This window comes from Citrus sinensis, chromosome 3 (genome assembly GCF_022201045.2).
Source record: "Citrus sinensis cultivar Valencia sweet orange chromosome 3, DVS_A1.0, whole genome shotgun sequence".
Taxonomy (NCBI): Eukaryota; Viridiplantae; Streptophyta; class Magnoliopsida; order Sapindales; family Rutaceae; genus Citrus; species Citrus sinensis.
In genome coordinates, this window is record NC_068558.1 from 15,908,113 (window position 1) to 15,980,201 (window position 72,089).

Here is a 72,089-nt window from a genome sequence, read left to right on the forward strand (position 1 = left end):
ATAAAAGTTTACAATTTTAAAATAAAAACTCGTTATAATGTTTATTACCTTATATATTTATTATTTTTTAATTTAAATATAACAATGGTAGTTTTGCATTTCTATAATACATGTGATGTTTAATTAAGGATGAAATTTTTTCTCAAAATCGGATTTTGAAAAAAATATTATTTTAATATCTTTCATAGTTGTTGTAAGATGAGGTTATTTTACATCTTTCTACACTTCTTCGACAACAACCTTAAATGGTCTCCAAATACAAGCAAAAAGTTTGAAACTACATAAAGTATACATAATATTCAAAATTAGATCTAATTTTATTGATATCTCTTTTTTTTTTTTACATGATCCACATCAAGATAAATAATTGCACTTAATTAACATGTGTAATAAATAGATATCATTATAGAAAATGGAAAAAAAATGTATACAAATGTCCTAGACTAAATATAGAATTTATGATAACCGATTCAATTAAACTTATTCCACTTTTTTTTAGTATAATTTTTTTGCTTAATTAATGAATTTTTTTTGTTTAATTAAAGAATTTTTTTTTGTAAATGAATAAAATATTTTTCACTAAAATTATGTAGAAACAATGTTAATTTTTTAAATAATTAATAATCTTTTATGAATTTACTGGTTTTACTTTACATTTACTAATTCTATTTATAATTTACAATATTTATATTTATCATGATATTGATGCCGTAAATTTCATTATGGCATTATCTATAAAATTTTCCTTGAAATAATTAATGGAATCCACAATTCAATTCTTACTACTTAACTTTATTGATAAATAATTTTAATTGCCAACGGCTATGCAGCTCTGTTTGAACAAAGCCCTTTTGCATGGTTCCAGTACGTGGAAATTTGTCACAGAAATTTTGTAACTTAATTGATATGAAAATTTGTTTAATATTATCAAGTGAATTACTAATAATGATTAAAACTTATTATCATACTCAAGTATACATTAGCAAGAAATTTTGTACGAACATCTGCAATTGAGCCTGACCCATAAAAATTATTAACTCTATATTTTTTAAGTTATATTAATTATTAGTTAATTAGACACTGATCTGTATGGACCCTCATGGATAAGTCTCTCGTTAATGTGCTCTGTAGTTGCACGAAAAATCCATGACCACGCTTTTGGCATTCAAAATCATCACCAAAGGAACGTAAAAAGTCAACGCAAGATAAGACCATCTTGGGAAGTATATTAATTTTATTATACGTAAGAGGTCTCCCATTTGCATGCATAAAGGTTGAAAATTACAAATGACACACCGGAGATTTGATTGACACACACATCAACAATCCATATGCATGAAAATGACAAGAACTTAATTTTCTGTTTCTACGCGTGGCAGTTTATTTTTCTTAAAAAACAAAGATAAAAGAGAATAAAACGCAGCAACTCGATTGATCGCTATCTTGCTCCAAGTAAGCCTTCCATCAAACCCTTGCTTTCTTTATTCGGATACCATTCGCCTCTCCTACAAGAACAAATTAATCAATCTCTTTTATTTGTCACTTAATCAATAGGAACGCAATTAAACAGAACACGGTGCTTAAAATTGAAATGCTTAATGTAATTCTGAACTACTAGTCTTTACATGTACAGTTTTAAAAATAAATGAGATTACCATAAAAGCATGAGCTATTCATGGCCGCTTTCTAGTAGTAGTAAGGAGGAGGGGGAGATGCATAGACGTAAGGGTGAGGTGGTGGTGGGGACTTGGGGACAGGAGGTGGCGGGGAATAGGAAATTGGAGTTGGTGCCGGAGCAGGCACGTAGACTGGTGGAGGAGGTGGCGGGGGCAGGTAAACAGGGGGTGGTGGTGGAGAATTGTGAACCGGTGGCGGGGGTGGTGGTGGAGAATTGTGAACCGGTGGCGGGGGTGGTGGAGACTTGTACTTGGGAGGGGGAGGAGATGTGTAGTAGTATTTGTTTGCGGAGGCTTCTAACGGCAAGTAGCTAAGAGAGACTGATACTACCAAAAGAGTGGCAAAGAGGCAGCCCATTTGAGACCCCATCGTTCAATAAAGTGGAGTTTCACTTGTGCTATAAACAAAGCTCGTTCCCCTCCTTATATAGACTTCCTTTTTACCTTCTCTACCAAACTTCTCATATTTAACCTTGACGTTAAACAATTTTATGTATGAAAAGGATGTCATCAAGTGGGACCAATTTGACTAAATTTAAAATTTATATGATTTTGTTTAGTGGCCAGCTGTTGGCCAAGCAGGGAATAAAGTAATTAACAGTCCGAGAGTCACGATCCTGTTAAAGATATGGCTTTTTTGTTTTTTAATCAATGTAATAATTTGCGCAGGGGTCTTTGTGATTTATTTCAATAACGTTATTCTTCATGAAGAGCTTGAAAATATGTACTTAATTACCTAACTTATCATGAATGTTTTGGCCTTGGATCCAGGCGGCGAGACTTATTTTCAACGTCATTTCATTTATTTATTCATTTTCACTTCGCAGCTTATTAATTGTTTTAATTCCTCCAAAAACAAGTAGCTAGCGATATATTTAACATAGCTTTAATTTAAATTTCTTATGAATTCCTTTTAATGCTCTTATCTCACGGTGAAATTAATTTTCTCCTTGGGCATAGCAGAAGCAAAATAGTAGATATCGTTCAAGTACTGGATCAAGTCAATGCGATAAAGTTACGCTCTAATCGAAGTGTGATTAAACTCAAAGGGATTTTTAATACTGCGTTAAGCAAAGCTAGATGATGCTCTAATCAAACAACTTTAAAAGAGGGGTTTTTAATAGATAATACAAAAGGAAATTATAAAAGAGGGGTTTTTAATTGAATAACTAAAATTGAAGTTATAAAGTAATAACAAGATCTCTTTATTTATAATACAGTAAATATATTTTCCGAAGTTAGCTTAAAAAGAGAAAGTAAATTATAATTATAACATAAATAAAAGAAAACTAAGACACTTACTTTAATTAAAAAAGAAAATATCAGAAGACCTAAAAATTAAAATTCTAAAATCCTAAAATAACGTCCTACATCATTAACAAGCATAGGAAACAACCTAGTCATTATGTATTAACAAATTAGTTTAATTTGATTCGTTGTCGTTGATAGCTTGTGGATCTTTGAATATTCAACATCAACCAACACGTTAAGGACTTGTACATATAATTGAACAAAGTATGAAATTGTAAAATTAACCCTAAATACAAAAAAAAAATCATATTTTAAAACATAAAATTTGTATGTAAAAAAATTATGACGCAACAATTAATTTACAAAATAAAAAGCAATATTAGTATTTATGCTACACTAGTCCCATAATTAGTGCCACAAGGACCGTTTTGCAATATATGCAAAATTTCTGTGAAATTGTATAATTTATATAATTCAAGGATTTTACCTTCTATTTTTGTTTAATTGATTTTGAATAACTGGATGATTTCTTCTTCCATCTCTTCTACATATATATTTAAAGTTTTATTATAATATTATGAAGATCTAAATGATTATTAAATTTATAAAGATTTATAAAACCTGAATATACTATAGCACCGGCATTTATAATTTATTGTCTCTCTTGAGATATAAACTAGATTTGTTCTTCCAACATATATATCCATGTGTCCAATCTATTTTCCCAACCAAGGTACATGCCATCAATGCTTTCACATAGATATTATAATCTAAATTGAGCATTCAGAATAAAAAATTTCACATCACTATTATTGTTATTATTAATCAATAGACTTATTATGGACGGTTTAGAGTCCTGTTATTTATTTTGCATCAATCTTGAATTATCTTAAGACCGGTTAAAATAGATTCTATTAATACTATTATATTTTCTTCCTTAAATGTGTCATGTATTTCATTGTTATCTTCAAAGTTTATTCTCTCCATATCTCTCTAAAAGATTGGGGATACACTTGGGTTAAGAGATTGGAGATAATCTCTAGATGTAAAGGTTGATTGACGCCTAAGAAGTCAATTGTAAGTGTTCTTGAAGCCTTGAAGGCTTGACTAGTGGAATGCCCAAGCTCGGTGTGCTTGGAGGCGTGGATGTAAGCAAGGTTGGCCGAACCACGTAAAACTCTCTGTGTTTTAATCTCTCTTCCTTTATCTTTTTATATTTTGGTTGATTTATTTATTATTGCTTTAGATTCGTTTAAGATTTGCATTAAGTTTTGATTAAGAATTGCATAATTTTTAGAAACCCAATTCACCCCCCTCTTGGATTGGTTAGATATTATTTCACTAACATGCCTCTGTTTGTGCAAAATATAATAAGGTAATTTAGAGTACTAACCAGAGTACTCTTCCTCGAAATTCTAGAATAGGTTCGCTAGTTCCATGAGCCCATAGATTGGCCCATGCTCAGCACTGTTATAGCTCCACACATCATGCAAGATCACTCCCGCAACTATTCCACACGACCTAAAGCAACACATTGCCGACTAGCCCAATAAGATCTGCCTTAGTTCATTAGTTGAATAATTTGTTTTAATTCTAATTTATAATAAGAATGGCACTGATAAAATTACTGTAGCAATTCCTATAATAATAATCCTTGTGGAGACGATCTTGAATTTTTATCGTTATATTACTTGTTGTCTACATTTTCACATTGACACTAATAGCATTAGAAAATCGACAGCAAGTTTTTTGCGCCGTTGCCGGGGATTGGTGCTTATTGTGTTTTGTGAAATCAATTTTAGTTGGTACAGTGGAGTTCTTTGCCACCAGACTCCATCACCACATGGAATGATTTGGCTGACAAAATTTTGATGAAATATTTCCCACCAACAAAGAATGCAAAGTTGAAGAATAAGATCACATCTTTCCATCAACTTGAAGATGAAAGCTTGTATGATGCATGAGAAAGATTCAAGGAGTTACTCAGGAGATGCCCTCATCATGGTATTCCTTATTGCATACAATTGGAAACTTTCTACAATGGGTTGAACTCAAGCACTAGGGGCTTTATTGTCTAACTCATATAATGAGGCTTATGAAATTTTGGAAAGGATAACTATCAATGGCCATCAACTAGACAAGCCACAGTGAGAGGAGCAGCAGGAGAACACAATGTGGATGCACTGACAACATTAACAACCCAAGTAACCTCATTGACAAATATGGTAAAAGCAACGGCCACTGTTCCAGCAACATTTAACCAAGTTGCTGAAGTCTCTTGTGTTTATTATGGAGAGGGACATCTATATGATAATTGTCCTAAGAATTCAGCTTCAGTCAATTATGTGGGCAATTTTAATAAACAAAATCCAAGCAATCCATTTTCAAACACCTATAACATTGGATGGAGACATCACCTAAATTTTTCATGGAGCAATCAGAATCAGCATGCTGCAGCATCCAGTGGACATAACAGACTTGCTCAGCCACCTGGTTTTCACCAGCAATTTTAAGGGTAAAGAAACACCAGTAATGATCAATTTAGTTCCCTTGAAACTCTGATTAAGAAGTATATTGTGAAGATTGAAGTAGTGGTCTAAAGCCAAGCTGTATTTTTAAGAAACTTGGAGAATAAGATTGGATAGCTTGCTACAGCATTGAGCAACATACCTCAGGATAATTTACTAAACAATATAGAGGATCCAAAGAGAGAAGGAAAAGAGCATTGTAAGGGGATTAACTTAAAGTCTGGAAAGGATGTCCATATTCTTGTTAAAGTACCAAAAAAAAGAGTGGAACCTAATTCAACCCAAGGGGAAACTCAAATTAAAGAAGAGACACAACAACCCATTTTCCAGCACACTGGTGAGAGTTGCTAAGCTATAGCAACTGCAAAAAAACATGATTCAGTGCTTGTTGAGGAAGAAGCTGTAGCACCAACAATAACATACCATAATAGAGCAAGAGAAAAGCAATCTGTATAGTCTGCTACAGTACAACAATTTACACATCCACCACCCTTCCCACAAAGATTTCAAAAGTGAAAGCAAGACAAGCAGTTCAGTAAATTCTTGAAAGTATTGAAACAACTGCATATCAACATTCCTTTTGTGGAAGTATTAGAACAAATGCCAAATTATGTAAAGTTTTGGAAATGTATATTGGCAAGGAAAATGAGGCTTGGAGAATTTGAAATAGTTGGTCTAACATAAGAATACAGCCATATGCTTCAGAGTAAAATACCTCAGAAGTTAAAGGATCCAAGAAGTATCACAATTCATTATTCCATAAGAACTAAATACAGTGGCAATACACTTTGTGATTTGGGAGCAAGCATCAATCTTATGACATTATCATAATTCAAGCAATTGGGAGTTGGAGAAGTCAGACCAACCATAGTGACATTGCAATGTGCTGCCAGATCTCATGCTTATCCTGAAGGCAAGATTGAAGACGTGCCGGTTAAAGTGGATAAATTCTTTTTCCTAGTGGATTTCATTGTGTTGGACTTTGAGGCAAATAAAAAAGTACCAATTATTCTAGGCAGGCCCTTTTTAGCTACAGGAATTTCAAACTTATCACTATTACAACACTAATTTTAATATTGACAGGATTTTTAGGTCCTATTACAACACTTTCATGAAATGACTGACCACCTGACCTAGTGTGCACCTCAAACTCAATGTAGGACAACTATTGATAAAAAAAAACTCCTCGAAAACCCAATACAATTCACTATCGTTTGAAATTAGCTTCCTCTGCCTACTTGTAGTCCATGGCAATACAACAGAAATTTCAATCAAATCCATTTCACTGTGTCCATGCTTAATCATGACATCTTGAATTTCAAGAAACAGCCTAATAATCTTATCGCATACATCACCCTATTAATTTTAACCCAAAAAAGGGTAACATGGCTACCTGCATTAATTTAAAACAAAAAGTATTGCATCAAAAAAGGATAAACTAATATAATTTTATTTAGCAAACAACAAAAAAACTCAACCTAAATGAAATATACATGTAATTCGGCTAAAAAATGTACAAAAGCAAATTCAATCTAATACATATAAAAAATATAAACTAAAAAGAAAAAATAGCCTAGCAAAAAGAAAGAAAGTAGTGAATATAGTGACTTTAGTCTAATAGATAGAAAAATTATCACTCATAAGAATACATAGAATTCAATTTTACATGAACAAAGAAGCCAATACAATGAATTCAATCTTATTAATATAACGATACCAAATTGTTGAAATGAATACAGGTATAATAATGGTGTATTTGGTCTAACAATTACATAAAGAGCAAATTAAAAACAACAAATTAACAAAATACAACATTGAACAAAAAAAAGAATCCATCAATAATTAAACATAGTTTGTCATTTTGAAAAATAGACTTGAAAAACCTAATTTTTCACAACGATCACTCACTATGGAAAAATTTTTATCAGAAAATTCTTGCAGAAATCACTAAAAAAATAGAGTTACTAACCTTTAAACTCAGGTTCTCTCTAGTACTTGAACTCAATCAATGCTACCAAAGCTTTGGTCAAATCACAGTAGATTTATACAACATTTTTTGCACCATCCCACGTTCTCTCGATCTCTCCTCTCACATGAAGAATATGGCAATTTCTGTAGGTTTTTTTTTTTTCATTTGAAAGAACCGATCCTTAACTTAATCAGGTTAATTGAGTTTACTTTAAACTATTTCCACCTGTCAAAAATAAAGAATGAGAAACAACTCAATTGTTGTTTTACTAAAATGTCCTCAACGTTGTTAATATTTTTAACTGAGCAATTAAGTTAAGGACTTGAATGACATTAGTTTGTACTTGAAAGAATTTAATTGATTCATTTAGTAAACTTCTGGTCTCTGAATTTTTTTTCTAGAACTAATGAGGACTCAATTAAAAATTACCCATTAATCTATTACTAGTAAACAAAACAAAAACTTGCAAACATAACATAAAACTAGCAAATCATCAACAACTGTAAAATAAAACATAAATTTTGGAAATGAAACATAAGAATTGTAAAAGGTAGGTAAAATAAGTAAATTACTATAAAACTGATAAATAGATGTATTACTGGTAAATAAAATGAAAACTTATACGTATAATATAAAAAAAGAAAATCAACATTAAATGCAAAATAAAACATAAAATTTGTAGATTATGCATAAAACTTATGAATAAAAGGCAAAATAAATAAATTAATATAAGAGTTATTGTCAGAAACAAAAGTTTACAATTTTAAAATAAAAACTCGTTATAATGTTTATTACCTTATATATTTATTATTTTTTAATTTAAATATAACAATGGTAGTTTTGCATTTCTATAATACATGTGATGTTTAATTAAGGATGAAATTTTTTCTCAAAATCGGATTTTGAAAAAAATATTATTTTAATATCTTTCATAGTTGTTGTAAGATGAGGTTATTTTACATCTTTCTACACTTCTTCAACAACAGCCTTAAATGGTCTCTAAATACAAGCAAAAAGTTTGAAACTACATAAAGTATACATAATATTCAAAATTAGATCTAATTTTATTGATATCTCTTTATTTTGTTTTTACTTGATCCACATCAAGATAAATAATTGCACTTAATTAACATGTGTAATAAATAGATATCATTATAGAAAATGGGAAAAAAATGTATACAAATGTCCTAGACTAAATATAGAATTTATGATAAATCAAACTTTTTACAATTCTAATTCATGTCTTATCCACGCTTTTGAATGCCAAAAGCGTGGTCATTTAAAATCGGAGTGTCCACTTCTCGACAAACTCAAGAAGAAAGCCATGGTGGCTACTTGGGACGATAGCGATGAAGAATTGAGTGATGAAGAAGATTCACAAGAAGTATCAAACCTAACACTTATGGCAATAGGAGATGATGAACTTGATGAGGTAAATGATCTTCCTACTTATGATGAGTTATATGATGCTTTTATAGAATTGTAGGATGAATTGATGAAAGTTGGTAGAAAGAATGCATGTCTTAAAAAGAAAACAGTAGAGCTCACAAATGAAAATGAATCTCTAAGTGCAAAGATTAGTTGCCTAGAATTAGAAAATAAAGCATTGCATGATAGAGTTGCATTATCAAATGAGAAACCTAGCACTTCACATGAACATATAAAATCACATGTAGATGATTTGAAAAAGGAAAATGAGATGCTCAAGAAAAGGAATATTGAACTTAGTGATGTTGTCTTAAAATTTACAAATAGGCAAAAGATATTGGATAACTTAATTCACAAAAATGTGTGTTAGACAAATGAGGTATTGGCTATAAACCAAATTTGAAACAGAAGTATTATAAGAATAACTTTGTAAAGAGTACCTCCATTAACAATCAAGTTGTATACCACCATTGCAATCAAGATGGTCACATGAAGAATAGATGTCCAGTTAAAAGAAATGCATATTATGGAGCAAAATGTATTTGGATTCCAAAAGGCATAACTTGATTTTTTTTTGTAGGTATGTTGGGTATAAATACTAATGCTATTGGTGTCAATGTGCAAGTGTACACAACAAGTAATATAATGATGAGTATTCAAGATCGTCTTCACAGAGATTGATGTTATTAGATTTGCTACAGCAATTTCAACAGTGCAGATTTTGTTTTAAATTAAAATAAAATAATTAATGAAACAAATATACTAATTAAAATAAAAATGCAATAAATAAAATGCAACAAAGTAAATTATCACGTCAAACTCAAGGATAAAACCAATAGGAATATAGAGTAGTTGAGTGAATAAACTCTCTTAATGGTCTTGACTATTTTCTAATTGTTGGCTAGGTTGCTGTAGTATATGCTACAGCACTGAGCAAAATTCTTATGCATCCTCAGCCGTCGCATGTTGGATATCATATATCTATATGCAACCTAATAGTGATCAGTTGTTATGCCAACATAAAATATATCATTACACGCTTAGATTCTATTTACCCTACAAGGTGAATCCCTATGTCTAGTTCACACTAATCTTAAATCAAGAATGGCCCTTTTGAGACTCAAGTAAAACTCAATACAGGAAACTCAATTTAAGATCAAGTATTGCTTTGATATGTTCCACTAAGATAGGTTCCTTTTGTGGCTCTTCCTTAGCTAGTATCATTAAATGGGTGATCAGCCGAAATAATGAATAAAAATAAATTCTATCAAAACAAAATGCTATAGCAAACATGCAGCAACTCATATTTTCAGTCAATAAACCATCAAAATTGTTTATCACTCAACCACAAATAAATTTAGTTCATGATTTGCGAAAGAAAAATAAAGAACAAAGTTTCGGCCATGAAACACATCCCCATGAATAAATAGAAAACACGAAAACAAGAGAATGATAAGAAGGATTGAGCTCTCAATTGATCTCTGTAATTTTTCCTCTTGTGTAACTCTTAATCTCTCTCTTGAAGCTTGTTTTTCTTTTGTTTCTTTATGTTTTTCTCCTTGGGTGACGGTTCCCTCTTTTCCTTATGATGTGTGCTTCTTTTGTAGTTGAAAATTAGGGTAAACGGAAGCCTAGGTCGCACATAAGTCAGATTAGGAAACTTCAGATTGCAATTATGCAATTATCTCGTACAGAATTTTATCCGTCGTTGTTCTAGGATTGCTACAACAATGGTTGCTACAGTAATAGCTACAGCAATTGCACTGTTCCAGATTTGTTTTAATTCTTTTGTAGCCAAGTTCTTTTCTATCTTTGGAAAGTCTATTGCATCAGCATTCCTTTCTTGAAATTTGGGCTTCCGGACACCTACAATTATGCATATGATTTAGCACACAAATTATTCTAAATCAAACAAAATTTATTACGAATAAACTAAGATGAATGTTTATGTAAAATAAAATAAAAATGTAATGAAAACACATTATTAACTCTATAAGTATTATTGATTTAAGTCTAAAAGTGCCATGATAACTCTTATTTTATAAAGTTATCACACCCCCAAACCTGAACCATTACTTGTCCTCAAGTAATGACAACAACAATAACACTTTAATCACACAATCATGCAACAAATAACTTAACTCTGTCATCAAATTTGCAAGGATTCTTCAACCCTCAGATCTCACTCTTAATCATACAAAATTGCCATAATAGTTCAAGTTTTAGACTTAGGCCTCATTTTGTCCAGAGTGTATGTGTGCCATTTTAATCAAATTCCACAGGTGCTACAACATTATACAAACATTGCATATAATTCAGAGGTAGAACACAAATATATTCACATATGGGGAGCAGAAATCATAAATATACTCAAACTGTGCTACAACAATAATAATTTTTTTTTTCAGTTAAACCCTTCAATGCAACATTGAGCTTTCATGTGAATGCCTATCACTTGTAATGACGACACTCAGTTACTCACTCAAAGTACAAGTAGGCAGAGGAAACTAATTTCAAACGATAGTGAATTGTATTGGGTTTTCGAGGAGTTTTTTTTTATCAATAGTTGTCCTGTCATTGAGTTTGAGGTGCACACTAGGTCAGGTGGTCAGTCATTTCATGAAAGTGTTGTAATAGGACCTGAAAATCCTACCAATATTAAAAATTAGTGTTGTAATAGTGATAAGTTTGAAAATCATGTGGCTAAAAAGGGTCTGCCTAGAATAATTGGTACTTCTTTATTTGTCTCAAAGTCCAACACTATGAAATCCACTAGGAAAAAGAATTTATCCACTTTAACCAATACGTCTTCAATCTTGCCTTCAGGGTAAGCATGAGATCTGGCAGCATATTACAATGTCACTGTGGTTGGTCTGACTTCTCCAACTCCCAATTGCTTGAATTCTGATAATGTCATAAGATTGATACTTGCTCCCAAATCACAAAGTGTCTTGCCACTGTATTTAGTTCCTATAGAACAATGAATTGTGATACTTCCTAGATCCTTCAACTTCTGAGGCATTTTACTCTGAAGCATATGGCTGCATTCTTGTGTTTGACCAACTATTTCAAATTCTCCAAGCCTCATTTTCCTTGCCAATATACATTTCCAAAACTTTACATAATTTGGCATTTGTTCTAATGCTTCCACAAAAGGAATGTTGATATGCAGTTGTTTCAATACTTCCAAGAATTTACTGAACTGCTTGTCTTGCTTTCGCTTTTGAAATCTTTGTGGGAAGGGTGGTGGATGTGTAAATTGTTGTACTGCAGCAGACTATACAGATTGCTTTTCTCTTGCTCTATTATGGTCTGTTATTGTTGGTGCTGCAGCTACTTCCTCAACAAGCACTGAATCATTTTTTTTGCAGTTGCTATAGCTTAGCAACTCTCACCAGTGTGCTGGAAAAAGGGTTGTTGTGTCTCTTCTTTAATTTGAGTTTCCCCTTGGGTTGAATTAGGTTCCACTCTTCTTTTTGGTACTTTAACAAGAATATGAACATCCTTTCCAGGCTTTAAGTTAATCCCCTTACAATGCTCTTTTCGTTTTCTCTTTAGATCCTCTGTATTGTTTAGTAAATTGTCCTGAGGTAAGTTGCTCAATGCTGTAGCAAGCTGTCCAATCTTATTCTCCAAGTTTCTTAAAAATACAGCTTGGCTTTAGACCACTACTTCAATCTTCACAATATACTCCTTAATTAGAGTTTCAAGGGAACTAAATTGATCATTACTGGTGTTTCTTTACCCTTAAAATTGCTGGTGAAAACCAGGTGGCTGAGCAAGTCTGTTATGTCCACTGGATGCTGCAGTATGCTGATTCTGATTGCTCCATGAAAAATTTAGGTGATGTCTCCATCCAAGGTTATAGGTGTTTGAAAATGGATTGCTTGGATTTTGTTTATTAAAATTGCCCACATAATTTGACTGAAGCTGAATTCTTAGGACAATTATCATATAGATGTCCCTCTCCATAATAAACACAAGAGACTTCAGCAACTTGGTTAAATGTTGCTGGAACAGTGGCCGTTGCTTTTACCATATTTGTCAATGAGGTTACTTGGGCTGTTAATGTTGTCAGTGCTTCCACATTGTGTTCTCCTGCTGCTCCTCTCACTGTGGCTTGTCTAGTTGATGGCCATTGATAGTTATCCTTTCCAAAATTTCATAAGCCTCATTATATGAGTTAGACAATAAAGCCCCTAGTGCTTGAGTTCAACCCATTGTAGAAAGTTTCCAATTGTATGCAATAAGGAATACCATGATGAGGGCATCTCCTGAGTAACTCCTTCAATCTTTCTCATGCATCATACAAGCTTTCATCTTCAAGTTGATGGAAAGATGTGATCTCATTCTTCAACTTTGTATTCTTTGTTGGTGGGAAATATTTCATCAAAATTTTGTCAGCCAAATCATTCCATGTGGTGATGGAGTCTGGTGGCAAAGAACTCCACTGTACCAACTAAAATTGATTTCACAAAACACAATAAGCACCAATCCCCGGCAACGGCGCAAAAAACTTGCTGTCGATTTTCTAATGCTATTAGTGTCAATGTGAAAATGTAGACAACAAGTAATATAACGATAAAAATTCAAGATCGTCTCCACAAGGATTATTATTATAGGAATTGCTACAGTAATTTTATCAGTGCCATTCTTATTATAAATTAGAATTAAAACAAATTATTCAACTAATGAACTAAGGCAGATCTTATTGGGCTAGTCGGCAATGTGTTGCTTTAGGTCGTGTGGAATAGTTGCGGGAGTGATCTTGCATGATGTGTGGAGCTATAACAGTGCTGAGCATGGGCCAATCTATGGGCTCATGGAACTAGCGAACCTATTCTAGAATTTCGAGGAAGAGTACTCTGGTTAGTACTCTAAATTACCTTATTATATTTTGCACAAACAGAGGCATGTTAGTGAAATAATATCTAACCAACCCAAGAGGGGGGTGAATTGGGTTTCTAAAAATTATGCAATTCTTAATCAAAACTTAATGCAAATCTTAAACGAATCTAAAGCAATAATAAATAAATCAACCAAAATATAAAAAGATAAAGGAAGAGAGATTAAAACACAGAGAGTTTTACGTGGTTCGGCCAACCTTGCTTACATCCACGCCTCCAAGCACACCGAGCTTGGGCATTCCACTAGTCAAGCCTTCAAGGCTTCAAGAACACTTACAATTGACTTCTTAGGCGTCAATCAACCTTTACATCTAGAGATTATCTCCAATCTCTTAACCCAAGTGTATCCCCAATCTTTTAGAGAGATATGGAGAGAATAAACTTTGAAGATAACAATGAAATACATGACACATTTAAGGAAGAAAATATAATAGTATTAATAGAATCTATTTTAACCGGTCTTAAGATAATTCAAGATTGATGCAAAATAAATAACAGGACTCTAAACCGTCCATAATAAGTCTATTGATTAATAATAACAATAATAGTGATGTGAAATTTTTTATTCTGAATGCTCAATTTAGATTATAATATCTATGTGAAAGCATTGATGGCATGTACCTTGGTTGGGAAAATAGATTGGACACATGGATATATATGTTGGAAGAACAAATCTAGTTTATATCTCAAGAGAGACAATAAATTATAAATGCCGGTGCTATAGTATATTCAGGTTTTATAAATCTTTATAAATTTAATAATCATTTAGATCTTCATAATATTATAATAAAACTTTAAATATATATGTAGAAGAGATGGAAGAAGAAATCATCCAGTTATTCAAAATCAATTAAACAAAAATAGAAGGTAAAATCCTTGAATTATATAAATTATACAATTTCACAGAAATTTTGCATATATTGCAAAACGGTCCTTGTGGCACTAATTATGGGACTAGTGTAGCATAAATACTAATATTGCTTTTTATTTTGTAAATTAATTGTTGCGTTATAATTTTTTTACATACAAATTTTATGTTTTAAAATATGATTTTTTTTTTTGTATTTAGGGTTAATTTTACAATTTCATACTTTGTTCAATTATATGTACAAGTCCTTAACGTGTTGGTTGATGTTGAATATTCAAAGATCCACAAGCTATCAACGACAACGAATCAAATTAAACTAATTTGTTAATACATAATGACTAGGTTGTTTCCTATGCTTGTTAATGATGTAGGATGTTATTTTAGGATTTTAGAATTTTAATTTTTAGGTCTTTTGATATTTTTTTTTTAATTAAAGTAAGTGTCTTAGTTTTCTTTTATTTATGTTATAATTATAATTTACTTTCTCTTTTTAAGCTAACTTCGGAAAATATATTTACTGTATTATAAATAAAGAGATCTTGTTATTACTTTATAACTTCAATTTCAGTTATTCAATTAAAAACCCCTCTTTTATAATTTCCTTTTGTATTATCTATTAAAAACCCCTCTTTTAAAGTTGTTTGATTAGAGCATCATCTAGCTTTGCTTAACGCAGTATTAAAAATCCCTTTGAGTTTAATCACACTTCGATTAGAGCGTAACTTTATCGCATTGACTTGATCCAGTACTTGAACGATATCTACTATTTTGCTTCTGCTATGCCCAAGGAGAAAATTAATTTCACCGTGAGATAAGAGCATTAAAAGGAATTCATAAGAAATTTAAATTAAAGCTATGTTAAATATATCGCTAGCTACTTGTTTTTGGAGGAATTAAAACAATTAATAAGCTGCGAAGTGAAAATGAATAAATAAATGAAATGACGTTGAAAATAAGTCTCGCCGCCTGGATCCAAGGCCAAAACATTCATGATAAGTTAGGTAATTAAGTACATGTTTTCAAGCTCTTCATGAAGAATAACGTTATTGAAATAAATCACAAAGACCCCTGCGCAAATTATTACATTGATTAAAAAACAAAAAGCCATATCTTTAACAGGATCGTGACTCTCGGACTGTTAATTACTTTATTCCCTGCTTGGCCAACAGCTGGCCACTAAACAAAATCATATAAATTTTAAATTTAGTCAAATTGGTCCCACTTGATGACATCCTTTTCATACATAAAATTGTTTAACGTCAAGGTTAAATATGAGAAGTTTGGTAGAGAAGGTAAAAAGGAAGTCTATATAAGGAGGGGAACGAGCTTTGTTTATAGCACAAGTGAAACTCCACTTTATTGAACGATGGGGTCTCAAATGGGCTGCCTCTTTGCCACTCTTTTGGTAGTATCAGTCTCTCTTAGCTACTTGCCGTTAGAAGCCTCCGCAAACAAATACTACTACACATCTCCTCCCCCTCCCAAGTACAAGTCTCCACCACCCCCGCCACCGGTTCACAATTCTCCACCACCACCCCCTGTTTACCTGCCCCCGCCACCTCCTCCACCAGTCTACGTGCCTGCTCCGGCACCAACTCCAATTTCCTATTCCCCGCCACCTCCTGTCCCCAAGTCCCCACCACCACCTCACCCTTACGTCTATGCATCTCCCCCTCCTCCTTACTACTACTAGAAAGCGGCCATGAATAGCTCATGCTTTTATGGTAATCTCATTTATTTTTAAAACTGTACATGTAAAGACTAGTAGTTCAGAATTACATTAAGCATTTCAATTTTAAGCACCGTGTTCTGTTTAATTGCGTTCCTATTGATTAAGTGACAAATAAAAGAGATTGATTAATTTGTTCTTGTAGGAGAGGCGAATGGTATCCGAATAAAGAAAGCAAGGGTTTGATGGAAGGCTTACTTGGAGCAAGATAGCGATCAATCGAGTTGCTGCGTTTTATTCTCTTTTATCTTTGTTTTTTAAGAAAAATAAACTGCCACGCGTAGAAACAGAAAATTAAGTTCTTGTCATTTTCATGCATATGGATTGTTGATGTGTGTGTCAATCAAATCTCCGGTGTGTCATTTGTAATTTTCAACCTTTATGCATGCAAATGCGAGACCTCTTACGTATAATAAAATTAATATACTTCCCAAGATGGTCTTATCTTGCATTGACTTTTTACGTTCCTTTGGTGATGATTTTGACGTTTGAAATTGATGACTATTGTTTTTGTAAACTCTGACATGGATTTTTCGTGCAACTACAGAGCACATTAACGAGAGACTTATCCATGAGGGTCCATGCAGATCAGTGTCTAATTAACCAATAATTAATATAACTTAAAAAATATAGAGTTAATAATTTTTATGGGTCAGGCTCAATTGCAGATGTTCGTACAAAATTTCTTGCTAATGTATGCCTGAGTATGATAATAAGTTTTAATCATTATTAATAATTCACTTGATAATATTAAACAAATTTTCATATCAATTAAGTTACAAAATTTCTGTGACAAATTTCCACGTACTGGAACCATGCAAAAGGGCTTTATTCAAACAGAGCTGCATAGCCGTTGGCAATTAAAATTATTTATCAATAAAGTTAAGTAGTAAGAATTGGATTGTGGATTTCATTAATTATTTCAAGGAAAATTTTATAGATAAATGATGTAATGAAATTTACGGCATCAATACCATGATAAATATAAATATTGTAAATTACAAATAGAATTAGTAAATATAAAGTAAAACCAGTAAATTCATAAAAGATTATTAATTATTTAAAAAATTAACATTGTTTCTACATAATTTTAGTGGAAAATATTTTATTCATTTACAAAAACAAATTTCTTTAATTAAACAAAAAAATTCATTAATTAAACAAAAAAATTATACTGAAAAAAAGTGGAATAAGTTTAATTGAATTGGTTACCATAAATTCTATATTTAGTCTAGGGCATTTGTATACATTTTTTTCCCATTTTCTATAATGATATCTATTTATTACAGATGTTAATTAAGTGCAATTATTTATCTTGATGTGGATCAAGTAAAAAAAAAAAGAGATATCAATAAAATTAGATCTAATTTTGAATATTATGTATACTTTATGTAGTTTCAAACTTTTTACTTGTATTTGGAGACCATTTAAGGTTGTTGTTGAAGACGTGTAGAAAGATGTAAAATAACCTTATCTTACAACAACTATGAAAGATATTAAAATAATATTTTTTTTCAAAATCCGATTTTGAGAAAAAAAATTCATCCGTAATTAAACATCACATGTATTATAGAAATGCAAAACTACCATTGTTATATTTAAAATAAAAAATAACAAAATATTTAAGGTAATAAACATTATAACGAGTTTTTATTTTAAAATTGTAAACTTTTTTTCTGACAATAACTCTTATATTAATTTATTTATTTTGCCTTTTATTCAAAAGTTTTATGCATAATCTACAAACTTTATGTTTTATTTTGCATTTAATGTTGATTTTCTTTTTTTATATTATACGTATAAGCTTTCATTTTATTTACCAGTAATACATCAATTTATCAATTTCATAGTAATTTACTTATTATACCTTCCTTTTACAATTCTTATTTTTCATTTCCAAAATTTATGTTTTATTTTACAGTTGTTGATGATTTACTAGTTTTATGTTATGTTTGCAAGTTTTTGTTTTGTTTACTAGTAATAGATTAATGGGTAATTTTTAATTGAGTCCTCATTAACTCTAGAAAAAAAATTCAGAGACCAGAAGTTTACTAAATGAATCAATTAAATTCTTTTTTCTCATATCAAAACATATATTTCTTGTTTTTAATGCTTAATTTTTTATTTGATTTCTATTCATGTGATTTATTTAATTTATAATAAATATAAATAAAAGAGTAGTTGAAAATAAGGGTAATATTGTACACTTATACTATCAGAGGAAGTTTTGGCCATTACAAAAATAGTAGGAAAAAAATAATATATGTTGATTACTGTAGGGGGGAAATTAGTAATCTCTCAATAAAATTAATATACTTCCCAAGACCGTCTTATCTTGCGTTGACTTTTTACGTTCCTTTGGTGATGATTTTGACGTTTGAAATTGATGACTATTGTTTTTGTAAACTCTGCATGGATTTTTCGTGCAACTACAGAGCGCATTAACGAGAGACTTATCCATGAGGATCCATGCAGATCAGTGTCTAATTAACCAATAATTAATATAACTTAAAAAATATATAGTTAACAATTTTTATGGGTCATGCTCAATTGCAGATGTTCGTACAAAATTTCTTGCTAATGTATACTTGAGTATGATAATAAGTTTTAATCATTATTAATAATTCACTTGATAATATTAAACAAATTTTCATATCAATTAAGTTACAAAATTTCTGTGACAAATTTCCACGTACTGGAACCATGCAAAAGGGCTTTATTCAAACAAAGCTGCATAGCCGTTGGCAATTAAAATAATTTATCAAGTAAGTTAAGTAGTAAGAATTTTATTGTGGATTCGATTAATTATTTCAAGGGAAATTCTATCGATAATGCCGTAATGAAAATTACACATAAAATTAGTAAATGTAAAGTAAAACCAGTAAATTCATAAAAGATTATTAATTATTTAAAAAATTAATATTGTTTCTACATAATTTTAGTGCAAAATATTTTATTCAGTTACAAAAAAAATTTCTTTAACTAAACAAAAAAATTATATAGAAAAAAAGTGGAATAAGTTTTATTGAATTGGTTACCATAAATTCTGTAATTATTCTAGGACATTTGTATACATTTTTTTCCCATTTTCTATAATGATATCTATTTATTACACATGTTAATTAAGCGCAATTATTTATCTTGATGTGGATCAAGTAAAAATAAAAGAAAAGATATATCAATAAAATTAGATATAATTTTGAATACTATCTATACTTTATGTAGTTTCAAACTTTTTACTTGTATTTGGAGACCACTTAAGGTTGTTGTTGAAGAAGTGTAGAAATATGTAAAATAACGTCATCTTACAACAATTATAATGATATCTATTTATTACACATGTTAATTAAGCACAATTATTTATCTTGATGTGGATCAAGTAAAAATAAAAGAAAAGATATATCAATAAAATTAGATCTAATTTTGAATAGGGAGATTGCCAATTTTCCCCCTACAGTAATCAACATATACCATTTTCCCCCCTACTGTTTTTATAATGACCAAAAACCCCCCTGATAGGATAAATGTACAATATTACCCTTATTTTCAACTACTCTTTTATTTATATTTGTTATAAATTAAATAAATCACATGAATAGAAACCAAATAAAAAATTAAGCATTAAAAACAAGAAATATATGTTTTGATATGAGAAAAAAATTAATAATAAATTTTTTTTCTTGTACTTATTTATTTTGTGAAAATTTTCTTATAATAAATATATAAGAAAGTTATATTAAATGATAAAAACAATTATTATAAGAAAATTCGAATGACAAATAAAAATTTATTATAATATAAATAATAAAATATTTTACCTATACTTTTTACATTTAATTTTAAAATATTACAAAATGTTTATTATAAGAAAATGTTCACAAAATAAATAATTACAAGAAAAAAATTTTATTATTAATTTTTTTGCTCATATCAAAACATATATTTCTTATTTTTAATACTTATTTTTTTATTTAGTTTCTATTCATGTAATTTATTTAATTTATAATAAATGCAAATAAAAGAGTGGTTAAAAATAAGGGTAATATTATAAACTTACGCTGTCAGGGGGTTTTTGGCCATTAGAAAACAGCAAGGGGGTAAATGGTATATGTTAATTACTGTAGGGGGGAGAGTGGCAATCCCCCTTTTGAATATTATGTATACTTTATGTAGTTTCAAACTTTTTACTAGTATTTGGAGACCATTTAAGGTTGTTGTTGAAGAAGTGTAGAAAGATGAAAAATAACTTCATCTTACAACAACTATGAAAGATATTAAAATAATATTTTTTTCAAAATCCAATTTTTAGCATAAATTTCATCCTTAATTAAACATCACATGTATTATATAAATGTAAAACTAACATTATTCAATTTAAATTAAAAAATAATAAATATATGAGGTAATAAATATTATAACGAGTTTTTATTTTAAAATTGTAAACTTTTGTTTTTGACAGTAACTCTTATATTAATTTACTTATTTTGCCTTTTATTCATAAGTTTTATGCATAATCTACAAACTTTATGTTTTATTTTGCATTTAATGTTGATTTACCTTTTTTATATTATATTTATAAGTTTTCATTTGATTTACCAGTAATACATCAATTTATCAATTTTATAGTAATTTACTTATTTTACCTTTTTTTTACAATTCTTATGTTTCATTTTCAAAATTTATGTTTTATTTTACAGTTATTGATGATTTACTAGTTTTATGTTATGTTTGCAAGTTTTTGTTTTATTTACTAGTAATAAATTAATGGGTAATTTTTAATTGAGTCCTCATTTTTTTCTAGAAAAAAATTCAGAGACTAGAAATTTACTAAATGAATCAATTAAATTCTTTCAAGCACAAACTAATGTCATTCAAGTCCTTAACTTAATTGCTTAGTTAAAAATAGGGAAATTATCCACCGTCCACCCGTTTTTTCCAACTTTTTCGAAAATACACAATTCTTTTTTTTTTTTTGCTGGAATCCACCTGAAGTTACATTTCTTTTCACTTTTCCACTTCCGTTTGGAATCCGTTAAGGAAATTAACGGAATATTGCTTAAATGACTTTTTTACCCTCAAATGTAAAAGATAATTTATCCATCGACCACTTGTTTTTTTTGTATTTTTTCAGAAATACACAATTCTTAATTTTTTTTTGCTGACCTCCACTCGAAGTTGTATTGCTTTACACCTATCCACCATTGTGTCGTTGTAAAATGATGATTTTACCCTTATGATGTTAGCAAAGTTATAACGGTCTCCAAACGGAAGTGGAAAAGTGAAAAGAAATGTAATTTCAGGTGGATTCCAGCCAAAAAAAAAAAAAGAATTGTGTATTTTTGAAAAACGGTGAAAAAACGGGTGGACGGTGGATAATTTCCCTTAAAAATATTAACAACGTTGAGGACATTTTAGTAAAACAACAATTGAGCCCTTCCTCATTCTTTATTTTTGACATGTGGCAATAGTTTAAAGTAAATTCAATTAACCTAATTAAGTTAAGGATCAGTTCTTGCAAACGAAAAAAAAAAAAACCTATAAAAGCTGCCATATTCTTCGTGTGAGAGGAGAGATCGAGAGAACGTGGGATGGTGCCAAAAATATTGTATAAATCTACTGTGATTTTGACCAAAGCTTTGTTAGCATTGGTTGAGTTCAAGTACTGGAGAGAACCTAAGTTTAAAGGTTAGTAACTCTATTTTTTTAGTGATTTTTGCAAGCGTTTTCTGATAAAATTGTTTCCATATTTAGTGATCGTTGTGAAAAATTAGGTTTTTCAAGTCTATTTTTCTAAATGACAAACTATGTTTAATTATTGGTGGATTTTTTTTATTGAATGTTGTATTTTGTTAATACATTGTTTTTAATTTGCTCTTTATGTAATTATTAGACTAAATACGCCATAATTATATTTGTATTCATTTCAACCAATTGGTATTGTTATATTAATAAGATTGAATTCATTGTATTTGCTTCTTTGTTCATGTAAAATTGAATTCTATGTGTTCTTATGAGTGGTAATTTTTCTATATATTAGACTAAATTCACGATAGTTGCTACTTTCTTTCTTTTTGTTGGGTTATTTTTTCTTTTTAGTTTTTATTTTTTATATGTTTTAGACTGAATTTGCTTTTGTACTTTTTTTAGCCGAATTACATGTATATTTCATTTAGGTTAAGTTTTTTTGTTCTTTGCTAAATAAAATTGTATTGGTTTATCCTTTTTTGTTGCAATACTTTTGGTTTAAAATTGATGCAAGTAGCCATGTTACCTTTTATTTTTCAGTTAAAATTAATGGGGTGGGGTATGAGATAGGATATAGAGAACCAAAGGAATATAAGATTATTAGGTTGTTTCATGAAATTCAAGAAGTCATGGTTAAGCATGGACATAATGAAATGGATATGATTGAAATTTCTATTGTATTGCCATGGACTACAAGTAGGCAGAAAAAGCTAATTTCAAACGATAGTGAATTGTATTGGGTTTTTTAGGAGTTTTTTTTTTATCAATAGTTGTCATGTCATTGAGTTTGAGGTGCACACTAGGTCAGGTGGTCAGTCATGTCGTGAAAATGTTGTAATAGGATATGAAAATCCTATCAATATAGCAGTTAGTGTGGGTAGTGATAAGTTTGAAAAATTTAGTGAGGATGGCTATATCGGAGGGCACTCATCTAATGAAGAGAATGGTCTCTCACAGATGTATGAATCCATTGTTGATAATGAGTAGAAGCCAAATCCAAATAGTTTAATTAGTCTAAAAGTAGGAAATACCTTTGAATCTGTTGCATTATTAAGAGAGGTTATAATGAAGTATGCAATCCAAGAGGATTTTTAGTTGAATAGGATTAAAAATGATGGTGTTAGGTATTGTGTCAATCTAAAATGCACTTGGAAACTTAGTGCTTCATCGATGGTTGACGAGATAACTTTTAAAATTTGGTATATTAAAGGGAAACATGATTGTCAGATTAAATAAGTTAACAAAGATGCAATAGCACATTGGATGATGTACATGTCATAATGAGAGAGCTAAAAGATAAACATAGGATTGAATGTGACAAACAAGAACTATACAGGGCAAAAGAAATTGCACTAAAAAACCTAGGTGCTGACCATGTTGCTTGCTATGAAAATGAGTAGAGGTGCTTGTGTCAAGCTAAAGTTGATAGGCCATTGTCAAATAGCCCAGTTTTTCAAAGGTTTTTTTTATCATTTCCCGCACTTAAAGTGGGGTACCTAACTGGGTGTAGACCTTTCATAAGATTGGATGGGTGTCACTTGAATGGGCCATATAGGGGACTATTGTTATCTGCTGTTGCATTAGATGCTGACAGTGGAATTTTGCCATTGGCTTTTTGCATATATGAGGCAGAAAACTATGATAGTTGGGGTTATTTTTTTATCTTTTTTATATGAATTCATTGGGGTCGATGATCATAAGCCTGTGACTATTATTAGTTATAGACAAAAAGGTCTTTTATGGCGACTAAAAAAATATTAGCCTAATGCTAGCACTAGATATTGTGCTAAGCATATCTTTGCCAATTAGAAGTGCAGGTTTCCTGGTTTGAATGTGATGGGGTTATTCTGGAAAGCTTGTAGGGCTGTAAATCAATATGACTTTGAGAGGGCAATGGGTTAAATTAGGGCTAAAGACCAAAATTGTTGTTGCTAAAGATTGTGGGAATATAAGATATTTCCTTGGAAACCAGCATTGGCTCTAAGTTATTGCTTAAAGATGTCAAACATGTACCATATATCCTTCTTAATTTGATCTCTACAGGCAAGCTTGATGATGATAGTTATACCAACTAATTTGGTGAAGGAGTATGGAAGCTCACCAAAGGCTCCTTAGTGTTAGTTAAGGGGAGGAAAGTAAACACCGTCTATGTGTGATAACTCTATGAAACGAGAGTTATTATGAAAATTCTAGACTTAAATCAATATCACTTAGAGAGTAAATGATGTGTTTCTATTGCATTTTTGTTACATTTTGTACAAACACTCATTTTAGTTTAGTCTTAATAAATTTTGCTTAATTTAGAATAATTCGTGCTTAAATTGTGTGCATAATTGTAGGTGTCTAGAAGCTCATATCTCATGGAAGGAGTGTTGATGCAATAGGCTTGTAAAAATGAGGAAGAACATGGCTACAAAAGAATTGAAACAAATCTAGAACAATGTAGTGTTGTAGCTGTTGTTGTAGCAATCATTGCTGTAGCAATCATTGCTGTAGCAATCTTGGAACAACGACAGAGAAAATTTAGCACGGGATACTTGCAGAATCAAGATCTGTAGTTTCCTAATCTGACTTATGCGTGCCCTGGGCTTCTGTTTACCCTAGTTTTCAGTTATAAGAGGAGCACGCATCATATGGTAAAGGGGGTGGTGAATTAACAGCGAAGAAATTAAGAGGAAAAGAAGGAGAAATTAGAATTCAAAGGAGAACAAGTCTGCACCAGTGAAGAGATTAGCAAAACTATTTGGATTCAATTTTCATCATTCTTTACTTATCCCCTTTCTTACTCTTTGATTGAACCGATGTATTTCATCACTGATACTTTGCTGTTTGTTTTTCTTTTCCAAAGTATGAACTAAATTTGATTGTAATTGAGTGACAAACAATCTCAATGGGTTCTTGATTGTTCTTATGAGTTGCTGAAAGATTGTTGTAGCATTTTGCTCTAATAGCTTATATTAGAATCATTATTTCTGTTGACCTCTCATTTAATGGTTCAAGCTAAGAGAGAGCCGCAAAAGGGCATGTCTTAGTAGAAATTATTAGAGTAATACTTGATCTTAATTTAAGTTCCTTGGATTGAGTTTAACTTGAGCCCCAAAAGGGCCACACTTAAGTTAAGATTTGTGAAGAACTAGATACAGGGATTCACCTTGTAGGGTAGAGGGGGTGTATGTTCATAATGCCATATCTTAGGTGAAATGACAACTGGTCATTGTTAGGGTGCTTAAGGGTATGACAAGTCCAACAAGCGACAGCTAAGGATGCAAAATAATTCTGCCCTGTGCTGTGAGAATTGCTGTAATAACTGGTGTTTATTTGAACAGAACAGTCAGCCCATGAATAGAGTTTGATCATTCAGCTACCTCATTCTCATTAAATTCTTTTTTACGCAATTCATCTAATTTACTTTATTACTGCATTTATTTTATTAAAATTGTTAATTTCGATAGTAATAAACTTTAATTAGATTTCTCTTTAGATAAAAGAAATTTGCACTGTCATGATAGCTATAGCATTGCAAGTAATATCAGTCCCTGTGGAGACGATCTTGAATATTCATCATTTTATTACTTATTGTGTACACTTGCACATGACATCAATAACAATTGAGTTAAATTAAACAACAAGTTTTTGGCGCCGTTGATGGGGATTGATTGTTTATTTTCGAAGTGTGAAGTCAATCTTGACAAGTGCCAACTTGATCTAATTCATTCTATTTATTGACAGATCATGACTTGCATGCGCAAAGACAGATCTGTTGAATTTCAATTTGATCATGAGATTGAAAGGACTGTAAGGAGATTGCGAAGAGAGCGAAGAAATTCAAAAACTGTTTCAAAAATGGATAACTTGCAAGATGTGGGAAACTTGGATCTTCACGGGCCACTACAACCTGTCAATATTCAAGAGGGGCAAAATGGGCACGTTAATCAAAGACAACCAGGCAACAACAATATCATTTACATGGCAGACGATAGAGATATGGTTATTAGAGATTATGCTGTATTAACTCCTCAAGTTGTACATCCTGGAATAGTCAGACCTGAAGTGGAAGCTGCCAACTTTGAACTTAAACCGGTAATGTTTCAAATGTTGTAAACAGTGGGTCAATTTAATGGACTGCCATCTGAAGATCCTCATCTCCATTTTAAGTTGTTTTTGGAAGTAAGTGATGCTTTTAAAACTGCTGGAACAACGCAGGATGCTTTGAGACTGAGGCTTTTTTCTTACTCCTTAAGAGATCGAGCAAGAGCATGGTTGAATTCCTTACCATTTGATTCTATCACTACATGGAATGACTTGGCTGACAAATTCGTAATGAAATATTTTCCACCAACCAAGAATGCAAAATTGCGGAATGAGATCACCTCTTTTCATCAACTTGAAGATGAGAGCTTGTTTGAGACTTATGAGAGATTTAAAGAGTTTCTCAGAAGATGCCCTCATCATGGCATTCCCTGTTGCATACAGCTAGAAACCTTTTACAATGGGTTGAAACCAAGTACAAGATTGATGGTCGATGCTTCAGCAAATGAAGCCTTATTATCCAAATCTTACACTGAAGCTTATGAAATTTTAGAGAGAATTCCTAACAATAACTACCAGTGGCCATCAACTGAAAAACTGTAGCAAGAGGAGCAGCAGGGGTACATAATATAGATGCAATTACAGCACTGTCAGCTCAAGTAACATTATTGACAAACATGGTAAAAGTCATGACTTCTACTTCTGCAGTAGTAAAGCAAGTTGTTGAACTATCTTGTGTGTATTGTGGTGATGAGCATGTATTTGACAACTGTCTAGGAAATCCAGCATTAGTAAACTATGTGGGCAACTTCAACCGACAGCCCTAGAACAACTATATTCAAGTACTTACAACCCTAGATGGAATCAACACCCAAATTTCTCATGGAGCAATCAAAATCAGCATGCTCCAGCACCTAGTGGACAGAACAGACATGCTCAGCCACATGGTTTTCATCAGTAAAATCAAGAGCAAAACACACTAGCCATGATCAAATCACCTCATTGGAAACACTTATTAAGGAATATATCATGAAGAATGAAGCAATTGTGCAAAGTCAAGCTGTATCTCTGAGAAACCTGAAAAACCAAATTGGACAGCTTGCCACAGTAATGAGTAGTAGATCTTAGGGAAGTTTACCCAACAATACAGAAAATCCAAGAAGAGAGGTAAAGAACACTGTAAAGTAATCAACTTAAGATCTGGGAAGAATGTTGATATTGTTGTTGATGTGACTAAAAAGAGGTTGGAACTTAACTCCTCACAAGAACCACCTCAAGATGAAATGATGTTACAGCAACCCAGCCATTAAGATACTGGCACTAGTGGTCAAGCTACAGCAACCTTGGAAGAAAATCACCCAATACCTGCTGAAGAAGATGTTGCAACACTAGTGGTGACAAATTACAATAAATCAAAGGAGCAGATATTGGTACCTCTTGAAGCTGTACAACAATTTAGGCATCCACCTTATTTCCCACAGAGATTCTAGAAACAAAAACAAGACAAATAGTTTAGCAAATTCCTAGAAGTGCTAAAAAAGTTACACATCAACATACCTTTTGTGGAAGCATTAGAACAAATGCCTAATTATGTGAAATTTCTAAAAGATGTTTAAAAAGAAAAAAAAGGTTGGGAGAATTTGAAACTGTTGCTTTAACACAGGAATGCAGTCACCTGTTTCAGAGTAAGATTGCTAAAAAATTGAAGGATCCAGGAAGCTTCATAATATCATGTTCAATTGGAACTAAGTACAATGGCAGAGCACTCTGTGACTTGGGAGCCAGCATTAATCTAATGTCATTATCTCTATTTAAGCAATTAGGAGTAGGAGAGTGCAAGCCAACAACAGTCACTCTGCAGTTGGCTGACAGATCTCATGCATACCATGAAAGAAAGATTGAAGATGTATTGGTGAAGGTTGACAAATTCATCTTTCCAATGGATTTCATTGTACTAGACTTTGAGACTGATAAAGAGGTACCAATTATATTTGGAAGACCTTTCCTGGCAACTAGGAAGACTGTGATAGATGTTCAGAAAGAAGAGCTAACCATGAGGGTGAATGACCAACAAGTCACCTTCAATGTATTAGAAGCTATTAAGAGTCCTGATAAGGCAGAAGATTGTAATTTTTTAAGTGTTGTGGACCTTGCTGTGGCAGACAGAATAAATAGATGCTGCAGTAAAGAGGTTATCAAAGCTGCCACCTTTGAAAGCTTTGAAGAAGAAAATATTGCAGCAAACTAGATAGATTGGATAGGAGAAATGCAATCTAAAAGACATAGCAGATTTATCGAACCTCTAAATCTTTCAGACAGGCACGTAAAATCAACTTTACCATCTATTGAATCATCTCTTACTCTTGAATTAAAATTGTTACCTTCACATTTGAAATATTCATATCTTGGTGAGAACAATACACTTCCTGTAATCATTTCATCTTCTTTAGATGCAGATAAAAAAAGAAGTCCGGTAGATGTGCTTAGGAAATATAGAAAAATAATTGGATGGACTATGGCAGACATTAAAGGGATCAGCCCATCCATATGCATACATAAAATTCTGTTAGAAGACTGCTACAGCAATTCAGTAGAGCAACAGAGAAGGCTAAACCCCATTATGAAGGAAGTTGTGAAGAAATAAATCATCAAATGGCTAGATGCTAGGATCATATACCCGATATCAGATAGTTCATGGGTGAGCCTAGTACAATGTGTTCCAAAGAAATGAGGAATAACAGTAATAGCAAATGAAAAGATTGAACTTAATCCTACAAGAACAATGACTGGATGAAGGGTATGTACGGATTACAAGAAGCTCAACAAAGCCACACGGAAAGATCACTTCCACTTTCATTTATAGATCAAATGTTGGACAGATTTACTAGAAAACAATACTATTGTTTCCTAGATGGGTATTTAGGTTACAACCAAATTGTTATAGCCCCAGAAGATCAGGAAAAGACTACATTCACCTGTCCTTATGGAACTTTTGCCTTTAAAAGAATGCCCTTTGGTATGTGCAATGCTCCAGTAAATTTCTAGGGATGTATAATGTCTATTTTCTCATATATGGTGGAGCAAACATTGGAAGTCTTTATGGATGATTTCTCAGTCTTTAGAGAAACGTACACTGATTGTTTACACAACTTGGAAGAAGTTCTTAAAAGATGTGAGATGACTAACTTAGTACTCAATTAGGAAAAATGCCACTTCATGGTGCAAGAAGGCATAGTGTTGGGTCATAGAGTGTCCAAGAATGGTAGCTTTCTGTTTTTAAGGATACTTATGAGTTTGCTAAATGTTGTGACTAGTGCCAAAAGACAGGAAACATAACTCAAAGACATGAAATGCCATTAACAAATATTCTGGAAGTGGAGATTTTTTATGTATGGGGAATAGACTTCATGGGCCATTTCCCACCATCCTTTGAGAATTTCTATATCCTGGTTGCTGTGGATTATGTCTCCAAGTGGGTAGAAGCTGTAGCATTACCCATCAATGATGCTAGAGTAATGGTGAATTTTCTTTAGAAAAATATTTTTTTCCAGGTTTGGCACTCCACGAGCAATTATTAGTGATGAGGGTACTCATTTCTGCAACAAAACATTTGCTGCAGCAATGGCCAAGTATAAAGTCAAACACAAAATTACGAACAGCATATCACCCACAATCCAATGGCCAGGCAAAAGTATCTAATAGGGAGATTAAGAAGATTCTAGAAAAGGTAGTGAATCCTTCAAGAAAGGATTGGTCATTGCGATTACATAACTCTTTATGGGCTTTCAGAATAGCATACAAAACACCACTTGGTATGTCTCCCCACCGAATTGTGTATGGGAAAGCTTGCCACTTGCTACTCGAGCTGGAGCACAAAGCATAGTGGGCACTGAAGTAATTAAATTGGGATATACATGCTGCAACAGAGCAGAGGACACTTCAACTACGTGAACTTGATGAATTACGGTTATTCTCATATGAAAATGCAAGAATCTATAAGGAGAGAACAAAACAATGGCATGACAAGCACATCCAACAAAGAAAATTAATCCCTGGTCAACTAGTTCTGCTCTATAATACCAGGTTAAGACTATTTCCAGGAAAGCTGAAATCTAGATGGTCTGGACCTTTCAAGCTGCTCAGAATTTACCCTCATGGGGCTGTTGATCTCTTAGATGAAAAGACAGGCCAAGAATTCAAAGTTAATGGGCACAGAGTTAAACATTACATGCATTCAGTTACAGATTGTTCAAAGGAGGTCTTACTCCTTAGTGAACCGGCATTGTGAGCATTAAAAAAAGGTCAGGCTGAAGGACCTTAAATCAAGCGCTGAATGGGAGGCAACTCATTGCTAAGGCAATCATTTCGAATGAAGTGGATCCTCTATGTTTTTGTTGTAGTATTTTTTATTTATTATTTTTCTTAGTTAGGATTGTTTAATTTTTATCTTTTATTGTTTTATTTAAAAAAAATGAAACATGCCAAGTCACGCAATTCTTAGAGTTGGATTCAATACTGACAATTGGTGTTGTAATGTTAACAGGTTACAAAGGCAAGTTACTTGACAGCAACTATCTGAGGAGATTGTTGTGCAGATTGCTAGAGCATACATTTTGTTCCTGTAACAACCAATTTTATTATTACAGTAACTTAACTACGGAGCCTCACATTTTACCGTTGGAGATAACATGTGACAGCTAGTTGGGTGAACTCAGATAGAGATTGGGGAAGAATGCATAATCACTTAAATAACTGCATCAATATCTCTTTCCTATTTTTTATGGGATATGCTTAATAAATTCAAAAATTCTTCCCTAATTTATCTCTTTTATCGGATTTATTTTATTTATTTCCACCTATATAAGAGTTTCACTGTGCATGTTGACCTCTAACACTATTTTCTTTTCCCTTCGCAGTCACAACCCCTCTACTTTATAACCTCTCCTCCTCGTTTCACTCTTGAACATATTACCACAGTTATCCTACTGCTGCAGTAATGCCAAGGTATAAAAGGACAGCCAGCCAACTAAACGATCCATCACGATTTTAAAGTTACCATGCGAAAGAGAAGTATGAAGAATTTATTGAACCGCGCAAGATTTTGGAAGAAAAATGGTTTCAGTTCCCACCTCAACCCTCTAGAATTGTGTAATCATTATACGATGCTGCAGCAAAGCACGGGTGGCTGGAGTTTTGTAACCACCCCCGAGACCTTGTGTTGGAGCTATTTGCAGCACTTGGAGGACCACCTACACCAATTTGTTGTATATATAAAAAGTACCCACCACAATTTCCTTGATTCACTGCTACAGCAGTACAATTTTGGTATCTCTATTATAGAAGTTAGTGAGATGTTACTAACACAGATGAACCAGAGGAAGAAACAACAGCAGAACCGCAAGCAGATGCTGATATAGATGCTGATAACCAGTCAGACCAGGATAAAGAACAGGGAGTCCAGTCTACAACTGACAGTTCCCCGATAGAGGAGGAGGAAAAGCATGAGAAAGAACTCGAAGAACCCTCAGCCAGGACCTCTTTTAAGTCCAGGAAAAAGCACATCATACGAGAAGGGGAAGACGAACCTGCAGAGGAGCCTCACATTCCATTCCTCTCTCGAAAGGGCAAAGAGAAAGTAATTACCCCTCCTGCATCCAACGATGAAGCTGAGCACATTGATGCAGAATTGGAAGTTGCAGCAGCTAGGGTTACTCGTACACCCACCGAGACAAAGCATATGCTTGATATCATTGCCGCAATCATGGCTGAGGGGTATGCAGCCGAATACCCAGCTCCAGCTCCCTCAAGGCAAACCCCCAACAAACCTATTCTCGCTAGTCCTAAAGGACCCAGCAAAAGAAAGGGGGGCACTTCTGGAGGCATTGCCGCAGTAGACACACCAGAGCCAAAGAGGACCATATCTGTTTCGTCCCAGCCAGCTGCACCCACTGCAACTCCTCCCACTAGCCCATCGCAGAGAAAGAAAAAGTCATTGCCAGCTACCTCACCGCAAGAATCTCCTAAGGACCGACTGTGGAGCGCCTCCAAAAAGCAGTGAATTGGTTATAATTTATTGCACCAGTATTTCTAGCACTAAAGGAGTACCACTACCCGCTAGTTTATTTTACTTCTTCATGCAACAACTTTTTCTTCATTTAGTTTTAATTTTCTTATTTATTTTGCATGTCCTTTTATTTAGTGTATGCATATCTGGTTTATGTTTTTTTTGTTTTGTGTGCTTGTGAGGACACAACACCTTTCAAGTTTGGGGGGGTTGTGCTATCATATAGTGTGTTATTGAGTGCATTGCATGTGTTGTGGTGTTGTTTGTGAAGTGAAGCTCTGTATCTACTGCTTGTGTATGGATTTGAAAGCCTAATAAAGATAAATTGAGTGTTACTCAGTATGTATGAGAATACCCAGTAGGGATAGTTATAGATGGAGGTTGAAATTATGTCCCGACACTTAGACTTTGGTTGAGATTCATGAGACTGCTGCAGCAGAATCAAGAAAACTGCAAAGAGTAGAAAATATCTCAAGTTTAGGGGAAATGTGTGTATTGAACTGTGCTTATTAAAGTCTGTTCCAATGGCTTAAATGGTTGAGTAACTACGGCTGAGTACGTGCCCCATATGCAGACTTGAGTTAAAAAGCAACAAGAGTTATCAGCATTGTTGTAGCAATTGAAAAAAAAAAGAAAAAAAAAGTCCTATGTCTGTTCAATTGAGTAGCCATGTCTGTTCATGAGCCTCATGTTCAGCCTTGAGTTAAAGATATCTTTAGATAAGACTATGTTATGAACATGGCTACAGCAACTCTGACATGTACATTGAGTAAGTAATTGGGTGTCATCATTACAAGTGATAGGCATTCACATGAAAGCTCAATGTTGTATTGAAGGGAGTAAATATATATATATATATTTACTCCCTTATGGGTTTTTTATAAGGCCTCGAAGGTTTCTTATAAAAAGATTCTCTAAACATTTGGAATGGTTTCTTATGGCTTTTGGATTTGTAATGTTTTCTGTGAGGTCTTGAAGAACATTCACCATTACAATCCTTGGAAGTAGAGGTTTTAAAGGGGTCATAGTTGAATTGTTTACAAAAACCACCTAATTCTTGCTTAGACTTCTTAAGCTCCCATTTAAGCCGTTTTTGTAATTTCAAATCTTGGCAGACCTTTAACCCTTCTTTGTTGACAAAGTTGACTAGCTCACCATAAGTAAGATCGTCATAGGGAATGCGATTGTCCCTTTGAAATAAAGAGAATTTTGAACTGGAGATTGCTAGGCCAGCCTTCTGGTATCAGAGCCAAGGGGAGGATAGTGTAAAGCAGTTCAGAGTTCTTGTGTTTAAAGACTTGTGTTTTGTTTAATTTCTGTTTGTGTGGTGAATTTTTACTGGTAGTAAGTCCCGTTTCAGGATAGGATTTCCGCTTAGGGCTGTAAAACCATACATGTAGCCATTCATTCAAGACCTTAGATTGACCATAAGTTCTTTCTTCATGGATCCTCTGCTCTGTAGAGCATCATCCTTTTCTAGCTCTTCTTCCGGGAAGACTAGTGATTCAAAGCATGTTGTGAGTTCAGAAGAATTCATTATTGAGAACTTTGATAAAGCAATTGATTGTTGGGAAAATTTCCAAAGAAAAGATTTACAAAACAAAAAAGCTCGATATTTTGAAAAATGATTATGTTATAAAAACTGAAGAACGTGATATTACTATTTCAGAACCTTTTGAAACAATTCACCTGTTTTTAGAAAAGTTCATTAAAGAAATTAAAGGAAAAGAAATTTAATTATGTCCACATCGGTCTTATCCAGGTCGGAATAAAGCCTCTTACAAAAGAGGGCTTGGATACCTCTATCCTTGCTGTCCTTAGAGATGGTCGATTCATCTCTTTTGATGATTCCTTGCTAAGTAGCATCGAATCTAGTCTATGTAAAGGTCCGATTTCTTTTGATTGTTATCCAAACATAACAATTTCTCTTAAAGACAAAAATATTTTGAAAAGCATGATTTTACAAATCAAAACCCATAATTATAATATGATTAAAGGGTCTGTCCCAGTTGCACTGATTTTTAAAATCTCTTATAAAGCAATGATTTCAGCATTCAGTACGCAACATAGATTCCAGTCAAAAAGAGATGAGACTCTTCTCTTGCAGACTGATTTGTCTAGAGCAAATACTGTTATTCCGAAATCAATCCAATGGAAAGATATTAATCTTCCAGAGGAATGGATTCTTGAAGGAGCTGCTCCACCAGCAATTCCGAAACAACTTGAGCCTAATACAGAGTTGCGAAATGTGACTCAGTATTCTGATGGTAGAGTCAAACTATCTTTCAGAAGATCTAACTCGACCAGATTTTCTGATAAAGAGTCGTGCTCAAGCATTCCTACATTAGAAAGGAAATTCACAAAAATCCCTTCGGTCATAAATCTTTTTTTCCAAAGTCAGCCTAGGTTCTCTACTTCAGATGTACCTAGTTCCTCCATACGTTCTGTTGACTATACTACAAATATTCTTCATCCTATTTATACTAGCAGTCAACATGAACAAAAGCATGATGAGAATGAACCTTCTCCTCCAACTTCCCCTACATTCTCTGCGGTCACAGAAAATGTTATAAATGTTATTGAAAAGAATTTTGAACTTGACAAAAATCTTCTTCATGATGATTTTTATTCAAAAAAGAATAAAGAAAAAAGAATTTGGTTTTTTAAATATTTTTTAAATCAAAGAAAAAAAATCCAACAAGTTTATTATGAATTTGTAAACTTACATCAAGTTCATATATTGTTTTTTGATTGGTTCGAAATATATTCTTCTGAGAACAACATTTTCAATCCCTTTAAAGAATCGAACCCTGTAACTATTAGAAAGAAAATTCCTGAGTGGAAACTTTCTGATAGTGATAGAACCATAGAATCTGAGCACCCACCTCTTCGGAGTATAACTGTTGATCACGGTGAACCTCCTGTCCAAATTAGAGCCTCACCTTACAAAATCCCAAAACCAAATGATTCTGATGCCAATTTGAGCAGTATTATCCAACAGAATAATTTCTGCAATACTAACTTAAATACCATTGGAAAACAGTTGACTAGGATAGAAAACCAATTCCAAAAGTCAACCATAGCCATCTCCTCTGTTTCTCCTGTTCCATCAAAATCAGATTCTGACAAAAAGCTTAAAAACCTTATTTTCAAACCTTTTCAGGTTTCGAAAACTAGCCAAAAGCTTGCTCAAGAGTCAAAATCAGATTTTGGTAAAGCCATTAGAGAACAACTAGATAGGATTGAAGCAGCTTCATCTTCATCTAGTAAAGCTCAAATAGCTCCTGATACTCCTCAATCTAGCAAGATTGGAGTACTAGAACATGATGACTAAACTTCTATAGCCTCCTCAGACTTAGAAGCCTCTAAAGATGATTTTATTCCTAAAGCCAACAAAATCCATTGGAATTAGCCCTTCCCACAGTCAAGTCTCCTCCGGATTTGACCATAGACAATAGGCCTAGTGCATTAAACCAATCTCGGTATAATGCATCCTCTGTCTATGAATGGAATATTGATGGAATGTCGGAATACAACATACTAGGATTGTTGCAACAAATGACCATGGCAGCCAATGCCTATAAAACCCAATCAGGAACTTCTGACAAGGCCATTGCAGAAATCCTTATTGCCGGTTTTACTAGTCAACTTAAAGGATGGTAGGATCATCTTCTCACCAATGAGCAACAATTAGATATCCTTAATTCTATCCAAAGAGATCAAGATGGCACCCCCATCTTTGATGAATTCAATAACCCTATTCAGGATGCAGTAGCAACCGTAATTGTTGCTATTTCTCTCCATTTCATAGGTGACCCTTCTCACCTTAGAGACAAAAATGCTGAGTTACTACACAATCTAAGATGTAGGAAACTTAGTGAATTCCAAACCTACAAAACTACTTTCTTCACCAGACTCTTTCTTAGAGATGATGCAAATCATACTACTTGGAAAGAAAAATTCTTAGCAGGATTACCTACCCTTTTAGGTGAAAAGGTTAGGAATTCTATTAAAGCCTTTATGACAATCGCATTCCCCATGACGATCTTACTTATGGTGAGCTAGTCAGCTTTGTAAATAAAGAAGGGTTAAAGGTCTGCCAAGATTTGAAATTACAAAAACGGCTTAAATGGGAGCTTAAGAAGTCTAAGCAAGAATTAGGCGGTTTTTGTAAACAATTCAACTATGACCCCTTTAAAACCTCTACTTCCAAGGATTGTAATGGTGAATGTTCTTCAAGACCTCACAGAAAACATTACAAATCCAAAAGCCATAAGAAACCATTCCAAAAGTTTAGAGAATCTTTTTATAAGAAACCTTCGAGGCCTTATAAAAAACCCAATTTCTCTAAAAAGAAAAACTTTAGAGCCAAACCAAAGACCCCTTTTACTCCTTTCAATTACAAAGAAGCCATATGTCATAAGTGTGGCATAAAAGGCCATACTGCAAAATATTGCAGAATAAACAAGAAGCTCCAGGAGCTTGGCCTAGATGATGAAGTCCTTTCCAAAATTGCCCCTCTCATGGTAGAGTCTTCAGACTCTGAGTCTTCCATGTCGGGAGATAGTGACCCACTTCAGGTCGATGAGCTTTTTCACTCAGATACCTCTGCATCTAGCAGTAGTGGATCTGAAACAGATTCCTTTTTAAGAAAATCAATGTTTTGACTAAAGACCAAGAAACTTTTCTTGAACTCGTAAAGTATATTTCCGATCCAAGTCTTCAAAAAGAATATCTTGATAAGCTTTTAAAAACTCTGGATTTTAATAAAGCTGAAACTTCTAAAGTTCCAATTGTTAAAAAGAACTCTTATGATCTTACTGAGATTTTGAATAAAAAGAAAACGAAGAAAAATACCCCCAGTATTCAAGATCTTCAGAAAGAAATTAAAGACATTAAAACTGAGATTAGAGAATTAAAAGAAAAACAAAAAATGATTCTGAGACTATCCAATTTCTTTTGCAAAAATATTTACATGATAATTTAGATAATGAATCCAATTCTGATAATGGTGATAACAATGATCAAAGTTTAGAAAACATTGAATCTGTTCCCAATGATTTTCTATTTGTTTTAAAACAAATCACCACGAGAAAATATTTAATTAAAATCACTTTAATTTTTTTTTATGATTTTGCAATTGATGCCATTGACCTTTTTGACACTGGAGCCGATTTAAATTGCATAAGGGAAGATATTGTCCCCAAATGATTTCATGAGAAAACTAAAGAAAGACTTTCTGCCGCTAATAATTCAAAACTCAATATAAAATCTAAAGTTGAAGCTTCAATTCATAACAATGGTTTTGAATTTAGAACTTCTTTTGTTCTCACAAATGATATTCATCATGCCATCATCTTGGGAACTCCTTTTATAAATCTTATAACACCTTATACTGTCAATTATGATAGTATATCCTTCAAAGCAAAAAATGAAAAACTTGTTTTTCCATTTATTGAAAAACCTAAAACAAGGAATTTAAATATTGTTAAAGCTTGTTCTGTTTATCAAAACCGAATAAACAATTTACTTAAATCAAAACAGTGTGAACTAATGTTTTTAAAAAAGGATTTGGATTTACAAAGAATTGAAAGCCAATTACAAAGTGAATTCATTAAAAGAAAAATTTCTGATTTCAAAACTCTTATTGAAAAAGAAATTTGTGCCGATCTACCCTCTGCTTTTTGGAACAGAAAACAACACTTGGTAGATTTACCTTATGAAAATTCTTTTGATGAAAGATAAATTCCTACTAAAGCCCGTCCAATTCAAATGAATATGGAATTAGAACAACATTGTAAAAAGGAAATCAAAGATTTGGAGTCCAAAGGACTCATTGTAAAGCCAAGATCCCCATGGTCTTGTGCCGCTTTTTATGTTAATAAAAATTCTGAAATTGAAAGAGGCACCCCTAGATTGGTTATAAATTACAAACCCCTTAACAAAGCCCTAAAATGGATTAGGTACCCAATACCTAATAAAAAGGATTTGCTCCAAAAACTACATTCTGCTTTCATATTTTCAAAATTTGACATGAAGTCAGGTTTTTGGCAAATTCAAATTCATCCGAAAGACCGTTACAAAACTGCTTTTACTGTTCCATTTGGTCAATATGAATGGACAGTCATGCCTTTTGGTTTAAAGAATGCACCTTCAGAATTTCAAAGAATTATGAATGATATTTATAACCCTTATTCTGAATTTTGCATTGTCTATATTGATGATGTTCTGATTTTTTCTCAAACCATCGAACAACATTTCAAACATTTAAAGACTTTTTATTTTGCTACCAGAAAGGCTGGCCTAGCAATCTCCAGTTCAAAAGTCTCTTTGTTTCAAACAAAGATTAGGTTCCTAGATCATCATATTTCCAAAGGGACCATTACCCCTATTGAGCGTTCACTTGTCTTTGCAGACAAGTTTCCTGATAAAATCCTAGACAAAACTCAATTACAAAGGTTTCTAGGAAGTTTAAACTATGTTCTTGATTTCTGCCCTAACATCAACAGGTTGTCTAAACCTCTGCATGATAGATTAAAGAAAAAACATGTTCCTTGGACAGATGAACATACCAAAGTTGTAAAGCTTATAAAGAATTCCGTAAAAAGCATCCCATGTTTATATCTTGCTAATCCTACATTACCTAAAATTGTTGAAACTGATGCATCTGATTTAGGTTATGGAGGCATATTAAAGCAAAATGAAATTGATAAAGAACAGATAGTACAATATGTTTCTGCACATTGGAATGATTGCCAGAAAAATTATTCTACTATCAAAAAAGAAATGCTTTCCATTGTTTTATGCATTACAAAATTTCAAAGTGATTTATTAAATCAAAAATTTCTACTTAGAATTGATTGCAAAGCTGCAAAACATGTTTTGGAAAAAGATGTTCAAAATATTGCATCAAAACAAATTTTTGCACGATGGCAAGCCATTTTAAGTGTTTTTGATTTTGATATTGAATATATTAAAGGAGATACAAATTCTGTTCCTGATTTTCTAACTCGGGAATTTTTGCAAAACAGATAATGCCGCCGAAGAAAAACAAAGGTAAAGGTGTTCTCAAAGATACCGAACCTACAAAGAACCCCATAGAATCCCAAACTACTCCCTCTAAAGAAAAAATACTTTCTTCTGCCATGCCCATTAAATCCTGGATTGAAATGGTTGGAGAACAACAAGAAACCCAATACAAATCCATCTCCTCTGAGCAACAAGTCAAAGAGTGGATGGAATCCATTACAAGGTCCCCTGAGCTTATACTTGCCTTACAAGGCATTTCAAAATCTAAAGCCCTTTCTCAGATCCCTGAGGAAGAAAAACCAACTTCTAAAGAAATTACAAAGTCTTCTTCTCAAAGCCAAACTGTTTTTCTTTCTGGTGAAAGTTCGTCTTCTCAGATTGTTCTTTCCCAGCCAACTCTTTCAAAGAAAACCTCCGATTGGTATGATAAAACCCATTTTCAAAATGTTTTAACTATGGAAGATGGATTTTACCACACTGATCATTTCCAAGCAATTTCAAAGTTTTTTCCTAAAGGCTAATTTTTCAAACCATGGGATTTAACAAAACCCCAGCCTTACTATCAAAGCATTTTAGAAGCCACCGAGTCTGTAAGATTCAAACATTTCTTTCTCAGTGAAACCCATTCTGAGCCGGCCTATTCCACGGCCACTATTCTTAAAGTCTTGAGCCCAAACCAATGGGGTGACCAACTCCACAAATTTAAAACCTTCCCTCCAAATTTCCAAATGCGTCTACCACACTGCTTGGCCTATTCCTATTGGGATTACCAAAAAGCCTGGTTTAACACATTTTTCTTACAAAACCCAAAAAAGTCTCATTCATGGTTATTTTTCTTCAATTCAAAAATAACCGTCCAAAGTCTTCCTAACTGGTTCCAACAATGGTGGAATTATTTCGGCCCAACACCACAAATCCTAACTCCAAATGCAAACCATTGTCTAAACCTTTTTAAAGCCCATTATACCCCATCAGATTCAGAAAAACGGTTTTCTCCCTTCCTCTGTTTTTGTATAAATTTCTTCCTCCCATGGGTATAGATGTGGGATTTCAAATTTCATACCCAAGAAAAACAACTCATCATACAAAGAACTTTCAAAGTCAAGTGGTGGTCAAAATTCGATGAACAAACCAAATTGACAGAACCCCTCATTAAAGATTGGCTTTGTTCAAAAGGCTTTCTACCTCAAACCATTAAAGACCCCAAAGCCCAACAAACCTTCCTAACCCAAAAGTCCAAAGCCCAATCCCTTTTGGCCAGCGCCAAAACTGAAGATGAGTATTTCAAAGTCATGGAACAACTCCTCATTTCCAGATCAAAGTCCTCAGTAGCTGACACTTCTGAAGACGAAGAAGAAGAAGATGAAGAGCCATTTATTTCTCTTGGAGAAGAAAATGAAGATGATTGTTTCGGGATTTTCTCTCCGGTAAAGCATTGTAAATAATAATTTGATTATTTACTTAAAAAAAAAAACATATTTTCCTTTTCGGGTGTTCCCCTGGACACAAGTGAGAGCGCACATGTCTCTTCACCCGTATAGTATTTCAATCCTTGTACAAAGATTCTACTATTCAAAGATACGATCCAAAGGTTACTGTGCGCTCAAAACCCCGCTACAGTGAACAATGCAAATTTCCAAAGATTACTGTGCACTCAAAGCTCCGCTACAGTGAACAGTTTAAAATTTTTTATATAAAACCGAGAGGAAGACTTAGACTCCTCAGGTTTTTCATTTTCTCTTCTTCTCTCCCTTCTCTCTAAACTTCTTCTCTCTTCTCTCTTTTCTCTCCCTCTCTCTCTCTCTCTCTAGACAAAAGAAGTTTTCTGTATTCAAGGAATTTTACTAATCGGCTAAGTTCCTTGTTTTCAGAATTTTTCTGGAATCTCTCTTGTAATCTCTTAAAGCTGTCAGATCAAAAGAAATAAATGTAATTATTCAAAGCAATTTAATTTCCGCACTTTAAATTTCAGCAATTTAAATTTCTGCAATTTACTTTTATGTAACATTTAAATTTCCGCAATTTACATTTAAAGCATTTAAATTTCAATCTTTTAAAGCTTTCTATGCATGCTCTGCAGACTGATCTGTATCAGATCTGCCATATAAATTATACGTTCCTCTGAGGCAAAGAGATCAGATCTCGATCCTCAGTTGTAAAATCTTTTCTTCTCCCTCCATTCCTTTAGAGCACCATTTCCGGGAACCGGATCTGGTACTGTGTTTGTACCCAAGCCTTTAGATGTATGTGTTGCTAGGCTTGCTAAAGAATTTAATAAAGATTTGGTAAATTGTTTAAAATCTGACAACCGCGTTTAAAGAACTTAATTATTATTTGGTAAAGCAAAATTAAGTTGGTATATCGGCTGGAAACCCGAACGTGCGGGCTATTGATCTGTTCTAAGTCAGATCTGGGTCCAAAGGCATATTCCCTTCTGCATCGATCTGGTTTAACAACGCCACATACTAATTTAATAAATATATAACCTGACCAACCGCGATCCAAAGAAAATCTATTTAATCTAAAGTTGGTAACCTAATTTAAAATTTGACAAAGCAATTCCACTCCAAGCATTGATTTTATTCGAATTTCTTATTAATTAATTGTTCAGAAAGCACATCCATCCTTCGATCCTATTTTCTTCTGGTATCATATATATATATATATATATATATATATATATATATTTATTTATATATTGTTTTTTGAAGCACAATTTATGTTTATTTGTGAATTATGCTCTCCCATGTGTGAATATATTTGTGTTCTACCTCTGAATTACATGCAATATCTCTGTATTGTTGTAGCACCTCTGGACTTTGATCAAAGTGGCACACACACATTTTGGACAGAATGCAGCCTAAGTCTAGAACTGAACTGCTATGGCTATTTTGCATGATTAAGAGTGTGATCTGAAGGTGGAAGAATCCTTGCAACTTTGATGATAAAGCTGAGCTATTTGTTGCATGATTGGGTGATTGAAGTGTTAGCATTATTGTCATTACTTAAAGACAAGTAATGGTTTAAGTTTGGGGGTGTGATAACTCTATTAAATGAGAGTTATTATGGCAATTCTAGAATTAAATCAATATTACTTAGAGAGTAAATGATGTGTTTCTATTGTATTTTTGTTACATTTTGCATAAACATTCATTTTACTTTAGTCTCAATAAATTTTACTTAATTTAGAATAATTTGTGCTTAAATTGTGTGCATAATTGTAGGTGTCCAGAAGCTTATATCTCATTGAAGGAGTGCTGATGCAATAGGCTTGCAAAAATGAAAAAGAACATGGCTACAAAAGAATTTAAACAAATTTGGAACAATGTAGTGCTGTAGCCATTACTGTAGCAACCATTGCTGTAGCAATCCTGGAACAACGACAGAGAAAACTTAGCACGGGATACTTGCAGAATCGAGATCTGCAGTTTCCTAATCTGACTTATGCACGCCTTAGGCTTTTGTTTACCCTAGTTTTCAGTTATAAAAGGAGCAAGCATCATATGGTAAAGGAGGCGGTGAATTAACATCGAATAAATCAAGAGGAAAAGAAGGAAAAATCAGAATTCAAAGGAGAGCAAGTTTGCACCAGTGAAGAGATCAGCAGAACTATTTGGATTCAATTTTCATCGTTCTTTACTTGTCCCTTTCTTACTCTTTGATTGAATCGATGAATTTCATGGCTGATACTTTGCTGTTTGTTTTTCTTTTCCAAAGTATGAACTAAATTTGATTGAAGTTGAGTGACAAACAATCGCAATGGGTTTTTTACTGTTCTTATGAGTTGTTGAAAGATTGTTGTAGCATTTTGCTCTAATAGCTTATATTATAATCATTATTTCGGTTGACCTCTCATTTAATGGTTCAAGTTAAGAGAAAGCCGCAAAAAGACCTATATTAGTGGAAATTATTAGAGTAATACTTGATCTTAATTTAAGTTTCCTAAATTGAGTTTAACGTGAGTCTCAAAATAGCCACACTTGAGTTAAGATTTGTGAAGAACTAGATATAGGGATTCATCTTGTAGGGTAGAGGGGGTGTATGTTCATAATGTCATACCTTAGGTGAAATAACAACTGGTCATTGTTAGGGTGCTTAAGGGTATAAGAAGTCCAACAAGCGACAGCTGAGGATGCAAAATAATTCTGCTCATGAAGAGAGTTTGATCATTTAGCTACCTCATTCTCTTTAAATTCTTCTTTACGTAATTCATCTAATTTACTTTATTAGTACATTTATTTTATTAAAATTGTGAATTTCGGTAGTAATCAACTTCAATTAGATTTCTCTTTAAATAAAAGAAGTTTGCACTATCGTGATTACTGTAGTATTTCTAGTAACATCAGTCCCTATAGAGACGATCTTGAATATTCATCACTTTATAACTTGTTGTGTACATTTGCATATCACATCAATAACAATTGAGTTAAATTAACCAACAATGTGTTAGAAGCCAAGATTACGAAAGAAGATGTGAATGTGGCTATAAAAGATTCTGACATTGAGACATTGTATAAAAGGTTTGGTCACATTGGTGAAAAGGGGTTAGAAACTCTTGCCATAAAAGGATTTCTACCCAGCTTCTCAGATATATCCCTCAAGACTTTTGCTTATTCCTTAGCTGGAAAAACACATAGAGTAGCTTTTAAAAGGTTTTCTCAATCTAAAAAGTCGTAAATCCTTGATTTGATTCACACTGATTTTTGCATGATGTAAAGTAGATTAATTGGAGGTGCACTTTATTTTCTGACTTTTATTGATGACTATTCTACAAAGGTGTGGGCTTTTGCTTTGAAATCTAAAGATCAAGTGCTTGATATATTTAAGTTCTTCCATACTTATTTTGAGAGAGAGATGAGAAGAAAATTAAAATGCGTCAGGGTAGATAATGGTGGTGAGTATAGAAGGCCATTTGACCAGTATTGCAGATCCCATAGAATTAAACTTGAGAATACTGTACCAAAAACCCCACAGTAGAATGGTATTGCAGAAAGGATGAACAGAACAATTGAAAAAAGGGCCAGGTGTATGCCTTCTGATGCCAAGCTTTATAAATCCTTCTGGGCAGAGACTATGCGTTCTGTAGTTGACTTGATTAACTTTTCTCCTTCAGCTCCATTGATGGTGATGTACCTGAGAGAGTTTGGACTAAAATATATGTTTCTTATAAATACTTGAGAGTGTTTGGTTATAGAGCATATATTCACATTTATAAGGATAAAAGATCAAAGCTTGATGACAAAGCCAAAGAATGCATTTTCTTAGGCTATGGGCATGACGAATTTGGGTACAGATTATGGGATCCAGTGCCAAGAAAATTTATCAGAAGTAAACATGTTGTGTTCCTCGAAGATCAAATAGTTAGTGATGCAGAGAATAGTGATGAGTCTCAGTCATCTCTAAAGATTCCTATTATTCCAACTTTAGTTTCTCCATCTATAGTTCATAATGATCATGGAGGAGCTGGAGAGGATAGTAATGATGGTCCAGCAGAACTAGTTGACCAGGCACCTCCAGAACCACCTGCACCACCAATTGAGCCTGAATTGAGAAGATTTACTAGAGAACGGTGACCTTCCACCAGATATCCTCCACATGAGTATATGATGCTTACAGATGAATGGGAGCTATAATATTTTGAAGAAGTCATGTTTCACCAGCATAAAAGTGAATGGGTTAAAGCCATGCAAGAGGAGATGAAATTATTGAATGAAAACCACACTTATAACTTAGTAAAGCTTCCTAAGGCAAAAGAGGCACTGAAGAACAAATGGGTTTACAAGTTGAAAACTGAAATAACTCACAACAACGGTATAAGGCTAGACTGGTTGATGGGGTACCTAGCAACTTCTTGTTGTGTGGGCTGATCAGACTTTGCTTTCTTAGTTTCTAATTCTTCTGATGTTTGCATTGTTGCAGCATATACGGAGGGTTGTGCCTTTTTACGCTTGTTGGATGCCCTAAGAGTTCGGCTAAGAGATTTGATGGGAGGTTGCTGAGTAGTGCTTACTGTAGCAATTTCCCCAGATGTGATTTTAGCAATAATATCAAGGAAACTCTTATTTGCTTCGTCAGTTTTTGTAGCCCTGGTATCAGCTGCTTTAATTTCTGCATCAATATCATCTTGATCATTGTCTGATTCTCCATCAGTCAGAACTTTTTGTTTGCCTTTACTTAGAAATACTGTAATCGGGGGTTCATCATCCTACCCATCCTATGTCTCATCTTCGTCAACTTTTATGATGTGCTTCTTTCTACGTTTATGAGGTACTACTGGAGGTGCCTCATCCTTCTGCGTTGCTGATTCGTCTTCTGTACTATGTTCCTCCTCTATTTCTTCTTATTCTTTTTCCTTCTTCTCTTTCTTTTCCTCTGCTGGTGGTGGGTCTTTTTCAGATTTTAATTCTTCTTCACTCTCTGATGTTGCCTCAGCTACTGGAGCATCCCTTATTAATGTTTGGAAATTAAACGGCTACAACAAGGAGTCATGGAAGTCTTTGTTCTTTTTCTTCATGTAGACTGCAAACTAATGTCTATGGTTTTCAAGGTGCATTAAATAATTTCTGAATCTTTGATTTTGTTCTTTCTATGCGTGTACACATTCATTGATGGTGTCACTTAATTCTTGCAGCTTCATCTCAATGCCAGTAATATTCATTGCTCTGGTCACAACAACATAATCTAGTGTTGCTGCAGCAGTAGTTTCCCTAGCAATTCTTTTAACAATTCGAGCAGTAAGAGCTCATTCATTCTTAATGCTTTCATCTTTTGCTGATATTTTCACCTGAAATACCAGACAAATCCTAGTAATGAGTGAAGGAAACAACAAAGCAGTAGTCTTGTGATTTTTCATGGCACACTCTCTAATCTCCCTCTCTATAATTTTCCTCACATCAATTGGTAGACCCTTGAAAATGGCATATAATAGGTAAGATTTTCATGGGATACGGTGGTGGTGTATGTGGTGGGTATCAATCGAGATTTTAGAAAATTTCCCCACACTTTGGCTACTGGTTTCAAGTCAATTCTATTCACTCCTCTGCTTTCTTCATTCAACCATGAACTACCCTCCACCATAAGGATTTTAAGCACATCACTCCACTTCTTAGCAGTCATATTCTCAACCATTTCTGAATACTCACAATCAATATCATATGGTAAATTATAAAAAGCATTTATTACCCTCGGATCGAAAGGGACTTGAACATTTCTTACCACTATTGTGCATTGGTCCTGCCGTAACTTATTGGAGTAAAATTCCTTAGTGATTGGGAGCACAAGGTCTCGTGGGTGAGTGCAAAAATCTAGCCATCTTTTCTTTGCTACAGCAGCATAGATTGTGTTGATTGTTCCTGATGGTTGTTGAGGGAATTGAAAATCGTTTTCCTCTAAAATCTTCTTAGGCTCTATAAATTCTTCAAATTTATCCTCGGCTTTGTAACTATGGAAGCGTGATGGGTCCTTTAGTCGAGCAGCTGTCTTCTTGTACCTCGTCATTGCTAGAGCAACAAAACTGACTTATTGGATACCTAAAAAAGAAAAAACTCGTGAAAGGGACTCTAAAGTATGTGGAGAACTGTGGACTAGAAGAGAAAGAATTTGGATAAGAATGAAAAGAAGCATAGGGAAACCCTAATTTATAGGTGACGGTAAAATAGAAAAAAAATAATTAATGAGGTAAATTTCGAAATTGTATTTGAAATTTAAAATAAATCCACATTTACGTTCGGGAATTTAGGGATTATGTAATCCATTCTTATTTTTTATCTTGATTTCTTGAGCCATCTATCAAAAATTTACTCCTAACGGTGCAAAAATACTTTCCATAGTTATGTCACTATAATAGTAAGAGTCATTGCTACAACAAGTAATCTGGTGCTGCAACAACTGCGATAAAGTCCCCAGTTTGATGAGAACCACTGTTCAACTGTCATATAAAGTGTAATGCTGCAACAACTCGTGTTAGTGTTTTATCCAAAAAAAATTTAATTATTATTTATACATGCTGCAATAAAATAATAGACATAAATAAATTAGATAAAAACTTCAAAATATCAACAACCGTAAAGAAAAACATGAAAACTAAATTTAATGTTAAAGGAAAAATTGAAATAACTCCCTTAATCATTAGGTTGCCTCCCAATTAGCGCTTTATTTAAGGTCTTTCAGTCTGACCTCCCTTAATTGCTCAAACTGGATTTGTGAGGCACAAATCCTCCCTTGAATGGTGCAAATCATCATTAATATAGTGTTTCACCCGCTGCCCATTTACCATAAATTCAATGCTAGTTCTCTCATCTTTGAGGTCCACAGCCCCATGAGGATGGATTTTGATAAGTCCAAAAGGCCCTGACCATCTAGACTTTAACTTTCCTTTAAAAAGCTTTGATCTAGAGTTGTAGAGCAAAACTCGTTGACCTAGAATTAAATCCCTTTGCTGGATACGTTTATCATGCCATTGTTTTGTTTTGTCTTTGCAAATCCTTGCGTTATCATAAGAGAACTATCTTAACTCTTTAAACTCACAAAGTTAAAACTTCATATGCTCTGCTGCAACATGCATGTCCATGTTCAGTTGTTTTAGCGCCCAATATTCTTTATGCTCTAGCTCCAGTGGCAAATAGCAAGCTTTGCCATATATAATTTTGTATGGAGACATGCCAAGTAGTGTTTTGTAAGCTGTGCGATATGCCTGTAAGGAATCATGTAATCTAAAAGACCAATATTTTCTAGTAGGGTTCACCACTTTTTCTAAAATCCTTTTTATTTCCTTATTGGACACTTCTAGCTGACCATTAGATTGAGGGTGATATATTGTAGCAACCTTGTGCTTAATTCTATATTTGGCCAATGCTGCAACAAATATTCTGTTGCAAAAATGAGTGCTTTCATCACTGATGATGGCTCTAAGAGTCCCAAATCTTGTGAAAATGTTCTTTTGAATTAATCTCACCACGACTTTGGCATCATTTGTTGGTAGTGCTACAACTTCCGCCCATTTGAACACATAGTTTACAGCAACTAAAATGTATAAATCCCAAAAAGAGGGTGGGAATGGACCCATGAAATCCATCCCCCCAACATCAAATAGCTCAACTTCTAAAATGTTGGTTAATGGCACTTCATGTTTTTTAGAGATGTTCCCTGTTATTTGGCACCTGTCACAATATTTAACGAACTCATAAGTATCTTTAAAAATAAAGGGTCAGTAATAACCTGATTGTATAACTTTTTTGTTGTTGTTCTGTGGCCTCCAAAATGTCCTTCATATGCTACAACATAACATGATTGCAGTATGTTTGAAATTTCTTCATCAGATACATATCTTCTGATCATATAGTCTGAGCATATCTTGTATAAATAAGGTTCATCCAACTGATACCTTCTAACATCATTAAGAAATCTCTTCTTCTGCTGGTAACTCAGATCAGGTGGTAACAATCCACTCACCAAGTAATTAGTAAAATCTACATACCATGGAAGCCCATATTATTGTAGCATATGTGTATGCTTTAACATTAACAATTGCTCATCAGGAAATGTCTCTATGATCTCTTGCTTGATTAGAGTGCTTTCACCTGCTTCCAGCCTTAAAAGATGAAATTCTCCTTAGTTCTCAGTCCTTATTCTTTGTTTAATCTCGAAGTCAAATTCGTGTAGCAAAAGGATCCACCTTATCAACCTTGGTTTGGCATCGTTTTTTAAAATCAAATACTTTATGGCTAAGTAATCTGTGTAAACAGTCACTTTGGTGCCAACCAAATAAGCTCTAAATTTGTCAAATACAAAGACAATTGCTAGTAACTCCTTTTTCAATGGTAGCGTAATTAATCTGAGCATCAACTAGAGTTTTGTTAGCATAATAAATAGAGTGAAAAATTTTGTTCTTTCTTTGCCCTAACACTGCTCCAACAGAGTGGTTGCTGGCATCAGACATCAACTTAAAAGGTAAGTTCCAATCTGGTGTTATAACAATTGGTGCTGTAGCAAAAGCTTTCTTCAATTCTATAAAAGTCTTTAAACAAAGCTTACCAAAATAGAAAGGCCTATCATGCTCCAACAGCTAGCATAAGAGTTTTGATAATTTAGAAAAATCCTTAATGAATGTTATATAGAATTCTGCATGTCCCAAGAAATTCCTAATGCCTTTAACTGAAGTAAGTGGTGGGAGTTTACTATTTTGACCTTCTCCACTTATATTCCTTTTCTAGAGACTTTATGGCTTAGGATTATCCCTTCTTGTACCATAAAATGACATTTTTCCTAATTCAACACTGAATTTATCTCCTCACATCTTTTAAGCATATTTTCTAGATTATGCAAACAATCATCATAGATCTCCCCAAAAATCGAAAAGTCATCCGTGAATACCTCAAGCGTTTGCTCTACCATATTTTAAAAAATAGACATCATACACCTCTGGAATATTGCTAGAGCATTGCATAAACTAAAGGACATCCTTCTGAAATCCTTCTGAAATAAGCAAAAGTTCCATAAAGACAAGTGAATATTGTCTTCTCCTTATCCTCTAGTGCTATAGCAATATGGTTGTAGCCAGAATACCCATCCAAGAACCAGTAGTACTTTTTTCCAACAAGTCTATCTAGCATCTAATCTATGAAAGGCAACCAGAAGTGATCATTCCTTATGGCTTTGTTTAGCTTCCTATAGTTCATGCAAACTCTTCATACAATCACTGTTTTTGTGGGAATAAGCTCATTCTTCTTATTTGTTACAATAGTCACTCCACCTTTTTTTGGATCACATTGTACTGGACTCACTCAGGAGCTGTCGGATATTGGGTAGATGATTCCAGCATCAAGTCATTTGATAATCTCTTTCTTCAGAACTTCTTTCATGATGGGATTTAATCTTCTTTGCTACTCTACCGAGTTGTTGTAGCAATCCTCCAGCAAGATCTTGTACATACATATGGAGGGGCTGATTCCTTTGATATCTGCCATAGTTTATTTAATGGCCTTCTTGTATCTCCCCAACATTTCCATTAAGCTCTTCACTTGATCTACATTTAAATAAGATGAAATGATTACATGTAGTGTGTTATTGTCACCAAGATAAACATATTTTAGATGTGAAGGTAGAAGTTTTAATTATAAAACATGAGGTAATTCAATAGATGGCACAGCAGGTTTCACTTGCCCATTTGAAAGATCTAGAGACTCAAAATGTCTGTCTGTCCTCACAGGTCACTTCTCTCTTAACTATGCTATATGCGTTGTTGCAGCATCTTCATCTTCAAGTTCTTCAAACGTGGCGGCCTTGATTTCTTCATTGTTGCAGCAATTATTTAAGCTGTCTGTGACAGCAAGGTTCACAGCACCGACCAAATCACAATCTTCAACTTCATCAAGACTCTTCATTACTTTCAATACATTAAAGGTAACTTACTGATCATTAACCCTCATACTCAACTCTCATTTTTTAACATCAATTAAAGTTTTTCCTGTGGCTAAAAAAGGTTTGCCTAGAATAATTTGTACTTCTTTATCTGCTTCAAAGTCCAACACTATGAAATCCACTGGAAAATGAATTTATCCACTTTAATCAATACATCTTCAATCTTGCCTTCAGGATAAGCATGAGATTTGTCAGCAAGTTGCAATGTCATTGTGGTTGGTCTGACTTCTCCAACTCCCAATTATTTGAATACTGATAATGGTATAAGATTAATACTTGCTCTCAAATCAAAACGTGTCTTACTATTGTATTTAGTTCCTGTGGAACAAGGAATTTTAAAACTTCCTATATCCTTTAACTTCTAAGGCATTTTACTTAAAAGTATATGGTTGCATTCTTGTCTTAGAGCAACTATTTCAAATTCTCCAAGCCTCTTTTTCCTTGCCAATATATCTTTCAAAAACTTCACATAATTTGGCATTTATTCCAATACTTCCACAAAAGAAATTTTGATATGCAGTTGTTTTAATACTTCTAAGAATTTACTAAACTGCTTGTCATGTTTTTACTTCTGAAATCATTACGGGAAGATTTCCCCTTGGGTATAATTAGGTTATGTTCTTCTTTTTGGTACTTTAACTAAAATATGAACATTCTTTTCAGACCTTAAGTTAATCACCTTGCAATGCTCTTTTCTTTCTCTTCTTGGATCCTCTGTATTGTTTGGTAAATTGCCCTAAGGTATGTTGCTCAATGCTGTAGCAAGTTGTCCAATCTGATTCTCCAAGTTTCTTAAAGATATAGCTTGACTTTAGACCACTACTTCATTCTTCACAATATACTCCATAATCAGAGTTTCAAAGGAACTAAATTGATCATTAAAACAAAATCTGCACTGTTGGGATTGCTGTAGCAAATCTAATAATATTAATTCCTGTGGAGACGATCTTGAATACTCATAATTATATTACTTGTTGTGTACACTTGCACATTGACACCAATAGCATTAGTATTTTTACCCAACAAGTTTTTGGCGCCGTTGCTGGGGATTGATTATTCATTGTGATTTGTGAAATTAGTTTTAACGGTGCTAATTTTTAATTTTATTTTGATTTGTTTATTTTGTTGACATAGGTGATCTAACAACCGTTGCATGCGCAAATATAAATCTATTGAATTCCAGTTTGATCCAGAAATTGAACGAACTGTAAGGAGATTGAGAAGAGAGCATCAGGAATTACAAGCTGCTGTAATAATAGATGAATTCCAAGATTTGAGAAACTTGAACTGTAGAGAGGAGATACAACCAGTCAATGTACATGAAGGTCTGAATGGACAATGTGTTCAAAGGCAACCAGGGAACAACAACATTATTCACATGGCGAACGATATAGATAGAGCCATTCGAGATTACGCAGTGTTGACTCCTCAAGCCATACATCCGGGAATAGTTAGACCCGACATTCAAGCTGACAATTTTGAACTCAAACCCGTGATGTTTCAAATGCTTCAAACAGTGGGGCAATTTAATGGTTTGCCATTCAAAGATCCTCATCTATACCTTAAGTTATTTTTGGAAGTAAGTGATGCTTTCAAGATTGCTGGAGCATCGCAGGAAGCATTGAGACTCAAACTTTTCCCTTTTTCTTTGAGAGACCGAGCAAGAGCATGGTCGAATTCTCTACCACCAGATTCTATCACTACATGTAATGATTTGGCTAAAAAATTTTTGATGAAATACTTCCCGCCAACCAAGAATGCAAAGTTGAGGAACGAGATCACATCTTTCCATTAACTTGAAGATGAGAGCTTGTGTGATGCATGAGAGAGATTTAAGGAGTTACTTAGGAGATGTCCTCATCATGGTATTCCTTGTTGCATACAATTGGAAACTTTCTATAATGGTCTCAACCCAAGTACTAGATTGATGGTGGACGTTTCAGCAAATGAGGCCTTATTATCTAAGTCTTATAATGAGGCTTATGAAATTTTAGAGAGAATAGCCAACAATAACTATCAGTGGCCGTCAACCAGACAAGCTGCTGCAAGAGGAACAACATGAGTTCATAACGTAGATGCCTTGACAGTATTGTCAACCCAAGTAACTTCATTAACAAACATGGTGAAAGGTATGACCAGTGCTCCAGCAACTGTTAACCAAATTTCTAATGTGTCTTGTGTTTATTGTGGAGAATGACATTTATTTGACAATTGTTCGGGGAATCCAGCTTCAGTCAATTATGTGGGCAGCTTCAATAGACAGAACCATAGCAATCCATATTCAAACACTTACAACCCTGGATGGAGACAACATCCGAACTTTTCATGGGGTTGTCAGAACCAGACTGCTGCAGCACCTAGTGGATTTTATCAGCAAAATCAAGAGCAAAGAAGCATCAACAATGATCAACTCAGCTCCCTTGAAGGTTTGATTAAGGATTATATTGTGAAGAATGAAGTAGTTGTCCAAAGTTATATTGTATCTTTGAGAAACTTGGAAAATCAAATTGAACAGCTTGCTACAACATTGAGCAACAGACCTCAAGGTAGTTTACCCAGTAATACAGAGGACCTAAGAAAAGAAGGGAAAGAGCACTGCAAAGTGATTAATTTGAGATCTGGAAAGGATGTTCATAGTCCCGTTGGTGTATCAAAAAGAAGAGTTGAGTCCACTTCAATCTAGAAAGAAGCTCAAATTGAAAAAGAGCCACAATCCTCAACTTCACAGCTCACTGGTGAGAGCAGTCAAGCTGCAGCATTTGCCAAAAATGATGATCCAACACCTGTGGATAACGAGATTGCAACAACAGACCCGAGTAAAGCAAAATAGAAGCAGTCTGCACAACCTGCTGCAGCACAACAATTTAAACATCCACCACCCTTTCCTTAAAGGTTTCAGAAGAAAAAACAAGACAAGCAGTTCAGCAAAATCTTGGGAGTGCCTGAAACAATTATTTATCAATATCCCTTTTGTGGAAGCTCTAGAGCAAATGCCAAATTATGCGAAACTTTTAAAGGATATTTTGACAAAGAAAAGAAGACTTGGAGAGTTTGAAACAGTTGCTCTAACATAAGAGTGCAGCCGAATGCTTCAGAGTAAGATACCACAAAAGATGAAGGATCCAAGAAGCTTCACAATCCCATGCTCCATAGGCACTAAATACAGTGGCAAAACACTTTGTGATCTGGGGGTTAGCATCAACCTCATGCCTTTATCAGTATTTAAGCAATTGGGAGTTGGTGAATGTAGACTAACAACAGTGACTCTACAACTTGCTGACAGATCTCATGCCTATTCAAAAGGAAAGATTGAAGATGTGTTGGTGAAGGTGGATAAATTTATTTTTCCAGTGGATTTCATTGTGCTAGACTTTGAGGCAGACAAAGAAGTGTCAATCATTGTAGGGAGACCTTTCTTAGCCACGAGAAAGACTTTAATTAATGTTCAAGAGGGAGAATTAACCATGAGGGTGAATGACCAGCAAGTTACAATCAATGTGCTGGATTCCATAAAGACTCCCGATGAGATTGAAGATTGTAATTTTCAATCTTCAATAAATTCTATATTTAGTCTAGGACATTTGTATACATTTTTTCCCATTTTCTATAATGATATCTATTTATTACACATGTTAATTAAGTGCAATTATTTATCTTGATGTGGATCAAGTAAAAAAACACAAAGAGATATCAATAAAATTAGATCTAATTTTGAATATTATGTATACTTTATGTAGTTTCAAACTTTTTACTTGTATTTGGAGACCATTTAAGGTTGTTGCTGAAGAAGTGTAGAAAGATGTAAAATAACCTCATCTTAAAACAACTATAAAAGATATTAAAATAATATTTTTTTCAAAATCCGATTTTGAGAAAAAATTACAACAGAAATTTCAATCAAATCCATTTCACTGTGTCCATGCTTAACCATGACATCTTGAATTTCAAGAAACAGCCTAATAATCTTATATTCCTCTGGTTCCCTATATCCTATCGCATACATCACCCCATTAATTTTAACCGAAAAAAAGGTAACATGGCTACCTGCATTAATTTTAAACAAAAGTATTGCATCAAAAAAGGATAAACCAATATAATTTTATTTAGCAAACAACAAAAAAACTCAACCTAAATGAAATATACATGTAATTCGGCTAAAAAACGCACAAAAGCAAATTCAATCTAATACATATAAAAAATATAAAATAAAAAGAAAAAATAGCCCAGCAAAAAGAAAGAAAGTAGTGAATATAGTGAATTTAGTCTAATAGATAGAAAAATTATCACTCATAAGAATACATAGAATTCAATTTTACATGAACAAAGAAGCAAATACAATGAATTCAATCTTATTAATATAACAATACCAAATTGTTGAAATGAATACAGGTATAATAATGGTGTATTTGGTCTAACAATTACATAAAGAGCAAATTAAAAACAACAAATTAACAAAATACAACATTGAACAAAAAAAAGAATCCACCAATAATTAAACATAGTTTGTCATTTTGAAAAATAGACTTGAAAAACTTAATTTTTCACAACGATCACTCAATATGGAAAAATTTTTATCAGAAAATGCTTGCAGAAATCACTAAAAAAATAGAGTTACTAACCTTTAAACTTAGGTTCTCTCCAGTACTTGAACTCAATCAATGCTACCAAAGCTTTGGTCAAAATCACAGTAGATTTATACAACATTTTTTGCGCCGTCCCACGTTCTCTCGATCTCTCCTCTCAGACGAAGAATATGGCAGTTTCTGTAGGTTTTTTTTTTCATTTGAAAGAACTGATCCTTAACTTAATCAGGTTAATTGAGTTTACTTTAAACTATTTCCACCTGTCAAAAATAAAGAATGAGAAACAACTCATTTGTTGTTTTACTAAAATGTCCTCAACGTTGTTAATATTTTTAACTGAGCAATTAAGTTAAGGATTTGAATGACATTAGTTTGTAATTGAAAGAATTTAATTGATTCATTTAGTAAACTTCTGGTCTCTGAATTTTTTTTCTAGAACTAATGAGGACTCAATTAAAAATTACCCATTAATCTATTACTAGTAAACAAAACAAAAACTTGCAAACATAACATAAAACTAGTAAATCATCAACAACTGTAAAATAAAACATAAATTTTGGAAATGAAACATAAGAATTATAAAAGGAAGGTAAAATAAGTAAATTACTATAAAACTGATAAATTGATGTATTACTGGTAAATAAAATGAAAACTTATACGTATAATATAAAAAAAGAAAATCAACATTAAATGCAAAATAAAACATAAACTTTGTAGATTATGCATAAAACTTATGAATAAAAGGCAAAATAAATAAATTAATATAAGAGTGTTTGTCAGAAATAAAAGTTTACAATTTTAAAATAAAAACTCGTTATAATGTTTATTACCTTATATATTTATTATTTTTTAATTTAAATATAACAATGGTAGTTTTGCATTTCTATAATACATGTGATGTTTAATTAAGGATGAAATTTTTTCTCAAAATCGGATTTTGAAAAAAATATTATTTTAATATCTTTCATAGTTGTTGTAAGATGAGGTTATTTTACATCTTTCTACACTTCTTCAACAACAACCTTAAATGGTCTCCAAATACAAGCAAAAAGTTTGAAACTACATAAAGTATACATAATATTCAAAATTAGATCTAATTTTATTGATATCTCTTTTTTTTTTTTTACTTGATCCACATCAAGATAAATAATTGCACTTAATTAACATGTGTAATAAATAGATATCATTATAGAAAATGGAAAAAAAATGTATACAAATGTCCTAGACTAAATATAGAATTTATGATAACCGATTCAATTAAACTTATTCCACTTTTTTTTAGTATAATTTTTTTGCTTAATTAATGAATTTTTTTTGTTTAATTAAAGAATTTTTTTTTGTAAATGAATAAAATATTTTTCACTAAAATTATGTAGAAACAATGTTAATTTTTTAAATAATTAATAATCTTTTATGAATTTACTGGTTTTACTTTACATTTACTAATTCTATTTGTAATTTACAATATTTATATTTATCATGATATTGATGCCGTAAATTTCATTACGGCATTATCTATAAAATTTTCCTTGAAATAATTAATGGAATCCACAATCCAATTCTTACTACTTAACTTTATTGATAAATAATTTTAATTGCCAACGGCTATGCAGCTCTGTTTGAATAAAGCCCTTTTGCATGGTTCCAGTACGTGGAAATTTGTCACAGAAATTTTGTAACTTAATTGATATGAAAATTTGTTTAATATTATCAAGTGAATTACTAATAATGATTAAAACTTATTATCATACTCAAGTATACATTAGCAAGAAATTTTGTACGAACATCTACAATTGAGCCTGACCCATAAAAATTGTTAACTCTATATTTTTTAAGTTATATTAATTATTGGTTAATTAGACACCGATCTGCATGGACCCGCATGGATAAGTCTCTCGTTAATGTGCTCTGTAGTTGCACGAAAAATCCATGACCACGCTTTTGGCATTCAAAATCATCACCAAAGGAACGTAAAAAGTCAACGCAAGATAAGACCATCTTGGGAAGTATATTAATTTTATTATACGTAAGAGGTCTCCCATTTGCATGCATAAAGGTTGAAAATTACAAATGACACACCGGAGATTTGATTGACACACACATCAACAATCCATATGCATGAAAATGACAAGAACTTAATTTTCTGTTTCTACGCGTGGCAGTTTATTTTTCTTAAAAAACAAAGATAAAAGAGAATAAAACGCAGCAACTCGATTGATCGCTATCTTGCTCCAAGTAAGCCTTCCATCAAACCCTTGCTTTCTTTATTCGGATACCATTCGCCTCTCCTACAAGAACAAATTAATCAATCTCTTTTATTTGTCACTTAATCAATAGGAACGCAATTAAACAGAACACGGTGCTTAAAATTGAAATGCTTAATGTAATTCTGAACTACTAGTCTTTACATGCACAGTTTTAAAAATAAATGAGATTACCATAAAAGCATGAGCTATTCATGGCCGCTTTCTAGTAGTAGTAAGGAGGAGGGGGAGATGCATAGACGTAAGGGTGAGGTGGTGGTGGGGACTTGGGGACAGGAGGTGGCGGGGAATAGGAAATTGGAGTTGGTGCCGGAGCAGGCACGTAGACTGGTGGAGGAGGTGGCGGGGGCAGGTAAACAGGGGGTGGTGGTGGAGAATTGTGAACCGGTGGCGGGGGTGGTGGAGACTTGTACTTGGGAGGGGGAGGAGATGTGTAGTAGTATTTGTTTGCGGAGGCTTCTAACGGCAAGTAGCTAAGAGAGACTGATACTACCAAAAGAGTGGCAAAGAGGCAGCCCATTTGAGACCCCATCGTTCAATAAAGTGGAGTTTCACTTGTGCTATAAACAAAGCTCGTTCCCCTCCTTATATAGACTTCCTTTCTACCTTCTCTACCAAACTTCTCATATTTAACCTTGACGTTAAACAATTTTATGTATGAAAAGGATGTCATCAAGTGGGACCAATTTGACTAAATTTAAAATTTATATGATTTTGTTTAGTGGCCAGCTGTTGGCCAAGCAGGGAATAAAGTAATTAACAGTCCGAGAGTCACGATCCTGTTAAAGATATGGCTTTTTTGTTTTTTAATCAATGTAATAATTTGCGCAGGGGTCTTTGTGATTTATTTCAATAACGTTATTCTTCATGAAGAGCTTGAAAACATGTACTTAATTACCTAACTTATCATGAATGTTTTGGCCTTGGATCCAGGCGGCGAGACTTATTTTCAACGTCATTTCATTTATTTATTCATTTTCACTTCGCAGCTTATTAATTGTTTTAATTCCTCCAAAAACAAGTAGCTAGCGATATATTTAACATAGCTTTAATTTAAATTTCTTATGAATTCCTTTTAATGCTCTTATCTCACGGTGAAATTAATTTTCTCCTTGGGCATAACAGAAGCAAAACAATAGATATCGTTCAAGTACTGGATCAAGTCAATGCGATAAAGTTACGCTCTAATCGAAGTGTGATTAAACTCAAAGGGATTTTTAATACTGCGTTAAGCAAAGTTAGATGATGCTCTAATCAAACAACTTTAAAAGAGGGGTTTTTAATAGATAATACAAAAGGAAATTATAAAAGAGGGGTTTTTAATTGAATAACTGAAATTGAAGTTATAAAGTAATAACAAGATCTCTTTATTTATAATACAGTAAATATATTTTCCTAAGTTAGCTTAAAAAGAGAAAGTAAATTATAATTATAACATAAATAAAAGAAAACTAAGACACTTACTTTAATTAAAAAAGAAAATATCAGAAGACCTAAAAATTAAAATTCTAAAATCCTAAAATAACGTCCTACATCATTAACAAGCATAGGAAACAACCTAGTCATTATGTATTAACAAATTAGTTTAATTTGATTCGTTGTCGTTGATAGCTTGTGGATCTTTGAATATTCAACATCAACCAACACGTTAAGGACTTGTACATATAATTGAACCAAGTATGAAATTGTAAAATTAACCCTAAATACAAAAAAAAAATCATATTTTAAAACATAAAATTTGTATGTAAAAAAATTATGACGCAACAATTAATTTACAAAATAAAAAGCAATATTAGTATTTATGCTACACTAGTCCCATAATTAGTGCCACAAGGACCGTTTTGCAATATATGCAAAATTTCTGTGAAATTGTATAATTTATATAATTCAAGGATTTTACCTTCTATTTTTGTTTAATTGATTTTGAATAACTGGATGATTTCTTCTTCCATCTCTTCTACATATATATTTAAAGTTTTATTATAATATTATGAAGATCTAAATGATTATTAAATTTATAAAGATTTATAAAACCTGAATATACTATAGCACCGGCATTTATAATTTATTGTCTCTCTTGAGATATAAACTAGATTTGTTCTTCCAACATATATATCCATGTGTCCAATCTATTTTCCCAACCAAGGTACATGCCATCAATGCTTTCACATAGATATTATAATCTAAATTGAGCATTCAGAATAAAAAATTTCACATCACTATTATTGTTATTATTAATCAATAGACTTATTATGGACGGTTTAGAGTCCTGTTATTTATTTTGCATCAATCTTGAATTATCTTAAGACCGGTCAAAATAGATTCTATTAATACTATTATATTTTCTTCCTTAAATGTGTCATGTATTTCATTGTTATCTTCAAAGTTTATTCTCTCCATATCTCTCTAAAAGATTGGGGATACACTTGGGTTAAGAGATTGGAGATAATCTCTAGATGTAAAGGTTGATTGACGCCTAAGAAGTCAATTGTAAGTGTTCTTGAAGCCTTGAAGGCTTGACTAGTGGAATGCCCAAGCTCGGTGTGCTTGGAGGCGTGGATGTAGGCAAGGTTGGCCGAACCACGTAAAACTCTCTGTGTTTTAATCTCTCTTCCTTTATCTTTTTATATTTTGGTTGATTTATTTATTATTGCTTTAGATTCGTTTAAGATTTGCATTAAGTTTTGATTAAGAATTGCATAATTTTTAGAAACCCAATTCACCCCCCTCTTGGGTTGGTTAGATATTATTTCACTAACATGTCTCTGTTTGTGCAAAATATAATAAGGTAATTTAGAGTACTAACCAGAGTACTCTTCCTCGAAATTCTAGAATAGGTTCGCTAGTTCCATGAGCCCATAGATTGGCCCATGCTCAGCACTGTTATAGCTCCACACATCATGCAAGATCACTCCCGCAACTATTCCACACGACCTAAAGCAACACATTGCCGACTAGCCCAATAAGATCTGCCTTAGTTCATTAGTTGAATAATTTGTTTTAATTCTAATTTATAATAAGAATGGCACTGATAAAATTACTGTAACAATTCCTATAATAATAATCCTTGTGGAGACGATCTTGAATTTTTATCGTTATATTACTTGTTGTCTACATTTTCACATTGACACTAATAACATTAGAAAATCGACAGCAAGTTTTTTGCGCCGTTGCCGGGGATTGGTGCTTATTGTGTTTTGTGAAATCAATTTTAGTTGGTACAGTGGAGTTCTTTGCCACCAGACTCCATCACCACATGGAATGATTTGGCTGACAAAATTTTGATGAAATATTTCCCACCAACAAAGAATGCAAAGTTGAAGAATGAGATCACATCTTTCCATCAACTTGAAGATGAAAGCTTGTATGATGCATGAGAAAGATTCAAGGAGTTACTCAGGAGATGCCCTCATCATGGTATTCCTTATTGCATACAATTGGAAACTTTCTACAATGGGTTGAACTCAAGCACTAGGGGCTTTATTGTCTAACTCATATAATGAGGCTTATGAAATTTTGGAAAGGATAACTATCAATGGCCATCTACTAGACAAGCCACAGTGAGAGGAGCAGCAGGAGAACACAATGTGGATGCACTGACAACATTAACAACCCAAGTAACCTCATTGACAAATATGGTAAAAGCAACGGCCACTGTTCCAGCAACATTTAACCAAGTTGCTGAAGTCTCTTGTGTTTATTATGGAGAGGGACATCTATATGATAATTGTCCTAAGAATTCAGCTTCAGTCAATTATGTGGGCAATTTTAATAAACAAAATCCAAGCAATCCATTTTCAAACACCTATAACCTTGGATGGAGACATCACCTAAATTTTTCATGGAGCAATCAGAATCAGCATGCTGCAGCATCCAGTGGACATAACAGACTTGCTCAGCCACCTGGTTTTCACCAGCAATTTTAAGGGTAAAGAAACACCAGTAATGATCAATTTAGTTCCCTTGAAACTCTGATTAAGGAGTATATTGTGAAGATTGAAGTAGTGGTCTAAAGCCAAGCTGTATTTTTAAGAAACTTGGAGAATAAGATTGGACAGCTTGCTACAGCATTGAGCAACATACCTCAGGATAATTTACTAAACAATATAGAGGATCCAAAGAGAGAAGGAAAAGAGCATTGTAAGGGGATTAACTTAAAGTCTGGAAAGGATGTCCATATTCTTGTTAAAGTACCAAAAAAAAGAGTGGAACCTAATTCAACCCAAGGGGAAACTCAAATTAAAGAAGAGACACAACAACCCATTTTCCAGCACACTAGTGAGAGTTGCTAAGCTATAGCAACTGCAAAAAAACATGATTCAGTGCTTGTTGAGGAAGAAGCTGCAGCACCAACAATAACATACCATAATAGAGCAAGAGAAAAGCAATCTGTATAGTCTGCTATAGTACATCAATTTACACATCCACCACCCTTCCCACAAAGATTTCAAAAGCGAAAGCAAGACAAGCAGTTCAGTAAATTCTTTAAAGTATTGAAACAACTGCATATCAACATTCCTTTTGTGGAAGTATTAGAACAAATGCCAAATTATGTAAAGTTTTGGAAATGTATATTGGCAAGGAAAATGAGGCTTGGAGAATTTGAAATAGTTGGTCTAACATAAGAATACAGCCATATGCTTCAGAGTAAAATACCTCAGAAGTTAAAGGATCCAAGAAGTATCACAATTCATTATTCCATAGGAACTAAATACAGTGGCAATACACTTTGTGATTTGGGAGCAAGCATCAATCTTATGACATTATCATAATTCAAGCAATTGGGAGTTGGAGAAGTCAGACCAACCACAGTGACATTGCAATGTGCTGCCAGATCTCATGCTTATCCTAAAGGCAAGATTGAAGACGTGCCGATTAAAGTGGATAAATTCTTTTTCCTAGTGGATTTCATAGTGTTGGACTTTGAGGCAAATAAAAAAGTACCAATTATTCTAGGCAGGCCCTTTTTAGCTACAGAAATTTCAAACTTATCACTATTACAACACTAATTTTAATATCGACAGGATTTTTAGGTCCTATTACAACAGTTTCATGAAATGACTGACCACCTGACCTAGTGTGCACCTCAAACTCAATGTAGGACAACTATTGATAAAAAAAAACTCCTCGAAAACCCAATACAATTCACTATCGTTTGAAATTAGCTTCCTCTGCCTACTTGTAGTCCATGGCAATACAACAGAAATTTCAATCAAATCTATTTCACTGTGTCCATGCTTAATCATGACATCTTGAATTTCAAGAAACAGCCTAATAATCTTATCGCATACATCACCCCATTAATTTTAACCCAAAAAAGGGTAACATGGCTACCTGCATTAATTTTAAACAAAAAGTATTGCATCAAAAAAGGATAAACTAATATAATTTTATTTAGCAAACAACAAAAAAACTCAACCTAAATGAAATATACATGTAATTCGGCTAAAAAATGTACAAAAGCAAATTCAATCTAATACATATAAAAAATATAAACTAAAAAGAAAAAATAGCCTAGCAAAAAGAAAGAAAGTAGTGAATATAGTGACTTTAGTCTAATAGATAGAAAAATTATCACTCATAAGAATACATAGAATTCAATTTTACATGAACAAAGAAGCCAATACAATGAATTCAATCTTATTAATATAACGATACCAAATTGTTGAAATGAATAAAGGTATAATAATGGTGTATTTGGTCTAACAATTACATAAAGAGCAAATTAAAAACAACAAATTAACAAAATACAACATTGAACAAAAAAAAGAATCCATCAATAATTAAACATAGTTTGTCATTTTGAAAAATAGACTTGAAAAACCTAATTTTTCACAACGATCACTCAATATGGAAAAATTTTTATCAGAAAATTCTTGCAGAAATCACTAAAAAAATAGAGTTACTAACCTTTAAACTCAGGTTCTCTCTAGTACTTGAACTCAATCAATGCTACCAAAGCTTTGGTCAAAATCACAGTAGATTTATACAACATTTTTTGCACCATCCCACGTTCTCTCGATCTCTCCTCTCACATGAAGAATATGGCAATTTCTATAGGTTTTTTTTTTTTTCATTTGAAAGAACTGATCCTTAACTTAATCAGGTTAATTGAGTTTACTTTAAACTATTTCCACCTGTCAAAAATAAAGAATGAGAAACAACTCAATTGTTGTTTTACTAAAATGTCCTCAACGTTGTTAATATTTTTAACTGAGCAATTAAGTTAAGGACTTGAATGACATTAGTTTGTACTTGAAAGAATTTAATTGATTCATTTAGTAAACTTCTGGTCTCTGAATTTTTTTTCTAGAACTAATGAGGACTCAATTAAAAATTACCCATTAATCTATTACTAGTAAACAAAACAAAAACTTGCAAACATAACATAAAACTAGCAAATCATCAACAACTGTAAAATAAAACATAAATTTTGGAAATGAAACATAAGAATTGTAAAAGGTAGGTAAAATAAGTAAATTACTATAAAACTGATAAATAGATGTATTACTGGTAAATAAAATGAAAACTTATACGTATAATATAAAAAAAGAAAATCAACATTAAATGCAAAATAAAACATAAAATTTGTAGATTATGCATAAAACTTATGAATAAAAGGCAAAATAAATAAATTAATATAAGAGTTATTGTCAGAAACAAAAGTTTACAATTTTAAAATAAAAACTCGTTATAATGTTTATTACCTTATATATTTATTATTTTTTAATTTAAATATAACAATGGTAGTTTTGCATTTCTATAATACATGTGATGTTTAATTAAGGATGGAATTTTTTCTCAAAATCGGATTTTGAAAAAAATATTATTTTAATATCTTTCATAGTTGTTGTAAGATGAGGTTATTTTACATCTTTCTACACTTCTTCAACAACAGCCTTAAATGGTCTCCAAATACAAGCAAAAAGTTTGAAACTACATAAAGTATACATAATATTCAAAATTAGATCTAATTTTATTGATATCTCTTTATTTTGTTTTTACTTGATCGACATCAAGATAAATAATTGCACTTAATTAACATGTGTAATAAATAGATATCATTATAGAAAATGGGAAAAAAAATGTATACAAATGTCCTAGACTAAATATAGAATTTATGATAAATCAAACTTTTTACAATTCTAATTCATGTCTTATCCACGCTTTTGAATGCCAAAAGCGTGGTCATTTAAAATCGGAGTGTCCACTTCTCGACAAACTCAAGAAGAAAGCCATGGTGGCTACTTGGGACGATAGCGATGAAGAATTGAGTGATGAAGAAGATTCACAAGAAGTATCAAACCTAACATTTATGGCAATAGGAGATGATGAACTTGATGAGGTAAATGATCTTCCTACTTATGATGAGTTATATGATGCTTTTATAGAATTGTAGGATGAATTGATGAAAGTTGGTAGAAAGAATGCATGTCTTAAAAAGAAAACAGCAGAGCTCACAAATGAAAATGAATCTCTAAGTGCAAAGATTAGTTGCCTAGAATTAGAAAATAAAGCATTGCATGATAGAGTTGCATTATCAAATGAGAAACCTAGCACTTCACATGAACATATAAAATCACATGTAGATGATTTGAAAAAGGAAAATGAGATGCTCAAGAAAAGGAATATTGAACTTAGTGATGTTGTCTTAAAATTTACAAATAGGCAAAAGATATTGGATAACTTAATTCACAAAAATGTGTGTTAGACAAATGAGGTATTGGCTATAAACCAAATTTGAAACAGAAGTATTATAAGAATAACTTTGTAAAGAGTACCTCCATTAACAATCAAGTTGTATACCACCATTGCAATCAAGATGGTCACATGAAGAATAGATGTCCAGTTAAAAGAAATGCATATTATGGAGCAAAATGTATTTGGATTCCAAAAGGCATAACTTGATTTTTTTTTTGTAGGTATGTTGGGTATAAATACTAATGCTATTGGTGTCAATGTGCAAGTGTACACAACAAGTAATATAATGATGAGTATTCAAGATCGTCTTCACAGAGATTGATGTTATTAGATTTGCTACAGCAATTTCAACAGTGCAGATTTTGTTTTAAATTAAAATAAAATAATTAATGAAACAAATATACTAATTAAAATAAAAACGCAATAAATAAAATGCAACAAAGTAAATTATCACGTCAAACTCAAGGATAAAACCAATGGGAATATAGAGTAGTTGAGTGAATAAACTCTCTTAATGGTCTTGACTATTTTCTAATTGTTGGCTAGGTTGCTGCAGTATATGCTACAGCACTGAGCAAAATTCTTATGCATCCTTAGCCGTCGCATGTTGGATATCATATATCTATATGCAACCTAATAGTTATCAGTTGTTATGCCAACATAAAATATAGCATTACACGCTTAGATTCTATTTACCCTACAAGGTGAATCCCTATGTCTAGTTCACACTAATCTTAAATCAAGAATGGCCCTTTTGAGACTCAAGTAAAACTCAATCCAGGAAACTCAATTTAAGATCAAGTATTGCTTTGATATGTTCCACTAAGATAGGTTCCTTTTGTGGCTCTTCCTTAGCTAGTATCATTAAATGGGTGATCAACCGAAATAATGAATAAAAATAAATTCTATCAAAACAAAATGCTATAGCAAACATGCAGCAACTCATATTTTCAGTCAATAAACCATCAAAATTGTTTATCACTCAACCGCAAATAAATTTAGTTCATGAATTGCGAAAGAAAAATAAAGAACAAAGTTTCGGCCATGAAACACATCCCCATGAATAAATAGAAAACACGAAAACAAGAGAATGATAAGAAGGATTGAGCTCTCAATTGATCTCTGTAATTTTTCCTCTTGTGTAACTCTTAATCTCTCTCTTGAAGCTTGTTTTTCTTTTGTTTCTTTATGTTTTTCTCCTTGGGTGACGGTTCCCTCTTTTCCTTATGATGTGTGCTTCTTTTGTAGTTGAAAATTAGGGTAAACGGAAGCCTAGGTCGCACATAGGTCAGATTAGGAAACTTCAGATTGCAATTATGCAATTATCTCGTACAGAATTTTATCCGTCGTTGTTCTAGGATTGCTACAACAATGGTTGCTACAGTAATAGCTACAGCAATTGCACTGTTCCAGATTTGTTTTAATTCTTTTGTAGCCAAGTTCTTTTCTATCTTTGGAAAGTCTATTGCATCAGCATTCCTTTCTTGAAATTTGAGCTTCCGGACACCTACAATTATGCATATGATTTAGCACACAAATTATTCTAAATCAAACAAAATTTATTACGAATAAACTAAGATGAATGTTTATGTAAAATAAAATAAAAATGTAATGAAAACACATTATTAACTCTATAAGTATTATTGATTTAAGTCTAAAAGTGCCATGATAACTCTTATTTTATAAAGTTATCACACCCCCAAACCTGAACCATTACTTGTCCTCAAGTAATGACAACAACAATAACACTTTAATCACACAATCATGCAACAAATAACTTAACTCTGTCATCAAATTTGCAAGGATTCTTCAACCCTCAGATCTCACTCTTAATCATACAAAATTGCCATAATAGTTCAAGTTTTAGACTTAGGCCTCATTCTGTCCAGAGTGTGTGTGTGCCATTTTAATCAAATTCCACAGGTGCTACAACATTATACAAACATTGCATATAATTCAGAGGTAGAACACAAATATATTCACATATGGGGGAGCATAAATCATAAATATACTCAAACTGTGCTACAACAATAATAATTTCTTTTTTCAGTTAAACCCTTCAATGCAACATTGAGCTTTCATGTGAATGCCTATCACTTGTAATGACGACACTCAGTTACTCACTCAAAGTACAAGTAGGCAGAGGAAACTAATTTCAAACGATAGTGAATTGTATTAGGTTTTCGAGGAGTTTTTTTTATCAATAGTTGTCCTGTCATTGAGTTTGAGGTGCACACTAGGTCAGGTGGTCAGTCATTTCATGAAAGTGTTGTAATAGGACCTGAAAATCCTATCAATATTAAAAATTAGTGTTGTAATAGTGATAAGTTTGAAAATCATGTGGCTAAAAAGGGTCTGCCTAGAATAATTGGTACTTCTTTATTTGTCTCAAAGTCCAACACTATGAAATCCACTAGGAAAAAGAATTTATCCACTTTAACCAACACGTCTTCAATCTTGCCTTTAGGGTAAGCATGAGATCTGGCAGCATATTACAATGTCACTGTGGTTGGTCTGACTTCTCCAACTCCCAATTGCTTGAATTCTGATAATGTCATAAGATTGATACTTGCTCCCAAATCACAAAGTGTCTTGCCACTGTATTTAGTTCCTATAGAACAATGAATTGTGATACTTCCTAGATCCTTCAACTTCTGAGGCATTTTACTCTGAAGCATATGGCTGCATTCTTGTGTTTGACCAACTATTTCAAATTCTCCGAGCCTCATTTTCCTTGCCAATATACATTTCCAAAACTTTACATAATTTGGCATTTGTTCTAATGCTTCCACAAAAGGAATGTTGATATGCAGTTGTTTCAATACTTCCAAGAATTTACTGAACTGCTTGTCTTGCTTTCACTTTTGAAATCTTTGTGGGAAGGGTGGTGGATGTGTAAATTGTTGTACTGCAGCAGACTATACAGATTGCTTTTCTCTTGCTCTATTATGGTCTGTTATTGTTGGTGCTGCAGCTACTTCCTCAACAAGCACTGAATCATTTTTTTTGCAGTTGCTATAGCTTAGCAACTCTCACCAGTGTGCTGGAAAAAGGGTTGTTGTGTCTCTTCTTTAATTTGAGTTTCCCCTTGGGTTGAATTAGGTTCCACTCTTCTTTTTGGTACTTTAACAAGAATATGAACATCCTTTCCAGGCTTTAAGTTAATCCCCTTACAATGCTCTTTTCCTTCTCTCTTTAGATCCTCTGTATTGTTTAGTAAATTGTCCTGAGGTAAGTTGCTCAATGCTGTAGCAAGCTGTCCAATCTTATTCTCCAAGTTTCTTAAAAATACAGCTTGGCTTTAGACCACTACTTCAATCTTCACAATATACTCCTTAATTAGAGTTTCAAGGGAACTAAATTGATCATTACTGGTGTTTCTTTACCCTTAAAATTGCTGGTGAAAACCAGGTGGCTGAGCAAGTCTGTTATGTCCACTGGATGCTGCAGCATGCTGATTCTGATTGCTCCATGAAAAATTTAGGTGATGTCTCCATCCAAGGTTATAGGTGTTTGAAAATGGATTGCTTGGATTTTGTTTATTAAAATTGCCCACATAATTGACTGAAGCTGAATTCTTAGGACAATTATCATATAGATGTCCCTCTCCATAATAAACACAAGAGACTTCAGCAACTTGGTTAAATGTTGCTGGAACAGTGGCCGTTGCTTTTACCATATTTGTCAATGAGGTTACTTGGGTTGTTAATGTTGTCAGTGCTTCCACATTGTGTTCTCCTGCTGCTCCTCTCACTGTGGCTTGTCTAGTTGATGGCCATTGATAGTTATCCTTTCCAAAATTTCATAAGCCTCATTATATGAGTTAGACAATAAAGCCCCTAGTGCTTGAGTTCAACCCATTGTAGAAAGTTTCCAATTGTATGCAATAAGGAATACCATGATGAGGGCATCTCCTGAGTAACTCCTTGAATCTTTCTCATGCATCATACAAGCTTTCATCTTCAAGTTGATGGAAAGATGTGATCTCATTCTTCAACTTTGCATTCTTTGTTGGTGGGAAATATTTCATCAAAATTTTGTCAGCCAAATCATTCCATGTGGTGATGGAGTCTGGTGGCAAAGAACTCCACTGTACCAACTAAAATTGATTTCACAAAACACAATAAGCACCAATCCCCGGCAACGGCGCAAAAAACTTGCTGTCGATTTTCTAATGCTATTAGTGTCAATGTGAAAATGTAGACAACAAGTAATATAACGATAAAAATTCAAGATCGTCTCCACAAGGATTATTATTATAGGAATTGCTACAGTAATTTTATCAGTGCCATTCTTATTATAAATTAGAATTAAAACAAATTATTCAACTAATGAACTAAGGCAGATCTTATTGGGCTAGTTGGCAATGTGTTGTTTTAGGTCGTGTGGAATAGTTGCAGGAGTGATCTTGCATGATGTGTGGAGCTATAACAGTGCTGAGCATGGGCCAATCTATGGGCTCATGGAACTAGCGAACCTATTCTAGAATTTCGAGGAAGAGTACTCTGGTTAGTACTCTAAATTACCTTATTATATTTTGCACAAACAGAGGCATGTTAGTGAAATAATATCTAACCAACCCAAGAGGGGGGTGAATTGGGTTTCTAAAAATTATGCAATTCTTAATCAAAACTTAATGCAAATCTTAAACGAATCTAAAGCAATAATAAATAAATCAACCAAAATATAAAAAGATAAAGGAAGAGAGATTAAAACACAGAGAGTTTTACGTGGTTCGGCCAACCTTGCCTACATCCACGCCTCCAAGCACACCGAGCTTGGGCATTCCACTAGTCAAGCCTTCAAGGCTTCAAGAACACTTACAATTGACTTCTTAGGCGTCAATCAACCTTTACATCTAGAGATTATCTCCAATCTCTTAACCCAAGTGTATCCCCAATCTTTTAGAGAGATATGGAGAGAATAAACTTTGAAGATAACAATGAAATACATGACACATTTAAGGAAGAAAATATAATAGTATTAATAGAATCTATTTTAACCGGTCTTAAGATAATTCAAGATTGATGCAAAATAAATAACAGGACTCTAAACCGTCCATAATAAGTCTATTGATTAATAATAACAATAATAGTGATGTGAAATTTTTTATTCTGAATGCTCAATTTAGATTATAATATCTATGTGAAAGCATTGATGGCATGTACCTTGGTTGGGAAAATAGATTGGACACATGGATATATATGTTGGAAGAACAAATCTAGTTTATATCTCAAGAGAGACAATAAATTATGAATGCCGGTGCTATAGTATATTCAGGTTTTATAAATCTTTATAAATTTAATAATCATTTAGATCTTCATAATATTATAATAAAACTTTAAATATATATGTAGAAGAGATGGAAGAAGAAATCATCCAGTTATTCAAAATCAATTAAACAAAAATAGAAGGTAAAATCCTTGAATTATATAAATTATACAATTTCACAGAAATTTTGCATATATTGCAAAACGGTCCTTGTGGCACTAATTATGGGACTAGTGTAGCATAAATACTAATATTGCTTTTTATTTTGTAAATTAATTGTTGCGTCATAATTTTTTTACATACAAATTTTATGTTTTAAAATATGATTTTTTTTTTGTATTTAGGGTTAATTTTACAATTTCATACTTTGTTCAATTATATGTACAAGTCCTTAACGTGTTGGTTGATGTTGAATATTCAAAGATCCACAAGCTATCAACGACAACGAATCAAATTAAACTAATTTGTTAATACATAATGACTAGGTTGTTTCCTATGCTTGTTAATGATGTAGGACGTTATTTTAGGATTTTAGAATTTTAATTTTTAGGTCTTTTGATATTTTCTTTTTTAATTAAAGTAAGTGTCTTAGTTTTCTTTTATTTATGTTATAATTATAATTTACTTTCTCTTTTTAAGCTAACTTAGGAAAATATATTTACTGTATTATAAATAAAGAGATCTTGTTATTACTTTATAACTTCAATTTCAGTTATTCAATTAAAAACCCCTCTTTTATAATTTCCTTTTGTATTATCTATTAAAAACCCCTCTTTTAAAGTTGTTTGATTAGAGCATCATCTAGCTTTGCTTAACACAGTATTAAAAATCCCTTTGAGTTTAATCACACTTCGATTAGAGCGTAACTTTATCGCATTGACTTGATCCAGTACTTGAACGATATCTACTGTTTTGCTTCTGCTATGCCCAAGGAGAAAATTAATTTCACCGTGAGATAAGAGCATTAAAAGGAATTCATAAGAAATTTAAATTAAAGCTATGTTAAATATATCGCTAGCTACTTGTTTTTGGAGGAATTAAAACAATTAATAAGCTGCGGAGTGAAAATGAATAAATAAATGAAATGACGTTGAAAATAAGTCTCGCCGCCTGGATCCAAGGCCAAAACATTCATGATAAGTTAGGTAATTAAGTACATGTTTTCAAGCTCTTCATGAAGAATAACGTTATTGAAATAAATCACAAATACCCCTGCGCAAATTATTACATTGATTAAAAAACAAAAAAGCCATATCTTTAACAGGATCGTGACTCTCGGACTGTTAATTACTTTATTCCCTGCTTGGCCAACAGCTGGCCACTAAACAAAATCATATGAATTTTAAATTTAGTCAAATTGGTCCCACTTGATGACATCCTTTTCATACATAAAATTGTTTAACGTCAAGGTTAAATATGAGAAGTTTGGTAGAGAAGGTAAAAAGGAAGTCTATATAAGGAGGGGAACGAGCTTTGTTTATAGCACAAGTGAAACTCCACTTTATTGAACGATGGGGTCTCAAATGGGCTGCCTCTTTGCCACTCTTTTGGTAGTATCAGTCTCTCTTAGCTACTTGCCGTTAGAAGCCTCCGCAAACAAATACTACTACACATCTCCTCCCCCTCCCA

At 32.9% G+C, this 72,089-nt stretch overlaps 1 protein-coding gene, 4 long non-coding RNA genes and 6 other non-coding genes across 11 annotated transcripts in view; 5 read left to right on the forward strand and 6 right to left on the reverse strand.

The window, feature by feature from the left end:
- Positions 1–1,214: 1,214 nt before the first annotated feature.
- Positions 1,215–2,185, reverse strand: LOC127901314 (uncharacterized). Its single transcript, XR_008053470.1, has 2 exons — positions 1,656–2,185; positions 1,215–1,505 (listed from the first exon to the last, which is right to left on the reverse strand). It is a non-coding gene; the product is annotated as an uncharacterized LOC127901314 (long non-coding RNA).
- A 2,643-nt stretch (positions 2,186–4,828) lies between these two features.
- On the reverse strand, positions 4,829–4,935 carry LOC112498459 (small nucleolar RNA R71). The gene has a single exon (XR_003065770.2). It is a non-coding gene; the product is annotated as a small nucleolar RNA R71 (small nucleolar RNA).
- An 8,170-nt stretch (positions 4,936–13,105) lies between these two features.
- LOC112498460 (small nucleolar RNA R71) lies at positions 13,106–13,212 on the forward strand. The gene has a single exon (XR_003065771.2). It is a non-coding gene; the product is annotated as a small nucleolar RNA R71 (small nucleolar RNA).
- Positions 13,213–15,851: 2,639 nt separating this feature from the next.
- On the forward strand, positions 15,852–16,792 carry LOC127901316 (uncharacterized). Its single transcript, XR_008053472.1, has 2 exons — positions 15,852–16,351; positions 16,502–16,792. It is a non-coding gene; the product is annotated as an uncharacterized LOC127901316 (long non-coding RNA).
- Positions 16,793–26,451: 9,659 nt separating this feature from the next.
- LOC127901708 (small nucleolar RNA R71) lies at positions 26,452–26,558 on the reverse strand. Its single transcript, XR_008053952.1, has one exon. It is a non-coding gene; the product is annotated as a small nucleolar RNA R71 (small nucleolar RNA).
- Positions 26,559–27,159: 601 nt separating this feature from the next.
- On the forward strand, positions 27,160–28,378 carry LOC127900611 (uncharacterized). Its single transcript, XM_052435776.1, has 2 exons — positions 27,160–27,237; positions 27,815–28,378. Exons 1-2 carry the CDS (start codon positions 27,160–27,162, stop codon positions 28,376–28,378), a joined length of 642 nt encoding a protein of 213 aa, XP_052291736.1.
- A 24,025-nt stretch (positions 28,379–52,403) lies between these two features.
- LOC127901702 (small nucleolar RNA R71) lies at positions 52,404–52,510 on the reverse strand. Its single transcript, XR_008053946.1, has one exon. It is a non-coding gene; the product is annotated as a small nucleolar RNA R71 (small nucleolar RNA).
- Positions 52,511–57,221: 4,711 nt separating this feature from the next.
- LOC107176964 (uncharacterized) lies at positions 57,222–58,083 on the reverse strand. Its single transcript, XR_008053471.1, has 2 exons — positions 57,663–58,083; positions 57,222–57,512 (listed from the first exon to the last, which is right to left on the reverse strand). It is a non-coding gene; the product is annotated as an uncharacterized LOC107176964 (long non-coding RNA).
- A 2,719-nt stretch (positions 58,084–60,802) lies between these two features.
- LOC127901628 (small nucleolar RNA R71) lies at positions 60,803–60,909 on the reverse strand. The gene has a single exon (XR_008053872.1). It is a non-coding gene; the product is annotated as a small nucleolar RNA R71 (small nucleolar RNA).
- An 8,173-nt stretch (positions 60,910–69,082) lies between these two features.
- LOC127901638 (small nucleolar RNA R71) lies at positions 69,083–69,189 on the forward strand. Its single transcript, XR_008053882.1, has one exon. It is a non-coding gene; the product is annotated as a small nucleolar RNA R71 (small nucleolar RNA).
- A 2,707-nt stretch (positions 69,190–71,896) lies between these two features.
- LOC127901318 (uncharacterized) overlaps positions 71,897–72,089 on the forward strand; it is an 874-nt gene continuing 681 nt past the window's right edge. Inside the window, exon 1 of the long non-coding RNA XR_008053475.1 lies at positions 71,897–72,089. This exon is cut by the window's right edge and continues 240 nt beyond it. This is a non-coding gene — a long non-coding RNA (uncharacterized LOC127901318).

Excerpts from the sequence above, each read along its gene's own strand:
- LOC127900611 (XM_052435776.1), top strand. The coding sequence starts at position 27,160 with ATGAAGAATGAAGCAATTGTGCAAAGTCAAGCTGTATCTCTGAGAAAC. Across the intron at positions 27,238-27,814 it reads AAATTGGACAGCTTGCCACA|AGTAAGATTGCTAAAAAATT; the intron begins GTAATGAGTAGT and ends CACCTGTTTCAG.